Here is a 61,558-nt window from a genome sequence, read left to right as displayed (position 1 = left end):
CGTCGATGGCCTGCTGCTGTTCTAAGAGGTCCCCATCTCTCTCTCCTCCTTCGTCATTGATATCCTTGTTGATTTCGAAAATGATTTCAAAAAATTATTTCAAAAATGATTTCGAAAATTGAACTCATAAACTGATTTCGAAAATAATTTCGAAAACTTATTTGCAAAATTGATTTCGAAGCTGTTGTCGGCTTGTCGACAATGCTCGCTGGTCGTGGTCTAGGGAGATGAGCGACGGTAGGTGATGAGCGGTGGTAGGTGATGTGGTGGTGAAGGTCTGGTGCGGGGTGAGGTTTTGAGAAGGAGGGTGGTTTTAAGGTGGGCTGTGGAGGTGGGTTTCGGGGGAGGAGTGGGGAAATCGACGGGGGAGGGGGGGCTCCTGCGTGGGTGGGGTGGGGTGGGTTGGGGAAATCGATGGGAAAAGGGGGATGTTGTAGGGGGTGAGGAAGGGGGAGGGGAGGTGGTGGGGCTGCTGCAGGGGGTGAGGGAGGGGGAGGGGAGGTAGTGGGGCTGCTGCAGGGGGTGAGGGAGGGGGAGGGGAGGTGGTGGTGGTGGTTGTGTGGTGGGGTTTGAAGTTATGGGGTTAGGGTAAGGTTAGATTTAGGGTTTCTAGTTAATTAGGGTTAGAAGGGTTAATTAATCCTAATGACTAACGAAAATTTGACACCGTTAGTGATTGAGGGTATTTCATACGTTTTACCCCCAAAGTAAGGGTACCTGGTGCATTTTTTAAACGTAGGGCGGGGACCCCATGAATTTTGAAAAACCATAGGGATACCTGGTGAAAAAATCGAAAGAAAAATCAAAGGAAAAATTATATTTACAAGAAGAAGAAAAAGAAAAATCGTTAGTCTTTTTACATGACTCAAAATAAGAAAAAGAAAAAAACTGTATATTATTTACATTATCATGAGAGTCATTCAAAAGGGGAGAAAAAAGAAACAATGGAGGATATATATTATGAAGGAATAAGGTCAAGTTTTTGAGAGAATGGAACATGAGACTCAAAAACAATATCAGATGAAACCAACAAAGACTCATGCACTATTTCGCTCTCAACTTTAGACTTATATGCAGATGAAAAATTTATCGACACTTCACGCTCAACTATGGATTCGTCAACATAAAGAGACAAACTACCAACTCCACCAATTACACCCTTACCTTCTACCAAATTATCATGAGTCAATAAACGCCTTTCTCCTTCGAATTATGATTCTCAACACAAATATCAGTATCATCAAGTATCACCTGCTAGTTAGTAGAATGTTGCACAACAAGTAATTCAATATATTTCGCAATATTATGGTAATCATGCGCCAATTCATTTAAATCTTCATGCTTTTTAACAATATACTCTTTCATCATGTTAAAAAGTTCTTGACGCTATGATGTTTCGGGTTGAAAATAATTATAAACTTCAGGTTGATAACATTGAGTGTAAGCAGACACATAAAACTTGTTAGGGTATTGGGAATATTCATAGGAATTCATACACATATTTTGTAAATCTTGACAATCATATGATGCATCATAAACATAATCATTCGTATTATAATATCCAGAATAATCATACTGCCCCATGCTAATTAGAAAAATCATCCCCCTCTGAACTACAATTTTATGACTCCATTACAACACACTACAGAGAGGGGAAAAAAGCTATTCCCAAAAGGAAGAAAAAAATTTATACAATTTAGTATCACTAACAATAAAAACTACAAATAATACCGTCTCCCCCCGCAACGGATCAAAATTTGATAGGTCGTCGGACATTGCCAAAAATAATTCCTACAAAACCTTCTAACAATATAGTAGGGTAAGTAAGGTTGAATCCACAGAGAGATGGTTGTTTTGATCTAGCTTGTAAGGTATAGAGAAACTACAACAAGATCAGAAATATGATAATTGAAGTTCTAAATCAATCAAACTACGAAAATCAAATTAAAAAAGATCTAGGACAATGGTTTTCACCATGTTCATATATATAATCTATCAAAATATCATCAATAGTTCTATTAATCAGATACCTAGAGTACAAGTCAATCTAAATAATATTAAGTAACCTAATATGATTGGGAAAGTAAGTTACAAAAATAAGGAATGTCAAAATATCATTAAACAGGCGGAATCAGTAATCCGCGCGTATGATAACATATTCCAGCAACAACAATCCAACTACAAAAAAGCATAACTTTTTGACTAGAAGTCTCCTCGGGGCGCCCCACCTATAGTTGGAAAAATCATTAAGTATAGGTACTAAATCTGCTAGAATCATTCAATTCTAAGAAGCACATCAAAAGTTATGATCAGAAGAGTAGACGTGACTCCTTTTTTCACATTTCTTCCAATGATTTTCCGCTTCGTTTTCGCTCAAACTCGTACTATGACATATCCAAACGATCCTTATCATTGTAGCAACCTTCCAAATGCTTCTAATTCTCAAGCTTAGCTAATTATACTCCAAATATTTTCTCATTACATGAAATTAATAAAAAACAAGAAAACTGATCGAATAGGAGTAGAATAACATAACTTAATAATCTGATGCAATATTGAACCTAAATATGAAACTAAGTGCTCTAAAATATAACCTAAATGCACCTAAAAACTAAATATAAATATGACTTATCATTCATCAAGTGGGTCATCATAAGGTCAATAAGACATATCCATAATCAACACATACATACAAATCACGTAATCAACAAAGCTGAGTACTACATAGTAAATAAATATAAAATCTAACATGATACCAACAAACATTAAGTAGGGATAAATAATAATATAATAACATAGCAGTATACTTTTACTGAAGTTGACTCCACAACCAAATAAGTTAATTTATTTAGAGGGAATAGGCAATGGAAAGAGTTGTCCAGACCAAAGTAGTCTTCAATTTAGAGACTCTGTACGGGCGCGACTCCGTACTCCTCTGACCTACGATATCGAGGAACCTTTTAAATAAAAAATAGGACAAGGTGACCAATCTGGTCCCCAGAAAAGTCATGGGCTGCCGCCATGTACTCCAACTCATAACTTGTCCAACACTTCAGACGTGCACAACTCTAAAACTATTGCTATTCACTTCCCACTTTAAGTGATTAATAAATTATTTATTTGTTATGACTCACAAAGTAAGACAAACAATATAATCATCAATGATACATAAACTTCCATTTTTATCTTAGGATTAGATAAGGTGATCATCAAATTAACAACCCAAGAATAATTCCAATATTAATTTCATAACCATTAGTTATTTGTTGATCCAAAGTCAAAAACCAACCAACCTTTCATAGGTGACTAACCAACTTATCAAATAAGACAATCGGTTCTCATAAATTAATTAAATAGTCCATGTAACACCCCCAAAATCCATACACGTCTATAGCTACGTCGCATCGACTTTGGGAGTGTTACCGCCGCGATGGAACGCAAGGTATAAATAGAAAAACGGTAACTCAAATCATTGTCTCAAAAACTAAAATGCAGCAGAATTAAAAATGTAAATACAACTCGGGAATCATCAACGACCCCTTTATTCAAACCTCAAACCATTTAAGTAAAATCTAGAAAATCCAATAATACTTAATTCAAATTGCTTAACTTCAAAAACTAAAGACTAGCCCCCGTATGCTTGATATCATGCAGCAGCACCAGCACACCTAGTCTGCTCCCCATTGTAGCGTCAATGGTTCATCACAGGTCAACAAACACATAATAACACACAATCAGCTATGCTGAGTACGTAATGAACCATTGAATACATATAAACATAAATGATGCACACATGAACAATCTTAAGCATGATACTATATTATGTTACATCCTTTAATCTTTATTTATTTGGCATCGAACGGGAACCGTCATCTTACTAGAATCATACGGGCTACTGAATCCTTAATAGACAACTTGGTCTATTAGATGAAATGCAAATACGGTTTTGTTCCGTCTCATACCCATCACCTTAGTATGCATACCCCCAAGATCGAACGTAACCTTCCGCCTACTTAAGTTATCAAAAATATAACGACACTATTGTCCTCGCAATAGGCCTGTGTAGGAGTGTAGGACAAGTCCCACACTCCCCCCATTGTTCATTACTTGTAGGGAGTCCAGCTACAAGTTATTGCCATAATTCACTTTGATATTGTCCATTCATTTCATAACCACATAGAGTCATTTACATGTTCTCTTAATTATAATGCTCAAATCATATCTGTTGTAACACTCTTGTTACACTATGGATCAGATTAATAATGCTCATATTTATACAACGATAGAATTACGCATTCCAATGCAACATATCGATTTCAAATTACAAATGTCTAACCAAACAATCTCAATCAAACGTTCCCTATCATGCTTCTAGGTTAGGGTTTAAATTGTTTTTTTTTTATTTTTCCCTTCTTCTTTTCCCTTTTATACTCCCCTAATTAAAAGTGGCAAACCTAGGTCAAGTAAATTCGGTTTAACCTTTTATAAACTCCGAAATTTACTATACCAACTCATATTATCATTATTCTATTCTTATTATTTTGTAAATAATACTAAAAAACCTTTTTATTAACTTCTTTATATTTTCTTAATTATTACGAAATAACTCCAAAATACGGAGTATTATATGCTTCCCCCCTTAAAGGAAGTTTCGTCCCGAAACTTTGAGGTAGCCAGTCTTAACGACGATCTTTTGCACTTCTAAGTCCCAAAATTTAACAAGCGTTTTCTAACGTTCGCACAAAATAAGCAGATAAGCAGTAATTACACATAACTAACATAATTAACATACTTTAGGGTGAAAGCGCGAAATTCTATCGCCTTCTTCCCCCTTAAAATAAAAGTTACGTCCCCGGAACTCACGTACCTCTTGAAAAAGCTCAGGGTACTTCAGACGCATCGCATCTTCGGCCTCCCATGTGGCTTCCTCGGTATTTTGATTTCTCCACAACACTTTGACAATTTTGACGTCCTTATTCCTCGTACTATGCACCTTGTAGTCTAGTATCTGGACAGGTTTCTCCTCATAGGATAGGGTTTCATCTAACTCGACGTTTTCAGGTTCAAGGACATGTGACTCATCAGGTACGTATCTCCGAGTTGGGATACGTGAAACACTTTAGGACCCTTTCTAAGTCGTTGGGCAAATCCAGGCGATAAGCGACTTTGCCTATCTCGCCAGTATCTCATATGGTCCTATGAATTTAGGGCTTAGCTTCCCCTTTTTCCCGAATATCACTCCTTTCATTGGACACCTTAAGCAATACTTTTTCCCCGACTTCGTAATTCTCATCCTTCGCTTCTGATCCGCATAGGATTTTTGCCTGTCCTGTGCAGCCTTAATCTTTTCTTGAATGACTCGCACCTGATCCACTGTCTCCTGAATTATCTCATGTCCTAACACCACAGTCTCACTAATGTCGTTCCAACACAAAGGGCTACGACACTTTCTCCCATACAGTGCTTCGAATGGTGCCATCTTAATACTAGCATGGTAACTGTTGTTGTATGAGAATTATATGAGGTCCAAATGGTCTTCCCATGATCCTTGGTATTCTAAGGCACACGCTCGTAACATGTCCTCTAAGGTCTGAATAGTTCTTTCGGTTTGATCGTCGGTAGCTGGGTGAAAGGATGTACTCATCAATAGCTCACTACCAAATGCTTCTTGGACCTTTTTCTAGAATTTCGAAAGGAATCGCGAATCTCTATCTGATACTACACTCGTGGGTACTCCATGCGATCGAATGACATTTTTCACATAAGCCTTGGCTAAGGCTTCCATACTCCACGTATCCTTCATAGGTATAAACCTTGCTGTCTTGGTTAGTCTGTCCACTATCACCCTTATGGTATTATTGCCTCCCCGACTCCTAGGTAAGGCGACAACAAAGTCCATGGATATCGAATCCCATTTCCATGTCGGAATGTCTAAAGGTTGAATCTTTCCTTGAGGTCTCTTGTGTTCACTTTTGAATTTCTGGCACGTTAGACATTTGGAAACAAACTCAGCTACTGCTCTCTTCATCCCATGCCACCAGAACATCTTCTTGAGGTCCTTATACAACTTATCTCCCCCTGCTGGGTGGACGGAATAAGTCGTGTTATGACCCTCACTCATTATCTTCTGTTTTAGCTCTTTGTATTTTTGTGGTACACACCACCTACCCTTATATCGTATGCTTCCATCCTCATGGATCGCAAACCCCTATGCTTTGCCCTCCTTAAGCTTTGCTTTGACTCGCTCAAGCTTCACATCCCCAGGTTGACTCTCTCTTATCTCGTCTAGAAAGTTGCTAGGTTGGCTCAGCAATTTTCTACTCCCCTCGTGAAAACTCTATCTGATCTGAAAACTCTCACAAAGTTTGTCGGCAACGACTAATGTATTCAGGCTATGACTAGACTTGCAACTTAACACTTCAGCAACGACGTTGGCTTTACCCTCATGGTACTGAATGTCTAAGTCATAGTCCTTCATGAGCTTTAACCATCTGCGCTGTCTCATGTTAAGGTCTTTCTGGGTGAAGATGTATTTGAGGCTTTTGTGATCAGTGAAGATTCGACAAGTCACCCCGTAAAGGTAGTGTCTCCAAATTTTTAGGGCAAATACTATGGCGGCCAATTCTAGGTCGTGTGTTGGGTAATTGACTTCATATTGGAATTGGTTGCTCTGATACCAGTTTTGTAACACCCCCAAAATCCATACACGTTTACAGCTACGTAGCATCGACTTTAGGAGTGTTACCGCTGCGATGGAACGCAAGGTATAAATAGAAAAACGGTAACTCAAATCATTGTCTCAAAAACTAAAATGCAGCGGAAATAAAAATGTAAATACAACTCGGGAATCATCGACGACCCCTTTTATTCAAACCTCAAACCATTTAAGTAAAATCTAGAAAATCCAATAATACTTAATTCAAATTGCTTAACTTCAAAAACTAAATACTAGCCCCCGTATGCTTGATATCATGCAGCAGCACCAGCACACCTAGTCTGCTCCTCATTGTAGCGTCAATGGTTCATCACAGGTCAACAAACACATAATAACACACAATCAGCTATGCTGAGTACGTAATGAACTATTGAATACATATAAACATAAATGATGCACACATGAACAATCTTAAGAATGATACTACATTATGTTACATCCTTTAATCTTTATTTATTTGGCATCGAACGGGCACTGTCATCTTACTAGAATCATACGGGCTACTGAATCCTTAATAGACAACTTGGTCTATTAGATGAAATGCAAATACGGTTTTGTTCCGCTCACACCCATCACCTTAGTATGCATACCCCCAAGATCGAACGGAACCTTCCGCCTACTTGAGTTATCAAAAACATAAGGACACTATTGTCGTCACAGTAGGCCTGAGTAGGAGTGTGGACAAGTCCCACACTCCCCCCCCCCATTGTTCATTACTTGTAGGGAGTCCAGCTACAAGTTATTGCCATAATTCACTTTAATATTGTCCATTCATTTCATAACCACATAGAGCCATTTACATGTTCTCTTAATTACAATGCTCAAATCGTATCTCTTGTAACACTCTTGTTACACTATAGATCAGATTAATAATGCTCATATTTATACTACGATAGAATTATGTATTCCAATGCAACATATCGATTTCAAATTACAAATGTCTAACCAAGCAATCTCAATCAAACATTCCCTATCATGCTTCTAGGTTCCAATAAAATGAGATTCAACCTAATCATGATACTGATACTTGGAATTAAACTGGTAAGCGTACGTACCTTGTAACGGAGAATTTTCGCTGTCTTAAACGAACGTGCCGCTTATGAAATTGGGACCTAAACCGATAAATAGATACTTTAGTGCTACGTCCTTGATAACAATATCACTAATACGTAACTAAGACTATAACGATCTAATAATTCGAAATGAACGACAGCTAAACCCCTTGTTCATGAACTTTCGTTACTTTTCTATTCTAATGAGTTTAGCGTCTTTTAGGAGTCAAAGTTAGTGAGAAAACTAAACTTAATTAGTGTCATTAGTCCACTACCTTTATCAAACCAATTAAGTCATAAGTCCAACCACGTCTTATGCTCAAAAATCTTAGGTCCAATCCAGTCTTATGTCAAAAAGTCTTATGTCCAAAAGTTAGGTCTATGTCCAAAAGTTAGGTCTTATGTCCAAAAATCAAGTCTTACGTCCAAAAGTCGTATGTTCCAAAAATCAGGTCACGTATAATAAGATGGTAAATCCAACCAATAACAGTAATATAATTTTCTACTTCCCATCTTACTTAATTACAAACCTAAACCAGATTCTTAACTTAAAATCAGAATAATAAATTAAAACTAATTATACAGTCTAATTAATTACTAATTAACTTGAATTACTAATTAACTAATTACAACCTAACGTAATTATAAAAATATAAAAATATAATTAAACTAATATAATATGTACATATTAGGTTTATACCACTGAACTTGCCGACGTCAAACTCCGGCAACAAAATTCCGGCACCGACTAGCTGCGCACCACACACGAACCCTACTCGCCTTCGCACCACGTTCGCACAGCTGATGTGTCATATTTTTATATAGGTTTTAGTTGCATTTAGGTTACATTCTAGGAACATTTAGGTGTATTTTAGTTCATAATTGCACACTTTTACTTAATTTGCGAAATATTACTCCTCTTGTGTGTTTTTGGTATTCCTTGATGAATTTCAGATATCAAGAACATAATTGGAACATTATTGGGCGAGCTTGAGTACTTAGGATCAAATGGAAGCAAGCTTCATTGATAAGGATCACTTTGGATGTATTTGAGTGCAAATTGGAGCTCAATTGGAGTTGGAATTCATTGAGATAATTGCGAAAATCGAGTCATGCTCACTCTTTTATCCATAACTTCCGACTTGATGCTGATATTTGTCTTATTCCAAAGGCATTGGAAAGTAGGCTTGAAGAGCTTTCCAACGATAGGCTATACAGCCCAAGGCGAGTTATATTATAAGAGATATGGGCCTAAGTTGGCCCAGTTTTGCTGAAAATTCCTACGCGCGCGGGCTGCACGATTTCCTTAATGATTTAATTGGATCTTCCTTATCTTGTAATGAAGGACAAGGCCACGAGTATTAGGGTAAAAAAGATAGATTTTTGGTTTTTAGGGATTCTTTTTAGGGAGATAACGTGAGTTTTGTTTGTCTTTTGTGAAAGTATTGGGTCAGACCGTCTGACCCAATATTCTCGTCAGACGGGCTGAGCCCAGTACTATACAATTTTAGTTTCGACTTCCCTCCACAAAACTATGGTAGATTCTCTATCTCACAACTTTTTCTCTCTCGTTCGCACATTTTCTCAAGTATACAGTGGGTTACTTGTACTTCTTAGCTAAACAATTTGCTTCTCCTCCAACACAAAATGAAAGATCTGTACAAGTGTTGGAGAATTTCTTTGTTGATTATATTGTGGACGACATTATTGCTGGGTATTATGTTGATGCCTCACATTGCGGAATCTGCGAGATTACCCCGACGAGTGGCTCTCATTCTTCGTTCCCTTGACATCACATGTTTACATATCAGAAGTTTTGATGAAAGTGGATACTCCCAGATATTATATGAAGGTGTTGCGAAAGAAACGTCTAAAGACATTTGCTACCTACTTTTCTCCAATATGAAAATATGAAAACAAAGTCTTCTGATTAGCCATATGAAGATGGCAATGCAAAGATAACTATAATACATGCACCAAATACACAAAAGAACTCCCAGGTGCGTCCAAGGTATAACGCAGATACAGTAATCAAGGACTTTTTGGCAGAAGAGGAATGAAGAAGAAGGAGAAAGTGAGAGAAAGTAGAGGTTAGTGTTTTGTTTTCTTTTCAGTTGGACTTTGTTTTCTTTCAGTTGGACTTTCTTTTCTTTCAGTTAGACTTTTTTTTCTTTCAGTTAGACTTTGTTTCTTTCAGTTGGACTTTCTTTTCTTTCAGTTAGACTTTCTTTTCTTTCAGTTGGACTTTCTTTTCTTTCAGTTGGACCAACTGAAAGAAATAATGGGCCAACTGAAAGATATAATGGACTAACTGAAACAAAATGAAGACTACCTGAAGAAAGATGTAGACTACCTGAAAAAGAATAAAGACCAACTGAAACCCAAGTTAGTCTAACTGAAGCACAAAAACCCACTGAAAAACAAAGAAGACTAACTGAAAACAAAATGAAGACTACCTGAAAAAAATTGGAACCACCTGAAAAAAAATGAAGACTACCTGAAAAAAAATTGGAACCACCTGAAAGTCGTCCGACCAAGATTATGGTCGGACGAGTCCGACACAATACGTTCTCTTGTTTTTTTTTTCCCTCTCGACGTTTATCACGCCATTCTCCATTATTTTCCTCAAGTCCTTGTTTTCGACATTCAAGTTTGCAATTTCATCAATTAATTCAAGTATTATTTTCTCTTCTCTATTCTATTTATTATTATTGTTAATCATGCTTTCTTTTAATATTTATTTTGTTTATTCAATCATCATGTATGAGTAGTTTTCTATTCTAGGGTTAGGTTGAACCCTAATATGAATTGATGCTTGTTTAATTCCCAATTCCCAAACTTTGATTAATTTATGATTCATTTATTTTAGGGTTGGTTTTAATTATCAATTTATGACTAGAAATAGTATACTTTGAATGTGATTATTTTTGCAACGAAAGTTGAATCTTAATCGAATCTAGAACCCTAATTTAAGATAAAGGAAATCATCACGAAAGTAGTTGATGGAATTTATTAGGATGTTAGGATGCTATGTCTAAAGTCCTTAATTTGCATGACTCCATGAAAATAGGCATGATTGCATTGTTAGGGAAGCTATTGATTGATCGAAAGAAATCCTTAGTATTATTAGGGCGCGTCTATCCTATGAGTTATTTATTAGTTAATTAAGAGAAAAGGGATTGTTTGTGGCATTAATTCGTATTAGTGGGGATACTTAAACCTAGATGTCTTTAGTCTTTGATTCATTCTTGATAATTTCATTTGCTTTAGTCACTTAGATTAGTTCATCATCACTTATTTGGATCACTTGCTTAGTATTAATTAGAGTCAATTTAACTACTTTGAATCAGTTAGTCTCTTGGGATTCGATCCTTACTTGCCCGACTACATTAGTTAGGAGGAATAGTTAGGTTATTTTTGTTAGGTACGCGATAAGCCTTTCAACAGCTTCGTCGCGAACGCTCGAATTTGCTCGAACAACACACCCAGCAACGTCGACTCGAGACTCGTCGCACAAGCCCTCGTTAGAATTCACTCGCACAAACCCTCGTCACCAACCTTCGAACACCACACACTTGTTCTTTCGCCTTCGACCCCCGCACAAGACCACACTCAACTCGACGAACTTCCCTCGCGACTTCGCACAACACGTCGCACCACCCTTCGCACGTTCGTACCCTCGAACGCACACACTCACACACTTGCTCGCACAAAGCCTCCAAGCCTCGTCAATCGCTCGAACACCCACGCAGAAAATCACCCTCGCTCGCACCAACTCCTTTGCACCCAACACTCTCTTCGCACAACGACGACGCACAACGCGCCTGACCACCACACACACAACCCTCGCACACGACGAGAGAGAAGGACAGAGGAGAGACCAAAATAGCGAGAGAGAATAGCAAGAGAGGGGAGAGAGAAAATTTGAGGGAGAGAGAATGAAAGTCGGCTGAGGGAGAGGGAGAGGAGATGACGGTTGAGAAGGGGAGAAAGAATGAAAGTTAGGGTTTAAATTTTTTTTTTCTGATTTTTCCCTTCTTCTTTTCCCTTTTATACTCCCCTAATTAAAAGTGTGCATCTAGGTCAAGTAAATTCGGTTTAACCTTTTATAAACTTCGAAATTTACTAAACCAACTCATATTATCATTATTCTATTCTTATTATTTTGTAAATAATACTAAAATACCTTTGTATTAACTTCTTTATATTTTCGTTATTATTACGAAATAACTCCAAAATACGGAGTATTACAGTCCAAACGGAACAACATGATCCAATTCATGATCGAATACCAACATAATTATTAATCCTTCATGTGAATTAATAAAATAAAGTTCTCAATTCCATATGCTTGCATCAATCATCCATACAAACATAACATAATCATCATAATCAACATGTCTCACACAACAGCATAAAACATGCAATTTCACTTGAATATAATTAAGTCACATATGAACTATAAATGGTTCCATATGTATGATACTACATAAATCCCATCCTTAGAACATGATACTAATTCAACCTACACATAGGTATATATGTACCTTGTCTAGACAAAATAAGAGGTCGCCTCTAAGGGGTCGTTTGGTTCAAGATATGGAATGGAAAGGGAATGGATACAAATAGAGGAGGGGAATGGTAACAAAGATGGTAATCTTTATTGAGTGTTTGGTTCAAGCCAAGGAATAGAAATGAAGGGTAACCATTAACTTAAAGTAATGAATTTTGTTACTTGAGGGGGAGGGAAGGTAACAAATTGGGGGAATCCATTACCATCAAGTAATGGTAATGGATTGATGTGGGGTTGAACCAAACAAGAAGAAAGAAAATCGGTACTTGATTCCGTTTTCTGAAACCCAAAAATAGTGAACCAAACGACCCCTGAAACTTGAATTTTTAGAGGAATTCAATATAATTATTCAAGATTTTAAGTTACAGAGAAAATAATAGAGATATAACCGAATCCAACAAAAAAGTTTTAAGATACGAGTTTAATATTAAAAAAAAAACCTGATTTTCGGGTTCAATAAAAATCTTGTTTCTCAAGACTAAAAAAACTACTTATTCTCAGTCAAAATTCAATTTGAGATCTTGAATAAAGGAAAAAACTAATCTTTCTAAAAACCCAACATATTCAAGATCTAAACTATTTACCAAAAAGTAAAAATTAATCTAAATTTCAATTTTACATCTAAATTTTTAAGAATAAACAATACCTACAAAAATCGTCGAAAAGATTTTCATCTTTAATTCTTCAAGGATTTCTTCTTGGTTTCTCCCGTAAGAAATTCGGAGAAATGGGGTTGTAGCAAAATTGAAAAAAAAATTCAATGAACATGAAAGTTCAGAGAAGAAGAATTTTTCTCTCTCTTATTTCTCCCTCACTCTCTTGTTTTGTTGGAAGAAAATAACACGTGTCAACTCTTTTTTCTCTTTCTTCACTTTTTTTGTTGTGGGCCTCACATTATATTTTTTTTGAGCTATTTGAATTCAAAGAGACTCAAACAGTTGGTTACTAAGAGTTTCTCTATTAGTCATATTGTTTCTCATCCTTAAATCTGAGACTATTAAGATATTCATGAATGTTTTATCTGAATAACTTATATCCAATGTTATCAGGATCGGGATCCTACTTTGGATCGCAGGGGTTGGTAGGATCGAATCGGTAAGATCAGATCGTAGGATCGTAAAATTGTATAATTTCAGAAAATAGAGATAATTATGCTAGAACATAGTGATATTTCATAGAAACTCATGTTAAAATCTTATAGAAATTAATAATGACTTATTTCATTAACAAATGATGATATTTTTTCAATATTATAAGATTAATGTAACATGCAATCAATATCTAATAGATAATATAATATATGAAATTACTTTATGATTTTTTTTACGATCGGATCGTAAAGTCGTAGAATCGTATTAAAATCCTACCATATAATTTTTTGTGATTGAGTAGGATCGAAAGATCCTACAAAATTAACATCCTAATTCCTACATATTATCAGAATCGGTGAGATCCTTCCAAATCCTAGAATCGTAAAATCCGAATCAAAATTTTAACAATGCTTATACCCCTAACGGCAAGCCACGTGCACACGCAATGGCCAAAACAAAAGGGCCGCTAGAAAACGGAGTAAACTATGACTAGTGTCCATTGTCGAATGGCAATGAATAATGATCTCATTGTTTACAATTATTTACGAAAACAAAAAAATGATTTCTCACACTTTCTCTTTTTCTGCCCTCTCTCTTCCTCTTTTCCCGTGTGTTAGGACTGATAAGAGTAGTATATATTATTCCTATAAATTTAATAATAGAACTAATTCCCACCACCACAAAACTATTAATATTAATAATAACCTTATTGTCCCTCATTATTCTTCTTCATTTTCTTCCATTTCTAACTTTTTCAATCTCCACAATTTTACCCCCACCATTTCTTCTCTCTGTTTCGCCTCTCTTTCTTCAGGTACATACATACTATCACCTTTTTTTTATTCTTATTATCATTGTCATTATGAAATAAGAAATTATAATTACTTGTGTAGGTATATAATTTTCTCTTATGATTGAATTTTCTTAACATAATGTACGCTTTTTTTTTTTTTTTTTTTAATATTTTTATTTAAGAATGAAAATTAACATAGGCCCGTAATTAGTAAAATTTGCTTTCATTTTGATTTTGTAGAGTTTACGATGTTAGCATTTTTCAATCTTCAAGTGCATTAAGAAAAATTGGCTAACCATAGATATTTTAGATTAAACTTTAATTAGTTGTTTTGCAAATTTGATGAACTTGGAATATTCGGATATTCCATATGGGTGTTTCCTGGGAATGGAGTGGCTCTAATGCTTTTTTTTTTAATTAAATGATTTATATCAACAAATGGAAAATCGATTTAGCTACTTGGTGAGAGTGACATTATATACTAGTAGTTCCTCCATATCAAAGTATGCATTATTTGTTTCCACTTATAAGAAAGTACTATATATTATGTCATTTTTTGGATTCTCAAGAGTATTAGTTCCTCAGTTTTTTAATATCGACATGTTTTGATTTTTGCACTATTTATGTACTTACTTTCATCGTATATTTGTGACTAATATATGATACGAACCTTAGCATGTAGTATATATATTGTTGGTTTATCTCACTTACAACATTTCAACTTTTTATAATTTTCACAACTAGATAATTAGAGATATTAATGGTCAAAGTTATCTATTGACAAGCTTGAAAGTCTAAACATTGCAATTATGGAAAAAGTGGAGAAAGTATGATGCTACTATAAAGGATTTGTTTTTTCATTTGACATATCAAATGTCCACTTCTGAAAATAACTATTGTTCATGCTATATTAAAATGATCAAAGTTTTTCAAAATATAGCAAAATGAATATCATTTTTATAGATCTCAAAAAATTTAAATATGACCACAACATTTTTTAATTTTTTAATTTCTATTTTTTTTCAAATATAGCCATTTCAATTTTGCAAATACATTTTGTTACACATATCCGGGTGGGGCCCACTTTCTCATGATAAATTTTTTTGTCACCATATCACCGATTCCTTGGTTGGTCAAAATATGACCAAACATATGTTGCAAGTGGTTCATGATGGGGATGAAATTATTTTTGTTTTTGATTTCATATACTAATTTCATGTCATGGTGATGGATGCTCTAAACCCTACTTTCACAACATTTCAATTCATAACTCAAAACCAGTAGAAAATTCGCCTCCAAGCCAAATATAAACTATGAATTGTACTCAGATTCTAAACAAAGAGGGTGGTATAAAATAAAAGAGTTAGAATTTGGTAGTGCGAAAAAAAGATTTAGAAGTTAAGCAATATTGCTATCGCTTAATGCTAACAGTTGCGCTTGCCTGGCTGGGCAATCCATAATTGAGGAGAGTTTTTATAAGCCTAAGTGAGGTTTGATCCAAAGCTAAGTCGAGGATTAACTTTTTAAATGTGTAGGGTGATTATGATCCCTCTTGTTTCATTGTGTCTCAACTCTCAACTCACATGTACTTGATAGAAGTAATACAAAATCTCAGATCACTCGAAGTCCTTATGTACACTTCATCTGGTGGTACATTTTTTCCTTTTAAATTGATGTGCCCCAAGGTTTTTTGACTACTAAATGACGAAGAGATATTTTATGACAAGCCCATCAGTTTGAAAGCTGTAAGGAGGTGAATGTGATGGGCATTTAAGTGTTCCTTTTGTTTTATTTTTTGACTGATATATTTGAGTTAAATGCTTAGTTTATAGATGCACTATTGTTTCTATAGCTGCCAAAGGGGTTTTCTTGCTACGAATTCTTGCAAACATTGATTTAGTTTTGTGCTCTTTCACAGACATGGATGCTTCAGGTGGTCAAGGACTCTACCCATTGCACCACTGCAAAACACTTCATTTGGTTTGTGCTATGATATGTACATGTTGGTTTTTTGTTTTTCACTCTTGGTGTGATGCTGAGATCTGTAAGGAAGATCTAAACGGGATGGTTCTTGGATTTGATGAATGGATATATGATTTCCACAGGTGAGACATGCGCAAGGATTTCACAATGTCGCTGGAGAGAAAGACCATGAATCATACTTATCCTATGACTATCTTGATGCAAGCCTAACTCCTCGTGGATGGGAGCAGGTTGAGGATGAAACTTCTTGCCATGATCATTATTCCTCTTCCCCCTTCCCCTCCTCCCTCCCTCTCTATGCTGCTGGAGAAATTATAACAAATGATATGAATTTTATTTGTTGTGTTGTTTAAAATTTTTCTTTTGGCTTGACAGGTTGATAACTTGCAGAAGCATGTTCGAGCTAGTGGACTAAACAAGAAAATTGAATTAGTTATCACATCTCCCTTGACAAGGTATACATCTACTGAATCCCAAAAGTTATTTGGGGTCTGTTTTTTCTCCCTTTTTGGGCCTATTTTGTTAGATTAGGGAATATATATATAAGGGCAGGATCACATGAAAATTTCTCCTTACATTAGAAATGAAATAAATCTCAACCACATGATTGAATTAGAGTTACATCACTTATTCATTAGAGTTATAACCCTCGAAAAACTTTGGGCACAAAAAAAATTATTTATTTCTAATTTTTTTTGGAGTTACATCTTTTTTCATTAGAGTTATAACGCGTAAAATTCATTCTCATTTCTCATATAAGTATGCATTTTCATATGAACCTACTTATATATATATATATATATATATATATATATATATGTCCCTAGTTGTTGATAGGTAAGCCGGTTTGATAATTGTGAAGAGGGTCTGGTTTTTATTCAATACATGCCCAAGGGGGCATGCCTTCTTGATATGGATGCAAAGACACTTGTTAGCCATGAGCCTATTGACTTGATCATGGACACCTTGGGGTTTGAAATGAAGCATAAGAATCAAGTGTTGGCTTGTGTGGTAACTTGGGACTTGGAAAGTGGCGTGACATGGAGTGAAGAAGAATCCTAGTTCTGTCAGGATTACTTCTTGGACACAACATAAGATTCTAGTTCTGTTAGGATGGGTATGTTATAGATAGACTTTATGTTTTACAAGATAAACATGTGGCTTGTACATGTTATCTTTAGGCGTGTGATTAATAATACTTAGAGTAGGATAAGTTTATGTTTTCCTAGTTAGATTAACATAGCTAGTTCTAGTTGGATTAGCATAAGTTGTACCCTATATAAGGGACGAAATTACTCAATAATACTTAGATTAGATTTTGCTTAAAACCTTTCTTGATTGTTTGCTTGTTTGCTTAACAATTGAAACCATTAATTATTCTTCAGGAGTGTTGAATACTTAGTGTTAAACATCTTAATTCAGGAGTGTTTTAAGAGTGTTTAGAGTCTTTATTCAAGTTTCAGGAGTGATCTTGAATAAATTCATATCCTTGTTCGACTTTTATACTTGCTATTCGAAGTTCTTGGAGTTAATCTCTTCAAGATTCATATTCATACTTGATTATTAGACTTCTTGGTTTAGTAATCATATCACTTCTCCTTTTCCATGTCTGCAGTACTGAATCAGAGATGAGAAAACTGATGGTTTTAAAAAGAAGGGGGAGCAGTGATGGATTTACAACATTTACCTATTGCCTTCTTTCAACGAAATTACTTACTTGCTTATCGTACCTATAACACATGCTTCTTTGAAGAGTTGAATGAGTTTGAAAGTTTGTAGTTTTCTGGAGTCATTGGTTCAATCACCGTCCTCAGTATTATCTCACGGTCTCTTGCAATTCTTTGTAGGACCATTCAAACTGCAGTTGGAGTCTTCGGAGCTGGTGACTGTGCTGATGGTATAAATGTTAGACCACTAATGGTGGCAGATGCAGGGAACAGTAGCCGCCCTGCAATCTCAAGCTTCGGTTGCCCTCCATTTCTAGCAGTTGAACTTTGCCGAGAACACTTGGTATGTCAATTTCTTGGTCAAGATACGTAATTCTTTTGAGTTGATTAAGCTGTGTAAACATAGCTTGTGATGGCGCTAATTATTGGAAAATCAAACATTATCCTTGGCAGCTTCGCTCCTCTTTGCACGTGTCGCTTCACAAACTTTACTGTGGTCAACCTAAGTTTTATCCTATACAGTAAATCGTGAGTTCTATTGAGGAACTCTTTTTTTCTTGCCTCAAAAGGGTTGCGGTCCTAATGGAAGTAAATCTTGCAGCTTCAAAGTACTATCTCTGCCCGAACAATGAATTAATTTCTGGAATTGCTTTTATGCAAACTCTATCCCTTTTAGTTTAGTGACCATCTGTCATAAGACTTATAATTATGAGAGCAGAGCTAATGGTGTGATTATTGGTGGTTACTAGTAGTGTCTGAAACTGAGAAAATTAGTTGGTATTGGACCAACTACATTTGTATCCTGGTGGTTCTTTTTTGTTTCTTTTTGAAATTTACGATGCTGGATAGTGTGTTTCTACTTCGTCGACTGCTTTAATTATTTGAACCTTACATTCATAATAACTATTCCTTATCATATTTTATTTTCAATTATATATAAATAATATTCAGAAATTCTAAAACCAAAAAGGTAGTTCCCAGTTTTTTTTGCTGTCAGTTTTCAAAAACATGATTAGACTAAGCATGACCATATATAAGCTCATTATACGACTTACATCATATGCATCTTAAAACCAAAAACTAGAAACAGGCAGTTTTGCTGAATGGATCCTTACAATTTAGTTTGGCCTCCAGTTAGGTAAGGGGAGAACATAAGGACGCGCAGTTCAACAGCAGAATGTCACTGCGAAGCTATAGTGCCGTGTTCTTTGCTAATTTTGGGTCTTTCTCCTCATTTCGTGCGTGTGCTGATGTCCATTTTGCCATGTGTTTATCTTTCCCACTGTTGCAGGGAGTCCATCCATGTGACAAGAGGAGGAGTAAGAGAGAGTATGAAACTCAGTTTCCTGCAATAGATTTCTCATTGGCAAGTAACTTTTCCTGCTTTTAAGGTTTTGCATGTGAGTCATGGTCACTTGTACCTCTTTATCTGATCCTCCCAGACTTATGTGTTGCTCTCTCCATTCCAATTATTTCATCTTCAGATAGAGAATGAGGAGGACATATTGTGGAAGGAGGATGTAAGAGAGACAGATGAAGAAGTTGCAGAAAGAGGAATGAAGTTCTTGAAATGGTATTTTTTACTTGTAAATTTCATAAAGCTAATAGACTGTTGCTTGACTATAAGATCTAATTTTTGCTATTTACATCTATGGAAAAGGCTATGGAACCGGAAGGAGAAGGAGATTGCTATTGTCAGTCACAGCGGTTTCCTGTTTCACACGCTCAGCGCTTTTGGAAATGATTGTCATCAAGTTGTGAAAGATGAAATATGTACACAGTAAGTTCTGTACCGTTTTGTCACCAAACATATTCGATGATTTTCTCTGAATTGGTGCCTTGGTGGTGTAACTTAGTATTTCTTTTTCATGAAATTAATATGAGTCCTGATTTTCTTCCTCCTTTCCGGAAGTTTTATTTTGGAAAATCAACACAAAAGCACCCGGAGGTGAAGCTACTATTTTGGACCCACCTTAATTGTAAAAAAAAGAGAAGGGAAATTATACACGGCAACCCTGTACTTTCGGCTTTTTCTTATTTCTAAACTGACCTTACTTATTGGACATTCTCTAAAATAACCCTAAACTTTGAAAAACACGAGAGAAAATTATCTATGATACTAATACATGAAACTTAGAGCTCGTCTTGTTCTCAAATATGGTTATTTTGGAAAACTGTCCGAAGTGCAGGGTTACCATAGATAATTAAACCCCATCCACATCTATATTGTTCTATCATTCTAATTAGCTGTTACTTGAAGATCCCCCGCTTTAAAGGTGCCTTTTGAATTAAAAATTTATTAGCTAATTTTCCTTCAAGAAACTCAAAAAGTGTGTACAGAGGTGGTTGTTTGAATATGAATTAAAGTTAGAATTTTTTTTAAAAAAAATGTTTTGTTAGGGAGTGTTCTATAGAATAACACTTTCATTAATGGTCGTTCTGGTTAACATTTTGGTGAAAAACTGATGCATACCCTAAGGCTCAAATCATTATATCTTTCGACCAGCAATTAAATCTCTTTTTTCTTTCGTCTGCTTTTTCCCCTGTTCCTGACATTGTAATTGCTTTTTCAACGAAACATTATGCTTTTATATTGTGTTCATATAAATTTTAGTTTGTTATGTACAACTAAATTTTCTTCCTGGCATCTGCAGCTTTGCTAACTGTGAACTGCGTTCAATGGTCTTTGTGGACAAAGGGTGAGGCTATTAGATAAGCACTTACTCCATTATACCATTGTTCCTAAACCACCCTTTCACAATTTGTTTTATCTTTCATGTTATTAAATGCAGTATGGCGAGTTCTGATTCTGCGACTACAAACTTCCCTGGTAAAATTCCAAATGGACTCGACCTCCCGAGTGATGTTGCAGATGAGAAGCTCGCGTAAAAGACAATCCAAAGGTGACACATTAAAATGATTTGATTGCCAGTTTAGCATTCTGGAGTATACACAATTGATCAATGTTTATCAAGTACCCACAACATAGTATATTCTTTTACATTTAGATTTGACATTGAGTATTATTCAGTATTCTGGAACTTATCAGCTGGAATACTGAGCCTATAGTTACCGATGTTTGGTTATAGTTTTTGGAGGAATGAATGAACCCAAGGTTGTGTATGCGTTAGGAAAAACATTTCCATTTTGTATTGGCCCAGAATCTAATACGGGCATATCGTCCTCATAAGCTTGTGGAAATTCGTTTTCAGGGTTCCATACTTCCAATGGAAATCTCTTCATGAGTTAGCAATTTTATATATGAAACCACTCGGTTAGACTCCAATATATTGCTCAGGTTCATCTACTAACAACATCAACTATGTGACTATCAAGACAAAAATTGAGATGCACGACCTTGAACTAATCATTACGATCTCCGTGATCAAGTTGGTTAATGGAGTTATATGCAATAGGGTTCGTTGACTAGATATCAAACTCTCGTATTACTCTATCACAATGATGGTACTCGAGAATACCAAAACAAATGTAAGGTGGAAATGTAGATTCTACGTCTATTTGAATGACAAACATCTAGAAACAACAAGAAAACTTGGAGGTTGTTCGGTTCATCTAAAATTCCTCTGGAATTTGGATTTCCTAGGAAGTATAAAATAGGGTAGTTGTTTGGTATGTAGGAAATAGGAAATTCATGGGAAATGAAAATTCCTACCAAACCCCCCCCCCTCCGATGATTATAAATTCCCGTGTCAATTACAAATTCTTATGCTCAACCAAACACCCAAAGCCACTTCCTAGGAAATTAAAAAGGGAGTTTATCAATTTACTTCCCATGAAATAAGACTTCTCATGAAAATTAAGTTTCAACGATAATCAAATGAGTCCTTAGAGTTTTGTTCAGCAGAAAGAGAAGTGAGACATAACACTCTACAAATTAAAGTATTGTCAAGTTAACTAGTCAAAGTTGTTTCCTACTCCTTGTGCTATTGGTCAAGTGCCTCCAATTATATGGCAGTCCAATAGCTGTTTGGACATGTGATTGGTGGATTCATATACAATTGAATTTAGTAGTATGCCTAGCTAAACTTAAGAGTTACTTGCATACTAGAATAGCAAAGCTAATGCTTAGATTCGAGTATTTAGATGTTTTTCCTAGTCCTCCAAAGGATCATTGAGATGGTTTGGAAAGGGTCTTGTACATTTGTACTCGATAGATGGTACGTCCAACATGTATATGCTTCCATGTTCTGTATATGAAGCCAATAAGATCAAGCTTAAAAATCTTAAGTACGACAACATATACTTGAATGTATCATGTATATAGTAGAGAAAGGTTCAACTCTAACATGAGACAAGCTTCAATACCTACAAATTACAAGAACATGAGGACAAAACAACATGTAAATTTTCATTCCAACAAGTTCCATGTTTTTTAAGAAAATGTTAATATGAGAAGTGCATTCCCTCTTTCCATCATTCCCTGGACGGTGATTACCACAACTTGTATCTATGAATCCGCATCAGCAACTCGACCAAACAACTTCTTCACATGGGTTGTTCTGAATATGTTAGATGCAAACTGACAAACGCAAAATCTATGATCAACATGTGGCTCCTGGTCAGGGATCAACTTCCCATCCAACACTGACCTTCATCATTGTATTCGCATGTCTATTGGTGTATGCATGCATGCTACAACTACGTCCAATCTCCTCATTTGTCAACTTCAACAGTGGCACATGCAAGAGGGAAATAGGGAATGACTGGATGTTAATATCGATACTCTTAGTTATGAATAATGTGACCTGATACTTTTATAGAAGAGTTCCATTATTGTCGTAACTTGTAAGAGGCCATTCGACAATGTCGTACTACAAACAACCCCCCAACTAGATTCTCTGAATCCCTCTCATATCCTTGCACCAATTACTGTAACACCCCCATGACTCCTCCTTATATAAACTAGGAGAAATTGCGGGAGTTGTTATGCCACGCATGATAATACGTAAGGCTAATCAGAGAATACAACGGAAGTCTTTTAAAATAAACTGGAAATAATTTAATACAACTGAAATACGAAAGTATGTAAATGAGTTATAAACTCGGAGACTATCCCATACTAGTCCCATCTTCAAAACAAGTCAAACCTTGACTCCAATGGTCAAGTAGTCAAACCTATAATTTAAAATAACTTAATTAAGAAAGTGCTCGTGTACTATAATTCCCATCCGGAAGCTTATGATTCTCATGCACATCAAGAACTTGTACCTGAAACTTCTCCTCTAAGCTCTGCTTGCCAAATGGGTCATCACAGGGTTGTTGAGGGAAAACAACAACCAAAAGAAAACAAAGAAACACATAAATCAGCAACGCTGAGTACATAACACAACTAACTAATGCGAATAATTATGCAGGCAATCCTCAACAACTTCGGCTTGCTCTTCTTATGACTCTACATGTGACAAGCATATAACTGTACTTACTAAATACTTTCTTTTATTATTATTTGGCAATGAACGGGCACCGTCCTCCTCTTGGAATCATACGGGCTACTATTCCTTGTGTAAGAGATCCCACACCTCTTATTGAAGTTCCATGAACTTTAAATAACTTGACTCGAGAAATTTAAGCTTGTTAGTAATGAACGAGGGTGAGAGTGAGCCTCTAGACTCAACATCTCAGAGATAAATAATATGAGTGACGCCTAGTCCACTCAAATATCTTGATAATTGGAATTCCATAAACTTGCTTGATAAAATAAAAGCATTAGCATTGTCATGCTAAGCTATATGCAGGAGTATAGTTGCACACTAACTCCCCCCTTATGTTCAATACTCATGGGGTATCTATCCCAAGAGTTTTATTGCCAAAGCCCATTATGTGAGACACAATCACAATAATATACATCTAGCAAATAAATCAATTTCTTATCTTTCTTTAACAAGTGAAAGCAACAGACACTATAAATTAAACAACTCAATTCTAAATTCTTTGAGACTTTGCTCATCTTATTACTTTAATGACTTCATGAGTCCTTTCTTACTTTCTTGAGGATCCATGATCCAATCAATTGATTCATTGCTCCAATGATTCAACTACTTGTGAGACCTTGCTCAATAACTTTAAACTTGTGAGACCTTGCTCAATAACCTTAAAACTTGTGAGACCTTGCTCAACAAAATATAACTTCTCATGAGACCTTGCTCAATAATATATGTAACTTCTAATGAGACCATGCTCGATAAAATATATAACTTATAATGAGACCTTGCTTAATAAAATACATGACTTATGATGAGACCTTGCTCAATAAAATATATAATCTCAAATAAGACCACCATGCTCAATAAAATATATAACTTCAAATAAGACCTTGCTCAATAAAATAAATAAATTCTAATGAGACCATGCTCAATAAAATATTCTCAGGCAAGTCCTAGCTTCAAGAATAAATTTAATGACTTTAATAACTTTAATCATGCTCAAAAGCAATAATCATCAATCACATGCTTTTCAAATATAGGAATAAGTCAAAAGTTCCATCCCTAATCTCCTTTCTAAGTTCTCAACATGTAGTCAAACAATTATAAGGCATAAGCCTCTCCTTACTGCTCATGCTCAATAAATAACCTTTAATATACGAAAGTCAAAGGTCAAAGTCAAGTGTGTGTACCTACCAACAATAAAGTACTATCAATTAGAACTTACCAACAACAATTCAAGGCTACTAATAAATAAAAATGAGCACTTTTGAAATAATAATAAAGCTGATTTTTTTTTCAAAATGCTTTAAAACTATTTTTAAGTCATAAACTTGAGAACCTTTACTAGTAGGCAAACCCCACTACATAATAATATTTAAAACTTCTTAAAAATTAATTATTTATTAATTTAATTACTGCTGTAAATTAATTAATTAATAATAACATAATTTTTTATTTTTTTTTTACATTTGGTCGAAAACCACAACCCAACCCACAACTAACCCTCACCGGCGCCACCACGAGACACCACCACCACCGGCGCGATAGTGGTAGGACGACGCGCGTGCCCAGTCGCTGCCACCACGACAGTGGCCACGCACTCCCGTCGAAGCTTGCCGGCGAAACACCACGATGGTGGCCGGAAATTGCAAGCAAAGAGGGAGAGAAGAGAGAAAAAATAGGAAGAAACCCACAAAATTTCAGAAAAATAATTATCTTTTTGCTTCCCTTTGCTATTTGCAAGATCTTCCTATAATTTTCAAAAACAAAAACTAGATTAGAACTTGAATCTTTGAAAAAATTGCTTGAAGAAAACTAGAGTTTGAGAGAGAAAAGGAACCTCCTTACTCCTTCTTGAAGAAAGTGGCTAGTAGAATGATGGAGAAGATGGGAAACTATGGTTTCCCTTTTTATAGTGGTAGTCAATTTGGTGAAAAGACAAAATCCCTTACTCATCAAATTGCCAAAATACATTTGATGATAATTTCCAAAATAATCTTCCTACTAATATTAATAAATACTTTCTTGAAAATACTAAAATACTTCTTTGTGGAAATACTCAAATACTTTTGGTAAAATGACCAAAATACCCTTCTGCTCTTAAATACTGAAATTAAATAGCTTTAATAATTAAAATGATTAAAACTATTTAATTAAATATCTTAAACATATGGGAGATTACAGTCTACCCCCCTCAAAATAAGTTTCGTCCTGAAACTTAAACAAAACCTCCTCTCTTATCCAAACTTTCAACTTTGAAAACTCATGAGCATTATGCCCTAATATAGTTCTTTCTTAAGAAGTAGCCAAATAATACGCTACTAAGTAGAACAAGTAGCCAAATAATACGCTACTGCGTAAAACAAGTAGTCAAATAATATGCTACTAATAAAACAAGTAGCCAAATAATACGCTACTAAATAAAACAAGTAGCCAAATAATAAGCTACTCAATAAAACTTTTGCCTTGAATGTCTGAACTATGAAATATTTACTATTTACTTTGCTTGAAAAGTTTTCCTTGAAAACTCTAAAAATAGTGCACAAATGCAACAAATTCTTACTAATTTCTAGCAAAATGCGCGCACGCACTCTACCCCCCTTAAAGGAGTTACGTCCCGGAACTCAACTCACCTAGTCGAAGAGCTCAGGATACTTCTTTCTCATCTCGTCTTCAGCCTCCCAGGTAGCCTCTTCGGTACGCTGGTTAGACCACAAAACCTTGAGTATCTTTATATCTTTATTTCTTGTACTCCTCACCTTAGAGTCCAAGATCTTTACTGGTCTCTCTTCAAAAGAAAGCGTCTCATCCACTTCTATAATCTCGGGATCTAATACGTGAGACTTATCGGGCACATATCTCTTTAGTTGGGATACATGGAACACATTATGCACCTTTCCCAAGTTATTTGGCAAATCTAAACGATAAGCCAATCTTCCAATTCTTTCAATAATGTCATAGGACCTATAAACTTGGGCTAAGCTTTCCTTTTTGCCCAAAACGCATCACCCCTTTCATAGGTGACACCTTCAGTAAGACTTTCTCGCCTACTTGATACTCCTATCTCTTCTATTCTGATCTGCATAAGCCTTTTGACGATCCTGGGCCGCCCTCATCTTCTCACGGATATATCTCACTTGATTCACGGTATCTTCAATCATTTGCGGTCCCAAAGTAACCGTCTCGCTAATATCATTCCAGCACAATGGACTGCGACATTTTCGACCGTAAAGCTTCAAAAGGAGCCATCTTAATGCTAGAATGGTAGCTATTATTGTATGAGAATTCTATTAAAGCCAACATCTCATCCCAAGTCTTAGGGTAATCTAAGGCACACGCCCTCAACATATCCTCGAGAGTCTGAATGGTTCTTTCCGATTGACCATCAGTTGCTGGATGAAAAGTTGTACTCTTAAGCACATCGGTCCCAAAAGCTTTCTGTAATGCCTCCCAAAAATGAGATAAGAATCTTGAATCTCTATCAGACACAATAGTGGAAGGAACTCCATGATGCCTCACCACTTGGTCTACATATACTTTACCACACTGTTCCATCGACCAGTTTTCCTTCATTGGAATAAATTTTGCTACCTTGGTTAGTGTATCTACGATCACCCAAACTTTGGTGAATCCTTTCACTGTCCCGAGAAGACGTACAACGAAATCCATTGCAATGTCATCCCACTTCCACTCAGGCACTGGTAACAGTTGAATCGTCCCTTGAGGTCTCTTGTGTTCGCTCTTCACTTTCTGCAAGTCAAACACCTAGCAACATATTCAGCCACTTCTCTCTTCATATTGTTCCACCAGAACATTAGCTTCAAGTCCTTACACAATTTATCCCCTTCAAGGTGGATAGAATAAGTCGTGTTGTGCCCTTATTTCATAACTTTCTCTTTCAACTCGGTGCAACTCGACGGTATGCACCACCTTCCATTGAATCGGACACTTTCATCATCATGGATGTTAAACTCCTTTGTCTTCTTCTCTTCAATCAACTTCTTTATCTTCTCCATTTCCTCATTCCCTTCTTGAGCCTTTAAAATTTCTTCATTCAATTCTGACTGGATTGAAATGGCATTTAAGCATGCTTCCACTCCACTACTCCCAACAACTTCAATGTTGAGCTTCCTAAACTCGTCACACAATTTCTCTGGAAGTACCAAAGTACTTAAACTATGGCTAGACTTACGACTTAACGCGTCGGCAACGACGTTTGCCTTTCCTTCATGGTATAAGATCTCAATATCATAGTCATTCACCAACTCCAACCATCTTCTCTGTCTCATATTCAAATCCTTTCTGAGTATACAAATACTTCAGACTCTTGTGATCTGTATACAACTTTACCTTCACTCCATAAAGTAGTGTCGCCAAATCTTCAAAGCAAACACTATTGCGGCTAATTCTAGATCATGGGTTGGGTAATTCACTTCGTACTTTCAATTGCCTAGAAGCGTAGGCTATAACCTTTCGTTTTGCATCAACACACACCCTAAACCATTTTTGAAGCCGTCACTATATACCTCCAACTCAGCATTTTCCTCTGGTAACAGTCAAATATCGGAGTGTAGTCAACAACTCCTTAAGCTTCTTAAAGGCTTTCTCACACTCCTCGGTCCATATGAACTTCGTATCCTTCTTCATAAGACTAGTCATTGGTTTAGCTACCCTCAAAAATCATTCACAAAACGTCTATAGTAGCCGGCTAGACCCAAGAAATTCCTTAATTATATCAGTAACATTCCTAGGTGTAGGCCATTCGCTCACTGCGGGTATCTTCGACGGATCTACGGAAATTCCCTTCTTTGACACAATGTGGCCAAGAAACGCCACTTCTTCCATCCAAAATTCACACTTCGAGAACTTTGCATAAAGCTGATGTTCCCTAAGTGTAGATAATACCAATCTCAAGTGCTCTTCATGCTCATCCTTGTTCTTCGAGTAGATAAGGATATCGTTGATGAATACGACTACAAATTTGTCCAAATACTCTCGAAACACTCTATTCATGAGGTCCATAAACATTGCTGGTGCATTGGTTAAACCAAATGGCATGACGATGAACTCATAGTGACCATACCTCGTCCTAAAGGCAGTCTTTGGTATGTCCTTATCCCCAATCTGCAATTGGTGATACCCCCGACCTCAAGTCTATCTTTGAAAATATTCCAGCTCCTCTTAATTGATCGAATAGGTCGTCAATCCTCGGTAACGGATACTTATTCTTAATAGTCACCTTGTTGAGATCTCTATAATCGATATATAGCCTCAAGCTCCCATCCTTCTTCTTCACGAACAAAACAGGCGCTCCCCATGGGGAATAACTAGGTCTAATGTACCCTTTTCTCGAGTAACTCCTCTAGTTGCTTGTTGAGCTCCTTCATCTCTGCTGGAGCCATTCTATAGGGTGCTTTGGATATAGGGGCAGTTCCAGAAACTAAGTCTATGGTGAATTCTAACTCCCTTTGAGGTGGCATTACCGGTATATCTTCCGAAAATACGTCTGGGAACTCATTCACCACCTTCACATGTTCTATCTTAAGCTTATCTTCTTCCAACCCCTGCACACTACACAAGAACAACGGAGCCCCCTTACTCCCTTGCTTTACCAAATTAAGGCTGAAATTATCTTAATCCTACCTTCTTGTGGTTTAGTCTAGAAAGTCGCCTTTTTTCCATTCTTATTCCTCAATCTCACCTTTTGTTCTCCACAAAGAATTTCGGCTTTATACTCCTTAAGCCAATCCATTCCTAAAATGATCTCCAAGTCTTCTAACGGAAACTCTATGAGGTTGGTTTCAAAATCTACATCTCCAATTCTCACAAGGACGTTCTCATATACTCTTGACCAAGTTACTACTTCCCCAGATGGTAACATAATAGGAATTTCAATATCTCTAGGGTTTTCTAAGCCATATTTTAAAACAACTAACTTTGCAACAGATGAACGTTCGGCTCCTGAATCAAATAAAGCTTTAGCAAAAGTGGAATTAATGAAAACATTACCCGTAACTACGTCATTAGACGTCTCAGCTACTCTAGCACTTATGGCATTCAATCTTGCTACTGCAGGCACACTAGGGCCATCTCCACTCGAAACGGTCTTGTTGTTCCCATTTTGCTTGTTCCCACCTTGATAATTGTTGCCTCCTGAGTGGTTTCGATTTCCCTGACTAAACTGGTTTCCGCTCTTTCCCTTATCAGTCTTTAACTCAGGGTTCTTGGAGAAGCACCCATACTCTCAGTGACCCAATTTGTGGCAGTAGTTATATTTCACTAGCTTTCCTTCACAACCCTTTCCGGGATGATTGTAAGGGCACCTCTTGCAGAAATACACGCGTTCGTCTCCTCGCTTTCCCTTATTAAGACTATTTCCACCCTTTTGTTCCCTCCTTGGTGAAAGTTATTTTGAGGCTTGAACTTCTTGTCGTTCCTCTGGAAATTCTGACTAGGATTCTCCTTTCTCTTGTTGTTTGAGCTCTCAACTCCAGCTTGTTTCAAGTAGGAACCTAAATGAGCAGCTCTATCATATACTTCTTTTAAGGTCCTGAAAGTTGAACCTCCTAGCCTAAGCTTCACCTCAAGACTAAGTCCAATCTCGAACCTAATGGCCTTTCTTTCCTCAGTAGGTACTAACTCTAGAGCAAACTTTATCAATCCTACAAACTTCTCATAGTACTGCTCCACCGTCATCTAACCTTGCTTTAACTCATCAAACTCAGTGGCCTTTTGCCTCCTTAGGAAATGGGATAAAATTTTCTCCTTCATAGCTCCTCCGAAAGGCTTCTAATCAAAGACATGCCTCGCCATTAACATCTCCTTATGTTGCGACCACCAAAAATCGGCTTCCTCCTTGAGGTAGTACGCAGCTATAGCTACCTTCCTATTATCTGGGGATTGGATAGCATCGAATAACTTCTCAAAATCCCTAAACCAATTATCAAGCTTGACATGATCACCTTTCCCATCATAAGAAGGCGGTTTACTATCACTAACCCTCTTAAACCAACCAACAGACTTCTTCTTCGAAGGACCTCTGCTAGCTAAATTCTTAGTCACTCGGACTAAATTCCTCAGCTGAGCATCAACTCTAGCATTTCTATTGGCCATTGATCTGGCCAAGAAAAAAAATTCGACTTAAAAATCGCTTATTGACCCTCAATATAGGTCAAAACTACTAAGCAAATGTCACGCTGACATTTAATTCTCGATTTCCTCTCCAAGGAACTTTTAGACTAACTCTCTTACTGGAGTAGCAGATTATAGCAAAACTAGCACTATTTTGTAGTCATACTACACCTTTCAGTCCAAACTGGACTCCATGCAAGTAGAAAATACCAATCACGTTGCAATCAAACACTTAGTCACATAATACACATCAAGAATGCTACTAGACCTCAGAACACTTACTAATCTAAGGCACATAAAGACTTAGTGACTAATGCGATGCAATGTACATATGCATATGCAATTCCCTTTCCTTTGCAATTCGACTTTGAAATACTTTTAAGTTCGAAAACTTTTGTAAAATAAAGGTAATATAACCCTTAGAGAAATCACGACCAAAATACCCTTCTGCTCTGATACCCCTTTGTAACACCCCCACGACTCCTCCTTATATAAACTACGAGAAATTGCGGGAGTTGTTATGCCACGCATGATAATACGTAAGGCCAATCAGAGAATACGGCGAAAGTATTTTAAAATAAACTGGAAATACTTTAATACAACTGAAATAAGAAAGTATGTAAATGAGTTACAAACTCGGAGGCTATCCCATACTAGTCCCATCTTCAAAACAGTTAAACCTTGACCCCAATGGTAAAGTAGTCAAACCTATAATTTAAAATAACTTAATTAAGAAAGTGCTCGTGTACTATAATTTCCATCCGGATGCTTATGATTCCCATGCACATCAAGAACTTGTACTTGAAACTTCTCCTCTAAGCTCTGCTCGCCAAATGGGTCATCACAGGGTTGTTGAGGGAAAACAACAACCAAAAGAAAACAAAGAAAAACATATATCAGCAACGCTGAGTACATAACACAACTAACTAATTCGAATAATAATGCATGCAATCCTCAGCAACTTCGGCTTGCTCTTCTTATGACTCTACATGCGACAAGCATATAACTGTACTTACTAAATACTTTCTTTTATTATTATTTGGCAAAGAACGGGCACCGTCCTCCTGCTTGGAGTCATATGGCCTACTATTCCTTGTGTAAAAGATCACACACCTCTTACTAAAGTTCCATGAACTTTAAATAACTTGACTCGAGAAATTTAAGCTTGTTAGTAATGAACGAGGGTGAGAGTGAGCCTCTAGACTCAACATCTCAGAGATAAATAATACGAGTGACGCCTAGTCCACTCAAATATCTTGATAATTGGAATTCCATAAACTTGCTTGATAAAATAAAAGCATTAGCATCGTCATGCTAAGCTATATGCAGGAGTATAGTTGCACACTAACTCCCCCCTTATGTTCAATACTCATGGGGGATTTCCCAAGAGTTTTATTGCCAAAGCCCATTATGTGAGACACAATCACAATAATATACATCTAGCAAATAAATCAATTTCTTATCTTTCTTTAACAAGTGAAGCAACAAACACTATAAATTAACAACTCAATTCTAAATTCTTTGAACTTGCTCATCTTATTACTTTAATGACTCCATGAGTCCTTTCTTACTTTCTTAAGGATCCATGATCCATTCAATTGAGTCATTGCTCCAATGATTCAACTACTTGTGAGACCTTGCTCAATAACTTTAAACTTGTGAGACCTTGCTCAATAACTTTAAAACTTGTGAGACCTTGCTCAACAAAATATAACTTCTCATGAGACCTTGCTCAATAATATATGTAACTTCTAATGAGACAATGCTCAATAAAATATATAACTTATAATGAGTCCTTGCTCAATAAAATACATGACTTATGATGAGACCTTGCTCAATAAAATATATAACCTCAAATGAGACCATGCTCAATAAAATATATAACTTCAAATAAGACCTTGCTCAATAAAATAAATAACTTCTAATGAGACCATGCTCAATAAAATATTCTCAGGCAAGTCCTAGCTTCAAGAATAAATTTAATGACTTTAATCATGCTCAAAAGCAATAATCATCAATCACATGCTTTTCAAATATAGGAATAAGTCAAAAGATCCATTCCTAATCTCCTTTCTAAGTTCTCAACATGTACTCAAACAATTATAAGGCATAAGCCTCTCCTTACTCCTCATGCTCAATAAATAACCTTTAATATACGAAAGTCAAAGGTCAAAGTCAAGTGTATGTACCTTGATAATACACAAAAATCAACAGTCAAAAGTTTGACTGGCTTTTATTATGTTTGAAACCTACCAACAATAAAATATTATCAATTACTACCTCCGTTTCCTAAAGATCTTCCTTGTTACTGTTATTACAGAAACCAATGAGAATCAAGTTGTGTGGGGTGTGGGGTGGGTAAAGTAGGAGAGTGAAAGGGGTTAAGATAAACAAATAAAAAGGGTTAAAGTAGGAGATAGGAAGGGAGTAAAATTGAATTAATAAGGTAATGGTGGACCATATAATAGGGACATGAGAGGGTAAAAAGGAGAAAAAAATTTCAAAGAAGGAATAAAGTAAAAGAGGGAAGATCTTTTGGAAACGCACTTAAACGAAAAGAGGGAAGATCTTTAGGAAACGGAGTGAGTAGTACTTACCAACAACAATTCAAGGCTACTAATAAATAAAATTAGCACTTTTAAAATAATAATAAAGCTGATTTTTCTTTCAAAATGCTTTAAAACTATTTTTAAGTCATAAACTTGAGAACCTTTACTAGTAGGCAAAACCCACTACATAATAATATTTAAAACTTCTTAAAAATTAATTATTATTAATTTAATTACTGTTGTAAATTGATTAATAAATAATAACAATTTTTTTTATATTTTACACGTGGTTCGAAAACCACAACCCACAACTAGTTTTTAAACGGACAGTGGCCACGCACTCCCGTCGAAGCTCGCCGTCGAAACACCACGATGGTGGCCGAAAATTGCAAGCAAAGAGGGGAGAGAAAGAGAGAGAGAAATAGGGAAGAAGACCACTAAAATTTCAGAAAAATAATTACCTTTTTGCTTCCCTTTGATATTTGCAAGATCTTCCTATAATTTTCAAAAACAAAAACTATATTAGAACTTGAATCTTTGAAGAAATTGCTTGAAGAAAACTAGAGTTTGAATGAGAAAACGAACCTCCTTACTCCTTTTTGAAGAAAGTGGCTAGTAGAAGGATGGAGAATGATGGGGAAACTAGGGTTTTTTTCCTTTTTATAGTGGTTGTCAATTTGGTCAAAAGACTAAAATACCCTTACTCATCAAATTGCCAAAATATATTTGATGATCAATTTCCAAATAATCTTCCTATTAATATTAATAAAATAATTTCTTGAAAATGCTAAAATACTTCTTTGTGGAAATACTTAAATGCTCTTTTGGTAAAATGACCAAAATACCCTTCTGCTCTTATATACCGAAATTAAATAGCTTTAATCATTCAAATTGATTAACACTATTTAATTAAATATCTTTAAAATATGGGGATTACAAGTACAAATCGTACCAACTGCTAGAATATATGAAAATACTCCTATTTTTATTATTCACAATATTGTTGTATATCTTTTAGTTAGTTTCCTATTTTAAAGGATATGTGATTACTATATTTTCCTGGTATATAACATTAGTTTGTATTGACTTTGGAAATTAAGGAAAATATTCTTTCATAGTATGAGGTTTCTTTGTTAATTAATCCTCTTTCTCTCTTCCGCTTTCAACCTAGCCGTTTCCCACGCCTAGTCCTCCGGCCACCATGACTGGCACATCGAGCGCTTCATCCTCTTCCTATTCTCCCTCTCTTTCTCATCTTGCTACTTCTAACATCAAACACAATGTTCCTATCATTCTTGACATGAAAATGGTTCAATACTCTACGTGGGCGGAGTTAGTCAAAATCCATGCTCGTTCAAATCGGGTGATCCACCATATTATTTGCTCGAAAAAGGCCAAAGCTCCTGTGACGGATGATGAAAAGGAGTGGTCCACCATTGACGCCACTTTGCTCAAGTGGATCTACGGTACAATTTCCGCTGATTTGCTTAACATTATTCTTGAGCCTGATTCAACGGCTTAACAAGCATAAGAACGATTGCGGGATATTTTCTTAGACAACAAGACATCCCACTCGGTCTCACTTGAACAAGAATTATCCAATACTAATATGGAGGATTTTTCTAATGCTTCGGCATATTGCCAACGACTCAAAATGTTGGCGGATCAGTTGAAAAATGTAAGGTCCCCGATTTCAAATAATTGGTTGGTGTTACAATTGGTGGCCAGGCTCACGGACGCCTACAATGGGGTTGGAACACTTCTCCATCAAAGTAACCCTTTACCTAAGTTTTATCAAGCTAGATCCATGTTGGTTCTTGAAGAAGCAGGCTTTGCCAAAAAGGCCTCCGTCGGTTTCTCTCCATCGGCTAATGTCATGGCTTATAATGATGACACTATTTCCGACCCTCCTCCTTCTCGTGGTAATAAAAAGCACTACAAAAATCCGCATAATAATACTCAAAACCGGGACTCCGTTCACAAGGGTGGCAATTTCGGTGTGTCGTCTGGTGGAGGCCGCGGTGGCCGCAACCATCACAGCGGTGGCAGGCGCCACAACGGCAACCCGCAGCAGTCGTCAGGTCCCCAGCAATCGTGGAACAGCAGTCCCGACACCTTACAACAACACTTACCCATGTGGCCTTGGGCATATCCTCCTTGCCCATACCCCAGCAATGGTTAGGCCAGGCCCAACACCTCAGGCCTAATCTGCCACAGCAGGGCAGCAGTGTGCTTGGGCCGCATCCCCAGGCCTACAGTGCCGAAACTCAATAGTCCCTTCTCACGGACATCGAGTAAGCCATGCATACTCTCGGAATTAATCCTCCGGATCTGAATTGGTATATGGACAACGGTGCCACTTCCCACATGACCAATTCCCAAGGTAATATTTTGTCTTATTTGAGTTTGAGCAAAAATGATGGTATTATTATTGGAAATGGTCATAGTATTCCGATTTGTGGTTATGAAAATGTCATTTTACATTCCCCTAACCCTCCTTTGGCCCTTAAAAATGTGTTGCATGCTCCTAAGTTAATCAAAAACTTAGTTTTCGTTCGAAAATTTACCACTAATAATTCTATGTCTGTCGAATTTGATCCATTTGGGTTTTCTGTGAAGGATTTTCGGACGGGGATGCCAATCATGAGATGTGAGAGTCGGGCTGCCCTTTATCCAGTCACTTTTTCCATCCAGCATCATGCCCAGCCTCACTCTAGCTTTGCTGCTCTTGCACCATCCTTATGGCATGATCGTCTGGGTCATCCTGGTGCTCCTATCTTAGAGTTTCTTAGGCGCAAACATCTTATTTCCTGTAATAAATCATGTTATTCAAATGTTTGTTCATCGTGTCCCCTTGGTAAACAAGTTAAATTACCTTTTGTAGCTTCTAATTCTCATACTTCGTTGCCATTTGATATTGTTCATTGTGATTTATGGACATCTCTAGTTTTGAGCTCTACGGGCCATCGCTATTATCTTGTTGTGTTAAATGATTATTCAAATTTTCTGTGGACTTTTCCTATTGCAAAGAAATCCCAAGTTTACACCAAATTCTTAGAATTTCACGCCTATGTCCACACACAATTTGAAAAAGATATTAAAAAAATACAATGTGATAATGGGAGGGAGTTTGATAATGCACCGTTTTGGGATTTTTGTAAAACTCATGGGTTGCCTTTTCGTCTCTCATGTCCTTACATCTCCTCTCAAAATCGTAAATCTGAATGGAAAATTCGATCCATTAACAATATTGTTCGTACTCTCCTTGCCCATGCTTCGCTTCCCTCTACCTTTTGGCATCATGGTTTACAAATGGCAACGTATCTTCTAAATATTCTTCCAAGCAAGATGATTGCCTATTAATCTCCACTTCAAATCCTCTACAATAAAGAACCTTCCTATTCTCATGTTCGGGTCTTTGGGTGTCTTTGCTTTCCTCTTTATCCGTCCGCCACTATCTATAAACTCCAAGCCCGCTCCGCTCCTTGTGTCTTCTTGGGCTATCCGGATAATCATCGTGGCTATAAATGCTATGATCCGTCCTATCAAAAAATCATTATTAGTAGACATGTGATCTTTGATGAACGTTCTTCCCATTCGATAAGCTTCATACACCATCTACTACTTTCTATGATTTTATTTCCTTTCCTTTGGACTTGCTCATGCTCGCCTTCACCCAAGCCCAAACACAATCCCAAGCACCACAAAATTCAGCTCCCCGCAATCCCATTACCCATGTTAGGCCTCCTTCTGGGCCACACACTCCTCTGGATTCTCACCCAGCCGCACGTGGGCCTTCCCCCACTTGTGCACTCACTAACCCTGTACCCCCCCTAATGGTCAGCACTCCTCTATGGGCCTTCCAGCCAAGACCCCTCCTTCAAAAATGCCCGCTCCTCTGATGGGCCTTCCGGCCCAAACCCTGCCTTCACAAATGGTTCGCCGACTGTCCTACCCCATCTCCCATCTCCAGTTCCTTGTCCACCTAAGTCACATGTGGTTACTCGGAGCCAAAATGGGATCTTTAAGACCAAAAAGTTTGTCTCTCCTTATACTCATGTTGCCCCTATTCCTTGTAACCCTATACGGCACTACGTGACCCAAATTGGAAATTGGCCATGGATGATGAATATCAGGTTCTTATAAAAAAATGAGACATGGGAAATGGTACCTCGTCCATCGTCTAATGCTAATATAATTCGTTTTATGTGGATTTTTGTTCATATGTTTAAAGCTGGTGGTTCTTTTGAAAGGTATAAAGCTCGTCTTGTAGGTGATGGCAAGACTCAGCAGGTGGGGATTGATTGTGGTGAAACTTTTAGCCCGGTGGTCAAACCGGCCACCATTCGGATCGTTCTTAGTCTTGCTTTATCAAAGAAATGGTCTCTTCATCAACTTGGTGTCAAGAACGCATTTATTCATGGTCAGTTAAATGAAACTGTTTACATGCATCAACCAGTTGGCTATCGGGATCCTCAGTCTCCGAATCATGTGTGCCTCTTAAAGAAGTCTCTTTATGGACTCAAACAGGTCCCTAGAGATTGGTATCGTCGGTTTATTGATGACGAAGGTTTTTGCAATAGTCGGTCCGATCAATCACTACATTTATCGTTGAGGTAATGATATGGCCTATCTTCTCCTATATGTTGACGATATTATTCTCACTGCTTCATTTGCTACTTTGCGAAAATCTATCATGGTTCTCCTTGGTTTTGAATTTGCTATGAAGGACTTGGGTCCTTTGAGTTATTTTTTGGGTATTGTTGTCACCCAACATGCAGGGAGTCTCTTCTTGTCTCAACGCAAATATGCTGAAGAAATAATTGAGAGAGCAGGCATGGCCGCTTATAAGCCATCTCCCACGGCCGTTGACACGAGACAGAAACTCAGTGCTACTTCTACTACCAAGTGCTCCGATCTGGCTCTCTATCGCCGTCTTGCTGGTGCTCTTCAGTATTTGACTTTTACTCTACCCGACATCTCTTATGCAGTACAGCAAATCTGTCTCTTCATGCATCAACCTATGGAGGAACACATGCACGCTCTGAAACGTATTGTCCTCTACGTTAAGGGTTCACTTCATCATGGTCTTCCCTTAGCTTGTATCCTTCCTCAGTTTGGACTCTGGCCTCCTATACAGATGGTCATTGGGGTGGGTGGGTAAAACCCCGAATTTTTAACTAATTTTATTATTTACCAATTATGTTTATTATCTTAATTTTGTCCTAACGATTTTTCGAAATGATCATGTTAAGGTTATTTTCTAAAATATACTACATTTAGTTTAATTATTTTAATAGTTAAGTTATGATGGTAGTGATTTACTTATTATGTAGTGTATATTTTTCATATCTTCTTGACTTTGGAAAATCACCATGACCACACAACTCATGTTCTTCCTCAAGCTTCATGACCTTGCTCCCCAGGCTTCTAGAACTCCTTGCTCCCAAGTATTCTTCACCATTAAGTCTTCATTAGTTTAATGGAGTTTTTCTTCCTAAAACCACTATAAATAGTAGGTTAATTCCACATTTCTCATCCACTTGAAAATTACAAACTATAACCACAACCTCCATTTACACCATCAAATAAAAATCTGAATTTTCATTGATGTGTCTTATTCTTTTTGAGTACCCATGAATGCCCTAAATACCCACTCTCTTTCTCCTTTAATTTTTGGTTGTCGTACTGTTTTTCCCCAATATCGTCTTCTTGAATTCAGAATCTGCATATACTTCCTTCATGAAAGTTGTAGATCGTGAAAAGTTATTGAATTTAGACCCAAAGATCATTTGATTCGGAGTTCGGAGTAAAGAGTTAGACCCTTTGTAAGTTTATATTGTTCTAAGGTCCATTTTACTTCATAAAATAATCATACAACCTAATTATAGTTTAAAATAGATTATGACATAGTCTCTATTACTAACCTTAACTACATGAGTGGTGTTTTAGTTAATAAGATTTTAGTTTCATGCTCATATAGTATAACTTAAGTTTATAAATATAAAGTAATACTAATTAAGTACACTTGGATTTTTAAGTATAATGTTAGTAAGCTTAATCTATAATTATAGTCCCACTTTTTAGCCTAATGAAATGAGTATCACTTTTAAGTTGTTAATTAAGTAAGTCACTTATTCATGGACACTAACTAGTAGGAAATATCACTTATACAAGTTAGAGTTTAACAATGAGTTAGATATCACTTTACTACTAAAAGTCTAATTAAAATATGAAAGTTCTATAATCATACGTTCAAGTCATTAAACATGAATTTCCATGAATCTTATAAGTAGTGGTTATTACTAATTAAATAGTTTTACATAAGTTAGTATTCAAGTTACTAAATTCAAGAACTATAGTTTAAGTAATAAATGGTGATAATAAGGTTTCATAACTATTAATTTTAGAAACTCACTATAAAGTCATAATAAAGAAATGAGCACATGATGGAAATGGATCGTAGAGCTTAAAGTTCTAGAATAAAATATTAATAAGTCATCTTTTATAATCCTTGAATAGATTAGAAAGGAAAAGGGATATTACAAGCCTTCCCCGGCTATCAAGTATAATAATCGCGACTCGAGGTAAGGTCTACTGCTAACACCCGCGCTCCCCTTCCAACTATGTTTTATGACGCTTTTACATAATGTTTTTATGATATGTGTTTATGGATTGCAGGATATGAAATATTTTGCTAACTGATGTTTACGATGATGTTATATATAAACTGTTTTTCATGATGCTTAAAAGATTTTATGACGTAATATAAAAATGACAAACATGATAAATGAAAGTGAAAGATGGTTTATGGTAGTACTATGTTCTCTGGGCCGTGCACGTGTCATTATGTTATACGGCGGCAACGCCACTTCTGATGGGGACAACGTCCTCTGGTTACCCGCATTATGTTTGGCATTATATGCCCTTCTGATGGGGACAAAGGTCCTCGGTGGCTTTGTCTTATGTTATTATGTTTGGCATTATATGCCACCTTCTGACGGGGGACAAAGGTCCTCGGTTTGCCTTATGTTATGTTTGGCATTATATGCCACTACCTTCTGATGGGGGACAAAGGTCCTCGGTGGCTTTGCCTTATGTTATGATGTATGGCTTTATACCACCTTCTGATGGGGGACATATGTCCTCGGTGGCTTAGCCTTCTGTTGTACTCGCCAAAGAACCAAAAGAAGATTTCTGGTAATTAATGTGATATAATGATGAATTACAAAACGTATCTTTCTTTTAAATCCCTGAAATGAATTGCGAACTGGTTTAACTATATTCTCCCCTCTCTATTTGCAAATAAAATGAGTTGAAATGAATTTACGCTGTTAGAGTAGTATGTTACTAGGCCTCGGCTCATGACGTTTTGTTTTCTGTTTTAGGTATGACAAAGCATATGCAAGGGTGATATTATGATTATGTTGAAGTAACTCTACACATATTTGGGATGTTTAGAATACTATGTATTATGAGTAATCATTATTACTCTACTTGAGAGTTTGTATATTTTTAGAGATCATTTTAAGGCTATTATTTTATTTATGGGCCCATAACCCACAACTTAAGTTCCGTTTCCGCTGGCAATCATGAGTAATTAAGGCTATGAATTCTCGGGGCGTTACAGAGTGGTATCAGAGCCAAAACCTAGCCGGAAATACAGAGTCGTAGACTTAGCACCGCCTAGGTGTGATCCTTGGGAAATTAGGCATTAAAAAACTGGAGGTTAAATTTGATGACTATTTGGGTTATTAGAAAGTACGAGCTGAAAATTTAGATTTAGAACTCGAATGACCTTTTGAGGTAATATTTGGAGATTAGAACAACCTTATGCTTCAAGTTACAAGTTTCGAGGACGAAACTTTTTCTAAGGTGGTGAGGATGTAATACCCCGAATTTTTAACTAATTTTATTATTTACCAATTATGTTTATTAGCTTAATTTTGTCCTAACGATTTTTCGAAATGATCATGTTAAGGTTATTTTCTAAAATATACTACATTTAGTTTAATTATTTTAATTATATGTTATGATGGTAGTGATTTATTTATAATGTAGTGTATATTTTTCATATCTTCTTGACTTTGGAAAATCACAATGACCACACAACTCATCTTCTTCCTCAAGCTTCATGACCTTGCTCCCCAAGGCTTCTAGAACTCCTTGCTCCCCAAGTATTCTTCACCATTAAGTCTTCATTAGTTTAATGGAGTTTTTCTTCCTAAAACACTATAAATAGTAGGTTAATTCCACATTTCTCATCCACTTGAAAATTACAAACTATAACCACAACCTCCATTTACACCATCAAATAAAAATCTGAATTTCCATTGATGTGTCTTATTCTTTTTGAGTACCCATGAATGCCCTAAATACCCACTCTCTTTCTCCTTTAATTTTTGGTTGTCGTACTGTTTTTCCCCTATATCGTCTTCTTGAAGTCAGAATCTGCATATACTTCCTTCATGAAAGTTGTAGATCGTGAAAAGTTATTGAATTTAGACCCAAAGATCATCTGATTCGGAGTTCGGAGTAAAGAGTTAGACCCTTTGTAAGTTTATATTGTTCTAAAGTCCATTTTACTTCATAAAATAATCATACAACCTAATTATAGTTTAAAATAGATTATGACATAGTCTCTATTACTACACCTTAACTACATGAGTGGTGTTTTAGTTAATAAGATTTTAGTTTCATGCTCATATAGTTATAACTTAAGTTTATGTAATATAAAGTAATACTAATTAAGTACACTTGGATTTTTAAGTATAATGTTAGTAAGCTTAATCTATAATTATAGTCCCACTTTTTAGCCTAATGAAATGAGTATCACTTTTAAGTTTTAATTAAGTAAGTCACTTATTCATGGACACTAACTAGTAGGAAATATCACTTATACAAGTTAGAGTTTAACAATGAGTTAGATATCACTTTACTACTAAAAGTCTAATTAAAATATGAAAGTTCTATAATCATACCTTCAAGTCATTAAACATGAATTTCTATGAATCTTATAAGTAGTGGTTATTACTAATTAAATAGTTTTACATAAGTTAGTATTCAAGTTACTAAATTCAAGAACTATAGTTTAAGTAATAAATGGTGATAATAAGGTTTCATAACTATTAATTTTAGAAACTCACTATAAAGTCATAATAAAGAAATGAGCACATGATGGAAATGGATCGTAGAGCTTAAAGTTCTAGAATAAAATATTAATAAGTCGTCTTTTATTATTCCTTGAATAGATTAGAAAGGAAAAGGGATATTACAAGCCTTCCCCGGCTATCAAGTATAATAATCGCGACTCGAGGTAACGTCTACTGCTAACACCCGCACTCCCCTTCCAACTATGTTTTATGACGCTTTTACATAATGTTTTTATGATATGTGTTTATGGATTGCGTGATATGAAATATTTTGCTAACTGATGTTTACGATGATGTTATGATATAAACTGTTTCTCATGATGCTTAAAAGATGTTTTATGACGTAAATATAAAAATGACGAAACATGATAAATGAAAGTGAAAGATGGTTTATGGTAGTACTATGTTCTCCGGGCCGTGCACGTGTCATTATGTTATACGGCGGCAACGCCACCTTCTGATGGGGGACAACGTCCTTGGTGGTACCCGCATTATTTTTGGCATTATATGCCACCTTCTGATGGGGGACAAAGGTCCTCGGTGGCTTTGCCTTATGTTATTATGTTTGGCATTATATGCCACCTTCTGACGGGGGATAAAGGTCCTCGGTGGCTTTGCCTTATGTTATGTTTGGCATTATATGCCACCTTCTGATGGGGGACAAAGGTCCTCGGTGGCTTTGCCTTATGTTATGATGTATGGCTTTATGCCACCTTCTGATGGGGGACATATGTCCTCGGTGGCTTAGCCTTCTGTTGTACTCGCCAAAGAACCAAAAGAAGATTTCTGGTAATTAATGTGATATAATGATGAATTACAAAACGTATCTTTCTTTTAAATCCCTGAAATGAATTGCGAACTGGTTTAACTATATTCTGTCCTCTCTATTTGCAAATAAAATGAGTTGAAATGAATTTACGCTGTTAGAGTAGTATGTTACTAGGCCTCGGCTCATGACGTTTTGTTTTCTGTTTTAGGTATGGCAAAGCATATGCAAGGGTGATATTATGGATTATGTTGAAGTAACTCTACACATATTTGGGATGTTTAGAATACTATGTATTATGAGTAATCATTATTACTCTACTTGAGAGTTTGTATATTTTTAGAGATCATTTTAAGGCTATTATTTTATTTATGGGCCCATAACCCACAGCTTAAGTTCTGTTTCCGCTGCCAATCATGAGTAATTAAGGCTATGAATTCTCGGGGCGTTACAGGGTGTTTAGATACCCGACGCCCCACTTGTAGCTATTGTGTGTTCCTTGGTGATAATTTACTCTCCTGGTCCTCTAAGCGATAGGCTACTTTTGTCTTGTTCTAGTGCTGAATCAGAATACAGGGGGTTGCCGATGTAGTATCTGAGTTGTGTTGGTTGCGAAATCTACTTATTGAGCTTCAGTGTCCTATCAGAAAGCTACATTGGTGTATTGTAATAATGTGAGTGCGATTTACTTGTCCGACAACCCGATTCAACATCAACGCACAAAAGACAATGAGATGGATATTCATATTGTACGTGATAAAGAAGCACGAGGTGAGGTTCGCGTGTTACATGTTCCATCCCGGTATTAGATTGCCGATATTTTCACGAAGGGTCTTCCGTTATTTGAAAATTTTAGGGACAGTCTCAGCGTCCGACCTCCTCCCGCTTTGACTGAGGGGGTGTGCTAGAATATATGAAAATACTCCTATTTTTATTATTCACAATATTGTTGTATATCTTTTAGTTAGTTAGTAACCTATTTTATAAGATATGTGATTACTGTATTTCCCTAGTATATAACATTAGTTTGTATTGACTTTGGAAATTAAGGAAAATATTATTTAACCAACTATCTTTCTCGGGTGCTTCCAAAAATTATGGTATGTCACCATAATTTCTTATTTTTTTTCTTACCATTAAACAAGCTACAACCCCTTTTCCTAAATCATATTTCACCAACCTCATAATATTTCGGTTCATACTTAATCCAATACACAAACTCAAAGAAACACACCTCATCCACCTTTGGATGCAAAGCTATACCACGCTTGGCATCATTTCTCTTCTCATATATTGTTTTTCCCTTCTTTGTCACAAATTACCACCATAATACAACCTAATTTTAGCAGACTCCATTAATTTATACCAATTCTCATACTTCCTCCGGTTTTTTTTAGATATACTTTCAAAAATTGTGGTTCCCTAGGCAAAAATTGGAGGAGTAATTAGGAGAGAATTAACATGGGGTTTAAGGGAAGGGAGGAGAGAGAAAAGAGAACCCCAACTAGGGTTCCCCACCACCACCCCAGCAGCCCAGAGAACTCCCACCACCACCCCACCACCCACCTGAAATTCGAACCACCCACCCAACCACCCAAAACCCGACCCCACCCACCCGAAAACCCCACCCACCCACCAAAAAGCCCACCCCACCCGCCGAAAAACCCGCTCATATTAGCCACCCGCCGAATTCGAACCACCACCCCACCACCCACCTGAAATTCGAACATCGTCGCCACCTTCGACCAGCCTTCGACCAGCCTTCGCACCCCCGCACACACCACACACGCTCGCCCAGCCTCGTCGCGCGAACCGCTCGCCCAGCCTCGTCGCGCGAACTGCTCGCCCAGCCTCGTCGTTCTTTTCGTCGCTGTGTTTTCAGGTAGGTGGGGCCATTTTCGTCGCTGCGTTTTCAGGTAGGTGGGGCACCTTCGTCGTTCTTCCTTCGTTCCATCGGGGCTCGTTTGGTCGTCGCTGTTCCCCCTAGTTTTCCGGTGGTGGGGAATAATTTCGTGGGTGGGGGTCTTGTTTTCAGGTGGGTGGGTGGGTGGTTGGGATTTTTGGGTGGGTGGGTAGCGATTTTGGGTGGGTGGTGGAGTGGTGGTGGGAATTCGCCGGGCTTCTGTGGTGGTGGAAATTCGCCGGGCTTCTGTGGTGGTGGGTAAGGAGGCTGCGAGGTGGGGGGAAGGGATGGGGCAGCTGAGGTGGTGTAGGAGGGGTGGTGGAAGAGAAGGGAGGAGGTTTAATTAATTTTAGATTAATATATAATAAGGTTAAATTAAGTTAGTTTAATTTTGATTAATCCTTATAAGTAAGGGTAAGTGAGTAATTTTACAGCATAAAACTTTCCAATTTAGGAAATAAAAAAAAGTGTAACATCTATTTAAAAATATGCAATTTAAGGAAAGTGTAACATCTAAAAAAAACGGAGGAAGTATATATTTAACCTACCAGTAAACCTTATGCAACAAAGCAAACAACAAAAATTTGTTCAAGCAACCATAATTTTAGAGTTTATAATCAATTGCCAACTACACAATTAATTTAGTTTAATCATAAAATAAACATTACATTAACCAACTAATCACTTTAATGAAGATTATTTACTTAACTAATAGCAAAATTAGGGCTTTTTCACATTCAATAAAGTAAGCAAAAAATTCAATTTTTAAGATTGGAATGAAAAATAAATAAATTTAGGTATACCTAGCTTTTGCTTGTGAAGATGATGCAAAGCTCTGTTCCAAGTCACCCATGGCAGTAAGAAGTACCCTTAATTCAGGAAATGTTCAAATGAATAAAAATGAAAGAAGATGAAAATTAATTATCTGCTGCTACGGGTAATTGAGTTCTCCAAAATTCAACTTAATTCAACTGCAAAAGTTCTTAGCTTTTTAGAGTAGGGATTTAATTATGTTTCCTATCGTAATTGAAGAGAGAAAATGAAGGAATGAGCTGGGTAGGAGGAAAGAGAAAAGTGAGAGAGTTAGATATTAGGGAAATTGGAAGGAAATGGAAAAAATAGGGAAAAAAAATGATCAGGTGTTGCACACATGTCTCATTTAAGTGAATCAATGTCAGAATCCGGCTGGTCAAGGTCGCAAAGTGGAGTAAGGTTGGTTCCAACAAAAAAAAATTATGTTTGAGTTCTTAAGTTGCCAAAAAACTTTTAAAAGCACACACTAGAAAAGTCACTCCTATACGAACGATGAGCTTATGTCATTAAAGCATATAAAACGTACACATAGATTTTATAGATTCGTCTTGATTCGATTAGTCTTATTTCACATAAAAAGTGAAAGAACATGGAAAGGAACGAAAACGGATCTTATAAGATCTTATTTAATTATATTTTTATTTACATATATACCATAAACATTGTTTAGATTGAAACGACTGTCTCAAAAAAAGTGTGCAGAGAGGGTAGTTGAGATTGGCTAAGTGTCTTAAACTTGCTTGAAATCATACAACCAAGTAGTAAAAAGTTTAAATGAGTATTCTAGGACTTGCATGAGCCATTAGAACTTGAAATAGGCATAGAGGAAGGATTATAGGAACATGAAACCCAAAAAAGGCTCAAAAATAGCTTAGTTTATCTCATATTGATTGGCTAAGTGTCTTAAACTTGCTTGAAATCATACAACCACATAGTAGAAAGTTTAAATGAGTATTCTAGGACTTGCATGAGCCATTAAAACTTGAAATAGGCATAGAGGTAGGATTATAGGAACATGACACCCAAAAAAGGCTCAAAAATAGCTTAGTTTATCTCATTTTGATTGGTTAAGTGTCTTAAACTTGCTTGAAATCGTACAACCACGTAGTAGAAAGTTTAAATGAGTATTCTAGGACTTGCATGAGCCATTAGAACTTGAAATAGGCATAGAGGAAGGATTATAGGAACATGAAACCCAAACAAGGCTCAAAAATAGCTTAGTTTATCTCATTTTGATTGGTTAAGTGTCTTAAACTTGCTTGAAATCATACGCACGTAGTAGAAAGTTTAAATAAGTATTCTAGGACTTGCATGAGCCATTAAAACTTGAAATAGGCATAGAGATAGGATTATAGGAACATGAAACCCAAAAAGGGCTCGAAATGACTTAGTTTTTCTCATTTTATTGGCTAAGTGTCTTAAACTTGATAAGAATCATACAACCAAGTAGTAGAAAGTTTAAATGAGTATTCTAGGACTTGCATGAGCAAATAGAACTTAAAATAGACATAGAGGTAGGATTATAGGAATATGAAACCTAAAAAATGCTCGAAATGGCTTAGTTTTTCTCATATTGATTGGCTAAGTGTCTAAACTTGCTTGAAATCATACAACCAAGTAGTAGAAAGTTTAAATGAGTATTCTAGGACTTGCATGAGACATTAGAACTTAAAATAGACATAGAGGTAGGATTATAGGAACATGAAACCCAAAAAAGGCTCGAAATGGCTTAGTTTTTCTCATATTGATTGGCTAAGTGTCTTAAACTTGCTTGAAATCATACAACCAAGTAGTAGAAAGTTTAAATGAGTATTCTAGGACTTGCATGAGCCATTAGAACTTGAAATAGGCATAGAGGAGGTTATAGGAACATGAAATCCAAAAAAGGCTCAAAATAGCTTAGTTTATCTCATTTTGATTGGTTAAGTGTCTTAAACTTGCTTGAAATCATACAACCACGTAGTAGAAAGTTTAAATGAGTATTCTAGGACTTGCATGAGTAATTAGAACTTGAAATAGGCATAGAGGTAGGATTATAGGAACATGAAACCCAAAAAGGGCTCGAAATGACTTAGTTTTTCTCATTTTGATTGGCTAAGTGTCTTAAACTTGCTTAGAATCATACAACCAAGTAGTAGAAAGTTTAAATAAGTATTCTAGGACTTACATGAGCAATTAGAACTTAAAATAGACATAGAGGTAGGATTATAGGAACATGAAACCCAAAAAAGGCTCAAAAATAGCTTAGTTTATCTCATTTTGATTGGTTAAGTGTCTTAAACTTGCTTGAAATCATACAACCACGTAGTAGAAAGTTTAAATGAGTATTCTAGGACTTGCATGAGCCATTAAAACTTGAAATAGGCATAGAGGTAGGATTATAGGAACATGAAATCCAAAAAAGGCTCGAAATGGCTTAGTTTTTCTCATTTTGATTGGCTAAGTGTCTTAAACTTGCTTAATCCATTCTTGCAGGAAAGTTATGACAAAACTCTTGCTCAATGTGAAGAAAGAGGTGAAACCAAGGCCCCGAACCAGATTTTCTTTGAGACTGTTGGTGGCAGAAAGAAAGGTTGGGTTCCTGGTTTGGGGACGAGTACAGACCTCTATTTTGAGAGGTCTTCGAGGGGAGGAGGTAGTTCGTCCTCCAGTTGCACTCCTTCCATGTTTTCTCAGTTGTCTGCGAAGTTTGAGGAAGAGAGTGCCGAGATGCAAAGAGAACGTGAGCGGATGCAGAAGGTGATAAAAGAGGAACGCATCGCCAGGCAAAAGGAGAGAGAGGAGGATCGCAGGGTGTATGATGAGTACCTGACGCATATGAGGGCCACTATGGAGACATACAGCCAGATGATGAGCCAGTGTGGTGGTTCATTCCCCTCTCCCGGGCCTCGAGACCCCCCAGCGGCGGTGGTGATGCGTGTGCGACTTAGGATCCTACATTAGCTTGCACTATCTATCTTGTTTATATTTCGGAACGTGAAAACATATAATTTAGTTAAAACCGTTAACTTATGTTTATGTATGTATGAATTTATATTAGTGTATTTATGAATATATATTTAATGCAAACAGGTCATTAGTGCAGAATTCGGCGCATTAGCGGACAACTTGAGTATATATTTAATTTGAGCCATGCAAGAGGTCGAGGAATTAGCGACCGCTTTCTAAATGTAGCGTCCGCATAACCTGACGCAAAATAGCGTCCGCCTTGTACCGGACGCTAACGTTAGCGTCCGCTTGGACGGACGCTAACTACCGTCCGCTGCACAAAACAGACGCTATTTTGCGTCAGACTTTTTTGCGGACGTGCACGTAGTAAAAGTGGTCGCTAATACTTAGCGTCCGCCAATCGGACGCTAATCCAGCCATTAGCGACCAAGGCTTTTGCATCGGCTCTTTAGCGTCCGTTGGCGGACGCTAAATTATTTACCGTCCGTTCTCGCTTTTTTACCGTCCGATTTTGTCGGACGCTAGACCCCAACATTCTTGTTGTGCAAATTTAAAAAGAATAGACGAAGTAGCAATCTTATTATTTGTCTTAAAGCTCACCTTATAGCTTTGGTGTAACCCACCATGTTGTCACTTATGACCACAAAAACGTAATTTAGAGGTGGGCATGGGTCGGGTGAGGCTGGCACGGTTATGGGCGAGGCTCAGCCTGATCCGTTGTCCGCTACATGGGTCGTGGGCCTGCCACGGTCAAGAAATTTTTTTCTGGCCCAGCCCGGCATGAGCCCACCTATATGGCTTGTGGGCCGGCCCACTGGCCGAACGCTTCTTTTCTATGTTTTTTAGTCTAAAACTACAAAAAACAACATAATATACGGGCCAGGCTTGCGGGAGGCATGAGCCCAGCCCGCAGGCCCGTGGGCCTAGGCCGAGTCATGAACAAAATCTGAAAATTTCAACCCTGGCACGGCACGACACTCATGGGCTCAGGCCGACCGGACCAGCCATTGCTCAAAGCCCACGAGTTGATCCCGTGAACAAGCCCAACCTCGGCCTCGTCCATTCCCAGGTCTAAGTAGCATACTACAAGGCCAAAGTAGATTGAGTAAAATAGCAATCACTACCGCCGGTCTTTATTAGTTTGCCCGTTTTCCTTTTTGGGATGTCCTTTATTAGTTTACCCATTACTTTGTTTCTATTTTTGGAATGGATTTACTAACTTGCGTCACACATACATTCAACTTCCCACAATATTGTTTCTCCTAAACTTTGTGCAAAAGAAACGGGTAAACTAATAAAGACGGGAGGGAGTAGTAGGTTATACACACGTTCCTATAAAGAGGATCGTGAGCATGCTACAAAACACAACTTTCAAAATAGCATACGCAACCTGAATTAATGAAATGGACATGGGATGAACATCAAGCCAAATCTAATAAACACGAACAATCTCAAACCATATCCAATAAAAATGGGCACAAAATGAACATTAAGCCATATCTAATAAACACGAACAAATTCAAAACGGATTTGATACACTAGTAGAATAATTCTATATTGTTGCGGTTTTTTCGGGCTTATTGCTGCGATTTTCACACCCCTTCCAATCAAGGCACAACAATAGGTCTTCCTATTGATGGAAATCCAGATCCACAACAATAGGTTAGTCTATTGATGTGGTTTCTCCAAACAATTGCAGTACTAGGTCGCACATTGAAATTTTATAAATATTTTCTTAAATAAATAAACAGTTTCAAAAATATTTTAAAATTGAAATCAGATTTTATCTCGTAAAAGTTGATTTCTTGATTTAAAGGGATAAAAGAAAGTAGTACAAAAATGCGTCAAGTGAAAAGGCTGGCCAGATTGATTGTGCACCTGGCGACCACGTGCGCTCATCGCATTGGTTGTAACGCATTAGACGCACCAATATGCGCCTCACACAACGCACTATTTGCACGACGTGGAGTTTGCTTTTCTTTTTTTTTAAAAAAAATATTTTTGTATCATGATTCTCGGATCAAAATACATTTCACGTACTCTTTGCTCCCGAATACTTGCGAACTCTCATACTCTGATACTTTCAAACACACACAAACACATATTTACAAATACATACACGCATATTTCGATCGATCTTCACAAGGTTCGTTGAAAGGCTTTACGATTGCTCCTTTCGAGAGTTGTTATTCCATCAACCCAAGCCATACCATATATTTTTTTAGGGTTCTTGAATGTATTTCTCTAATTTATTTATTGAAGTTACTAAGATTTTATCTCATGATGTAGATCCCTAGTAAAAATCATTCTTTCTATATTCTAAGCTCTGTTCTTTGTTTTTATTTTTCTTATATATTATTTTTATAATTGTCCTGCTTATATTTTCATCACCAAAATGTTATAATTGATAATCAAGACCTAATGAATTGTTCTAATATTAATCAGATACTTTGGACAGCCTATTGGGAACCTTGTAATTTTGATTGTTTAATAACGTGTCGCTAAAAAATAGTCTTTTGATGTGTTTAATCAACCAGCTTAGCCTAATATTTTCAGGGTGCTCGAAAATATTTTTTGGTTATTCTTTTGCATGAAACTTGTTGTCAATCGATATTTAGTAGAGCCCAGCAATGGGAGAACGTGGTTCCTGACCATACGTATTCGTATCCCCACCCCCAAACTCGCCTTTTTTGGTTCGTAACTATTAACGAAGTTATGACGGGGAAATCTACATTAGATAAGTCTCTAAAATGTCCCTACGGTTTCCCAAATATCCAATTAGGTTTATGAGTCTTCCTCTAAAGACTTGTCGGCGACTTCGAAATACTTTTAAATAAAATCTTAACAATGAGATAGTCAAATACGCGCTCACACCGCGTAGATGAAATAAAATCACGCCTACACCAGCATATTTACTAAAGCTCTTTGTAGACAACAATTTGAATTTTTGTTGTCCAAATTGGGTATGAGGAATGTGCACTCTCATACTTGAGAGGGGTGTTAGAACTCTAGATATGAATATATGATAGATATTATTTAGAGATTATTATATCGAGTTTGCATGGATTCAAGACTTTGTCTTTTAGGTTGTATAAATAGATATCTATGATAAATATAAACAAAACACAACTTTGATCAAACTAAACAATCATTGAGTACAATAGCAAAATCCCCCCATCTGGCTTAAATCTCTCTATATTACAACAAAGGAGGAATTATAATAAATTAACTTAGTTTTGACTTAAAATAGTCTTACTCAATCAAGCCCCGCCATTTTATGTCCACATTCTTTCTCTTCCTTCTGGTAAACTTTCTATTATCTCTCCTCTCTTGCTTGATTGAATTTCTTTTTGGAGTATTAATTTTATTAAAGTTTCTTATCTGGAAGAGTTTTCTTACTTATTTGGTTTATAAATTTTTTAACTTTTTAATCATGAAGTGATGTTTCTACAGATATTTTCATAGTTTATTACAGCATATCGTCAGCTAATGTAACTGGGATTAATGTTTGATTCTGCTTGTTCAATACTTTATAAAATTGCACTCATATTGAATTGTATTTCTAATTTAAAATTATTTTTTCTCTCATTCATCACTATAATACTACATTTTGTCACATCTAATCTAAGATCTGATAGAAAAATTAAATCTTTATGTCATGATCAAACATTATATTATGCATTAAATATCTGATCATGTTTGACTCACAACAGATCACAATTCAACAAAAGTATTTTAATGTCCAAATCATCTTAATTTTATATTAATCTTGACGTTATCCTGTATGAGATTTAGAGCTATACTCAATATTCAGGATAGATTTGAAGTATTAAACAATGAGATTTGAATTTAGGGTCTGAAACAAATGCCATTACATTAATGAAATATTGCAATGAAAATGACTGACATTCTTTGTTTGCCATTTTAAGATGAATCCCAAATTTTTTTCAAAGTATATTGTACAAATTGCTTACTGCTTGTTTATGGGTTAAACTGATGTACATATCTACTATAGTATCTTCATTTCTGGGTTTTCAGACATGGAGATTCCACCTAGCCTGAGCTTATACCCGTTGCACCGATGTAAAATTCTGCACCTGGTTTGTGTCTCTATGAACTTTAATTTGCAATAGTGGATGTATCATTTCTTTGATGTCTGTATGAACATGTTTATAAATAACGGGGTTTGTCATGTTGACATAGGTTCGGCATGCACAAGGGATTCACAACGTAGAAGGCGCAGAGAAGTATAAAACGTCTCCTGAACTGATTGATCCCTGCCTCTCATCACTCGGATGGGAACAGGTAATTTTGTAGTTTGTGTCTTGATATATTAGCCATTAGATCAATTGAGAATGCTCGGTGTAAAGGTTGTTGTTTCACAGGTTCAGAATCTTCGGAAACATGTTTGTGCTACGGGACTACTGCAGAGGATTGAGCTAGTCATCACCTCTCCTATGTTGAGGTATCTAACTGAAAATTCAGGGTACTTTGTTCAATTTCCAATAGTGATGATTGTTGGGGTAGTTGTTTTGTAGAGAGCAGAAACTTTGCACAAAAATATTGTGCTAATAGAAAGCATGAACCAAGTAGTACTTGCTGTGGATGCTGCAGATGTGGGATATCCACATTGTGACTTCAAGGTCCAAGGTTCCAAACTTCCAATCCCACCATCTTTAAGTTCTTAGAGTTTCGATTATCATATCCCCCCTCCCCCTGTTCGCTCCAAGGGCTTGGCCTACATAATTTGACTAAGAAACCGTGAGTTTGAGGTATAGTTGGGTTCCTTTATGTGCTACATTGAGTGTAAGAAAAATGTCCTTGAAAGAATTTATGATAAATTCAGTTTTGAAGGGAGTAATAATAATTCATATTGGTTTTTATGTGTTGTGCCTGTGTGTTTGTTGAAGATCTATATTGTAATTTGTAGCTCACCTTTTTCAAACATTTTATGGTACACTTATGGTTTTAGAAGTGTCTCAATGATCCCTCCTACCATTATCTCTCAGTCAATATATAATGCCGGTGAGATGTTTTATGATTTACGATTATGTTGTAGTGCTATGTCACTACGTATGACATATCTTCAGTACTTCACGTTGTGATGTCTGTGTCTAACCCAGTACCTGCAGCTTTCCTATTATCCAGCATTTCAGGAGGAACCTTTCTTCAGTTGTTTCTTTGTTCTTTGGAGGTTGAGAAGGGGACGAGTGCTGGGGTGATCCTCTCTCGTCTTTGATACAACTTTCTTCCTCTTGCTGTTCTTTTTGCATGTTGTTAGCTGCTTTGCTCATGTAATTTTTCTGATGCACACTTGTTTTTGTAGGACAATGCAGACTGCGGCCGTAGTTTTTGGTGGAGGCAATCATGAGAGCGAGATGAGTGAAACCCCTCTGATGGTGGGAAATGGGAAGAATGATCATTCTACTGTATCAAGTCAAAACTGTCCGCCATTCATAACGCAGGAGCTTTGTCGAGAACGCCTGGTGTGTGTATAGACTGGTTTGCTTTATCTGTAGGGAAAAGTCCATTTCCAGATGTCTCTGAATCTTGAAGATCGGTGTATACCTGATCCATTTGTTTTTAAGCAAAAAACAGACTATTTTCTCTTCTTGAATCTTGATAATCATTCACACTTTTTGCAAAATGTTGAAGTTATACAATGGGAGTCATTTTTGTGTCTTTTTCGTGGCTAACTTGTACCATAATACCTCTGACTGAGTGAAGCTTTCGCACAGGGAGTGAATACATGCGATAAGAGGGGAAGCATTAGCGAGTACAAGAGTCTGTTTCCAGCAATCGATTTTTCCCTGGTAAGCACACTAGCTATCTTTTATCAGTTCTGATGGACTGACTTGATTGTTCCTAGTCTTTTAGGTCATATTTTATCCTATGCACCCAGATAGAAAGTGATGAAGACATCTTGTGGAGAGAGGATGTCAGGGAGTCAGATGAGGAACTTTCAGCTCGAGGAGTGAAGTTCATGAAATGGTAAGCAACCACTAAATATAATATTGGGTTTTTCTACATAGTAACCCTGTGTTTTACGAAATAATATGTTGTACCCGATATTTTTGAAATTTTCACGTTGTACCCCTAAGATTTATTAACATTACACAAAATACCCTTATACACGATCTAAAACATTATATTTTGGGACTTTCTTATCCTGTGGGCCTAGAGTAAGATTTTGTAGCCTTGTTAGATTACTGAGGTTTGGGATATGATCTGATAAATTAAACACTAAATGAGATTTAGAGTAGGAATTTTTATTAGTAAGGGTATTTTGAGTGACGTTTAAAGAGTTTAGGGGTACAATATGTTAAGTTCAAAAAGGTTGGGTACAACATAGAATTTCGAAAAACACAGGGGTACTACATAGAAAAACCCTATAATATTTATCCTATTCATCCTCATATGAGTTACTGCATCGCCCAATGATTGTAAGGATTTTGTGAAGGAATCACAACAGATCAAAATAATTTATCTTCAAATGTTTCTCCAGCTCGTTTTTACTGATGAGACTAGACTTTTGAAGTAGCTTGGTAAGCTGCCAAATTCTCTCTATCTCATCAGAGTTCAATATTCATAACCAGTCTTTATTGTCATTGCTTGAAGGCTAGGCGCATGTCCTGTTCTTGAGCTTGATATCATCTAGCTACAAGATGGGCCTAAATATTTACCGGAATTTGGAGGGCAGAGGGGGTGAAGCTTTTACCTTCCAATCTAAAAAGTGTAGACCTTAGGTTTTCCTCTTCGCCACGAATTTGGCAACCTTATAACTAAATTGTGCCTGAATTTTGATAATCATTTGGCTACAATCTTGAATGATGAAATCTCGGAGATGCATTATCATGTATAAGATTCGGAGCTCTGCCTAGTTCCTACCACTTAGGAACTATTCTTCTTTCTAACTTTTTTTATTTTAAATTGTATGTTGAATAACACATGTTCTATATTGAAACAAAAATATTAGTTGTGCAAAACCATTCTAGATGGTGCATGTGGATAGTATGATACATAACATTTGTATATAATAAACAACAGTTATATTTAAATTTTGGTATTAAATATCAGCTGCATCGCGACCACACTGTAAGGGTTTTTGCTTACCATGAACGGGATATAAGGCCGTACCGGGAAAGCGATTCTGCGATCAATACGGCAATCCCAATCGTATCCCAGATTTATTACCATGAGTTGCATATACAACCATACATGTCAGGATCAAACAAATCTTTCTAACCCTTAAGAACTAAGAATTTTTCAAAAGATTGGCTCTCAATACAAATAGTTTCTTGCAGGCTGTGGACTAGGAAGGAGAGAGAGATCGCCATTGTCACACACAGTGCATTTTTGTTTCAGACTCTGCCAGAGTTTGGCGACGATTGCCACCCGTCAACAAAGAATGAGATTTGCAAATTGTAAGTGCTGCATCTGCCCTGTAGTTTTAGGCAATTAGTGATTAGTATTATTTTCTTTATTCTTTTTACTAATTGAGGCTTACGCTTAAAATTTGCACAGCTTTGCGAATTCCGAACTTCGATCAGTGATTTTGGTGGACAAAAGGTGAGAAGTGAGAACCACTATCCATAACAAAGATTATGTAAGCTTCTGTTCTTAACCATTGTATTGTTAATCTGCAGTTTAACAGGAATTGATGAGGTAAGAACAAACTATCCTGGTAGTATATCTCACACTTGACCTACCAAGTGACATAGTGAATGCACAACGAGAATCAGATGACAGCCAGCATCAAGAGAGTGGGGTTAATTGAGAGCAGAACAGGAATAGGCTTTGTCATTGTTTCATTAATTGGCTTTGTTATTGTTCCATTAGTTAAGACATGAATGTGCTTTGTATAAAACTTGCAGTGTATATTGAAGTATATAGTTTTTGGATTACCTAAATACCGTGATTTTGCTTATATCTCATTCAATATTTTGAATATAAGTTCTAAATTGCAAAGGTTTGTCTCTTTGTAATATAGGAGATAACCAGATTAAGAGGACATATATAAGTTTATTTCGAAATATGCAAATTATTGCAAAAGCTTGTAAATTTGTCTCAAGCATCACCAGAAGGGGAAGGAGGATTTGGAGATAATTTTGGCTATGTTTGGTTGAACAGAATATACTTTCAATTTCAACGGAACATGATTTCCATTATATATAAATATATACTTCCTCAATTGATCGAATGACGTCAATTATGAACGTCGCCTCTCAAGCATCACCGGAAGGGGAAGGAGGATTTGGAGATAATTTTAGCTATGTTTGATTTCCTCAAGAACAACACCCAAAGCTTTGCAAGCAGTTGGACCCATACACTTTGAAGCAGCCCCTGAATCATAAAGTCTACGGGGCCAAGGAGAACCATTTTCAATTGATCGAATGACGTCAATTATGAACGTCGTCTCTCCCTCATCCGTAGTTTCAAAATGCGCATCAATCAAAGGTTCCAAATTGATATCACAAACCATTTTTTAGGAGAGAGAAAATGATTTTGAAGCAAAATTGCAAAGAACAGAAAGAAAACGAAGATGAGGAGAGAGAGAAAGAAGATCTGAAGACGAAGTTATGAGGGGAGAGAGAGTAGATCTGAAAAACTTATAGAGAGATGAGCAGTTATGAAGGAGAGGGAGATGAGCAGTTATGAGGGAGATGAGCAGTTATGAGGGAGATGAATGATGATGAAGAACCCTAGGTTAGATGAAGAGGTGGGTGGGAATTCAATTGGGGTAGTTGGTGGGGGCATAAAAAATGGTGGGAATCATTAGTTTTAGGTTAGGATTAATCAGATTATTAGATGTAGATTAAAGAACATAACACAAGTTAGTAAGGGTAAAATGGTAAAATTGTAAAATTGTAAAATTGTAAGGCAAAAGTTACTAAATAAGGAAAAAAAAATAACAATGTATCATCTATTTTGAAACACCCCAAAATAGACAATGTCCCATCTATTTTGAAACGGAGGAAGTATATAAAAAGAAGACATTTTTCCGCAAAGAAAATATAATTATAGATGTTAAGGGAAAATTAGAAATAATTCAATGAAGATGGGGATGGACTTAGGGGAGAAGAGAAGGAGTGGAAACATTAGACATAATTTAATGTGACATTCTCTCTTATGAAGGAAGAGAAATGGAAATAACCACATTTTCATGGAAAATATTTTCAGCTAGACGAAACTCTCTTAAAATAGGGGTTTCGAAGAAAAGGAAAGACAGAAGCTGCTTCTCCACAAGATCATAACTGTTTCTTCTTTTATTAACAATGTTGTTTAGATTGCCTGCAGAAATTCTGACCTACACTATCAGAGAAACACTTTTGACTAGATCATGACATTCGTAAATACGACTATGAATCGCCCTTCTTGCTTCATAAATTATTCTGTCTTCATGATCTTCTGCAAATCATATAGTAAAATGTTTCTGGCTTGATCACGAGCTTCAATCACAGCCAAAGCTGTTTTACTAAAGCCCAAAGTTGATGATGACAATGTTCAAACAGACTTTCCAGGCAAAAGCAAACATTGACAATGTCCGAGAGCCAAACCAATGCAGCAAAAATACAGAAGGGCACTGAAAGCGGAAGTAGTCATGAAATGATAGCCTGATAAGTGTAATTTGCCTCAAAGAATAATTACAAAGCCATAAATATCATAAACGACAACCATCAGAAAATAATAACCTATTGTTCTGCTTATCTGCTTTAAGTTGCTAAGTTGATGGTATTACTATATTGAAAGATTTGTTGGTGATCAACAACCCCAACAAAAAAAAGAAAAGAGAGAAAAGAGGATGGGAGGTCAAAAAACTATATAGAACATACCAACAATTTTCTACAGTAAAGATACTTCTCTGTTGTCAGCTTGCATCTTCAATTAGAATTCCTTGCATGAAATAGCAATCCTGATATAATTGCAATGAGCAGAATGAAACCAGCAAAGATGATGTTAAAATTACTGGTGGTTAACCTTTTGGATTCACCCTTCACAACATCATCCTGGCTCTTACTATCAGTATAAGCAGTATCAGATGCTCGATGTGAAGGGGCTACCACATCCCAGAATGATTTGGCAGTTAAGCTTGGAAGTTCCTTTTCTGGTTGCAAGAGCGTTGAGAGATCTTCTGGGGCTTCCATTGACAGCAACTCGACAAAGTGATCTTTAAGGGCCTACATTATCAAATAATTATCGAACGAGGAGTGTGACAAACAAAAGCCAGTTGTCAGATAACTGAAGGGCATCACTAGAAAATTTGAAATAATGCATCATGATACCTCAAGTTATTGGAATGATACGATTATGTCACTTCAAGCTTAGTTGTTATTACTTGAATCAGAAGATACTTAATAAAATTAACAAATTACAGTAAAATTACATATGCATCCTTAACACCTTAACTGAAGGCCAATATTTCTCAAGTGAAACTCTTAGGCCCATATGGCTAGCACTGCAACTAAAATATTTCCATCCCATCTAACTTGTAATTTTTACTCTGTTTAGAAAAACTTGAGCTAGCTCTTTGTTTTTCTTTTTCTTTTTTTGGTTTCTACATACCAACCACTTCTGATTCCAATTTCAACCAACTTGTGAATCTCAATTTTCAAGTAGTGAATGTAGCTTTCCGATTTCAGCTAGCATTTTGATTTCCAAACCCCGTATTGATTAACTTTACATCTATGAACTTTTTGGCTAGCTCATGGTTTTTAGTTATTTTTACCTCACACACCTAAAGTTGCTGCTATCATCATTTTAACTTTCTTTTTCACCTAATTTCTAGCTAAAAACAACTACATAATCATTTTCAGCTATCTTATCACCCTTGATTCGTTAAAGGGATAAGGATCTATTTATTCCAGAATGGAACCCTTGCTTACCCTACTCCCCTTCAGAATTCCATAACTAAAAGAAATAGGAAATTTAGCTCAAGAAATGAGAATTACAAACCTCAAAATCTTCAGTCGGTAAAAGATAGTCACAGATGAAAGTGCCTGCCAGCCAAGGTATGAATACTCTCCGAGGAAATGGCAGTATGCATTGCTTTCTGCATCCATAAAGATAAAGATTTGATTACAAGAGACTGAGATACATGATGGACAAGTGAAAGATATCTCCAAGTAACAGTTTCCATGAATTTCTCAACGACCAATGTGATAGTGCATGAAAAGATCCAAAACGGTCTACATACATACAGCTCAGACCTTATAGTAGGAATACTATTTCGGAAAGACCCAAAGAAAACATTTTCTTTGATGATAGTAATGACTGAAAATTAAGTATAACGGAAGTGAATCTATCAGCCAATAGTATTCCAAGAAAAAGTCTATTTTCCTTTTCTAGGGTGCTAAGAACTAGGTAATAAACAAGCAAATCACATATTAAAAGAAAAACTAAGCAAGGATAGTAGCTGATTTGATTAGATCAAGGTGAGGTAATCAAATAGAGCTCTCAACCATCCCAGAGGCCCAAGTTCTCTCCTGAGCGTATCTCTCTCTAGATTTCTGGATGTACTACAACCAAGTTATCTCATTATTTATACCCCTTTAGCCGGATTTAATTACAGCATAAAATAAAGTTAATTCCCTTCACATCCTTCCTTGCTCTCCTTCTGTATGTGAACCTGATAGGGGGTCTAGCTGATGATGTTGCATGGGGGGGGGGTGAGGAGGGGAGGATTGAAATTCCATGATGGGCTGAAATGTAAAGATGTAGTATCTGCACCTGATTCTCAGTTATATCATATCTGAACTTGTCAGATTTATTAGCATTGAACTTAACTTGTGAAGTTATCTGAACATATTGGCTCTCATTTTGACTCATCTAACGTAATGTAGCTGTGAATTGAACTTGGATAGCCCTTATTTACCTTGAAATTAACTTATCGAACATATTTGAGCTAATAACTTATTAGCCTTGATCTTAACTTATGAGAAGTTTTTTCACCATAGATGCAAATTATGTACGTAACTGAATGAACTTGGATCTTAGAAGGAAGAAAAAGAAATAATTAGAGAGAGAATGAGGCAAGAACAGGCAAGAAAGCGATAAACAAATGGCTAACAAGTCACTATTCTTCATATAAGTAACTAAAAACTGCTGCTCCTTATCAAAGGAGTTTGATACAGCATCAGTAACTACCAAGAAGCATGTGTGTAGTTCAAACTATATATTATAATCTAAATCAACAAAGCCATCCACAGGACTTCTAAAAGCGATTCTAAACAATAAATTGAAAAGGCACATAGTAGCTTCAAGAATCCTATATACCAATCCCTCTGTCTCCGCACCCCCACCCCCCCCCCCCAACCCCCCCCCCCCAAAAAAAAAAAAAGAAAACAAGGAACACTGATCATTTGGACATTGACCAACAGAGTTTCAAGATTATAAAAGAAACCATATATTCACAAAACCTGAGGTATCAAACACCCCAAAAGGAGGTCAAGCCGTCATGAAAGTATTACCTCAAAGGCTGTTGGATAATATCATAGACAGATCCTTTACTAAAACTCTCTATGTTTGTTCCAGAACCATCTTCAAAAGCTGCAACAGTTTCCCTATCAGCCTCGTCAGAGATAATTTCCAATCTACTTCTCAGGCTCATGATAATATCTTCCTACATGAAACAAAAAAAATTTACATGTGTACTTATAGATTGAAAAGCAATTAGCAGAGACAAGACAACGTTATCTAACACCACTCATACGTTGATACTACATGGGGTGATGACACAGGTAGTTCTCATTTGTTGATTCCATCCAATGTGAGCAATTCAACCTCTTTATCATAAGTTGTAACTAATTATAATTAACATTGATGCACCAATCTTTTTCTCCACTTTAGACTAATATTGCAGTGTTCCTCATTTTAATCGTGCATATGCCAAATCCAGATTCTACAAGTATCATGTATAGTATAAGGAACGAAATGTAACAGTCTAACAGATGATAAGAAAGATCAAATTAGGAAGATTC

At 36.6% G+C, this 61,558-nt stretch overlaps 5 protein-coding genes and 1 long non-coding RNA gene across 11 annotated transcripts in view; 5 read left to right on the top strand and 1 right to left on the bottom strand.

Annotated features, from left to right (window-relative positions):
- Positions 1–13,969: 13,969 nt before the first annotated feature.
- Positions 13,970–21,091, top strand: LOC104905761 (phosphoglycerate mutase-like protein 1). 2 transcript variants are annotated; one of them, XM_010694383.4, is made up of 10 exons: positions 13,970–14,245; positions 16,143–16,204; positions 16,330–16,437; positions 16,583–16,662; positions 18,055–18,217; positions 19,166–19,240; positions 19,359–19,447; positions 19,535–19,654; positions 20,529–20,573; positions 20,667–21,091. In XM_010694383.4, exons 1-10 carry the CDS (start codon positions 13,990–13,992, stop codon positions 20,761–20,763), a joined length of 1,095 nt encoding a protein of 364 aa, XP_010692685.3. In that variant the 5' UTR covers positions 13,970–13,989; the 3' UTR covers positions 20,764–21,091. The 2 variants fall into 2 exon arrangements, with proteins under 2 accessions (XP_010692685.3, XP_010692687.1); XM_010694385.4 differs by lacking the exon at positions 13,970–14,245 and adding an exon at positions 15,441–15,977.
- A 13,516-nt stretch (positions 21,092–34,607) lies between these two features.
- LOC104905799 (uncharacterized) lies at positions 34,608–35,180 on the top strand. Its single transcript, XM_010694436.1, has one exon. The coding sequence runs from the start codon at positions 34,608–34,610 to the stop codon at positions 35,178–35,180; it is 573 nt and encodes a 190-aa protein (XP_010692738.1).
- A 2,442-nt stretch (positions 35,181–37,622) lies between these two features.
- On the top strand, positions 37,623–38,162 carry LOC125494425 (uncharacterized mitochondrial protein AtMg00810-like). Its single transcript, XM_048637983.1, has one exon. The coding sequence runs from the start codon at positions 37,623–37,625 to the stop codon at positions 38,160–38,162; it is 540 nt and encodes a 179-aa protein (XP_048493940.1).
- A 3,074-nt stretch (positions 38,163–41,236) lies between these two features.
- On the top strand, positions 41,237–43,920 carry LOC130592067 (uncharacterized). Its single transcript, XR_008970226.1, has 3 exons — positions 41,237–41,552; positions 42,250–42,314; positions 43,128–43,920. It is a non-coding gene; the product is annotated as an uncharacterized LOC130592067 (long non-coding RNA).
- Positions 43,921–51,724: 7,804 nt separating this feature from the next.
- Positions 51,725–56,508, top strand: LOC104905762 (phosphoglycerate mutase-like protein 1). Of its 5 annotated transcripts, XM_057395564.1 has the most exons (11): positions 51,923–52,664; positions 52,785–52,886; positions 52,967–53,046; positions 53,109–53,231; positions 53,730–53,799; positions 53,908–54,067; positions 54,320–54,394; positions 54,484–54,572; positions 55,886–56,005; positions 56,106–56,150; positions 56,228–56,508. In XM_057395564.1, exons 4-11 carry the CDS (start codon positions 53,162–53,164, stop codon positions 56,283–56,285), a joined length of 687 nt encoding a protein of 228 aa, XP_057251547.1. In that variant the 5' UTR covers positions 51,923–52,664; positions 52,785–52,886; positions 52,967–53,046; positions 53,109–53,161; the 3' UTR covers positions 56,286–56,508. The 5 variants fall into 5 exon arrangements, with proteins under 5 accessions (XP_010692690.1, XP_010692689.1, XP_057251547.1 ...); XM_010694388.3 differs by lacking the exons at positions 53,109–53,231; positions 53,730–53,799 and adding an exon at positions 51,725–51,885 and having other exon boundaries at positions 52,620–52,681; XM_010694387.4 differs by lacking the exons at positions 53,109–53,231; positions 53,730–53,799 and adding an exon at positions 51,725–51,885 and having other exon boundaries at positions 52,597–52,681.
- A 1,669-nt stretch (positions 56,509–58,177) lies between these two features.
- LOC104905765 (uncharacterized) overlaps positions 58,178–61,558 on the bottom strand; it is a 14,013-nt gene continuing 10,632 nt past the window's right edge. The window contains exons 9-11 of the mRNA XM_010694394.3: positions 61,049–61,200; positions 59,535–59,631; positions 58,178–58,759 (exon numbers count right to left, since the gene is read on the bottom strand). Of these exons, the coding sequence (XP_010692696.1) occupies positions 58,463–58,759; positions 59,535–59,631; positions 61,049–61,200 (546 nt within the window). The 3' untranslated portion in view covers positions 58,178–58,462. The remainder of the gene's footprint in view (positions 58,760–59,534; positions 59,632–61,048; positions 61,201–61,558) is intronic.

This window comes from Beta vulgaris, chromosome 1 (genome assembly GCF_026745355.1).
Source record: "Beta vulgaris subsp. vulgaris cultivar EL10 chromosome 1, EL10.2, whole genome shotgun sequence".
Lineage (NCBI taxonomy): Eukaryota > Viridiplantae > Streptophyta > Magnoliopsida > Caryophyllales > Amaranthaceae > Beta > Beta vulgaris.
The sequence above is the reverse complement of the archived record's forward strand: the minus strand, read 5'-3'. Positions and strand labels throughout refer to the sequence as shown.

What these genes read in the sequence shown, in the direction of transcription:
- LOC104905761 (XM_010694383.4), top strand. Translation starts at nt 13,990, where the DNA reads ATGATTTCTCACACTTTCTCTTTTTCTGCCCTCTCTCTTCCTCTTTTC. An exon ending in TTTCGCCTCTCTTTCTTCAG is followed by an intron (nt 14,246 to 16,142) that starts GTACATACATAC and finishes GCTCTTTCACAG; the next exon opens with ACATGGATGCTTCAGGTGGT. An exon ending in AAAGATGAAATATGTACACA is followed by an intron (nt 19,655 to 20,528) that starts GTAAGTTCTGTA and finishes TGGCATCTGCAG; the next exon opens with CTTTGCTAACTGTGAACTGC.
- LOC104905799 (XM_010694436.1), top strand. Translation starts at nt 34,608, where the DNA reads ATGGAGGATTTTTCTAATGCTTCGGCATATTGCCAACGACTCAAAATG.
- LOC125494425 (XM_048637983.1), top strand. Translation starts at nt 37,623, where the DNA reads ATGGCCTATCTTCTCCTATATGTTGACGATATTATTCTCACTGCTTCA.
- LOC104905762 (XM_010694388.3), top strand. Translation starts at nt 52,622, where the DNA reads ATGGAGATTCCACCTAGCCTGAGCTTATACCCGTTGCACCGATGTAAA. An exon ending in ATCACCTCTCCTATGTTGAG is followed by an intron (nt 53,047 to 53,907) that starts GTATCTAACTGA and finishes TTGTTTTTGTAG; the next exon opens with GACAATGCAGACTGCGGCCG. An exon ending in GTGATTTTGGTGGACAAAAG is followed by an intron (nt 56,151 to 56,227) that starts GTGAGAAGTGAG and finishes GTTAATCTGCAG; the next exon opens with TTTAACAGGAATTGATGAGG.